This window comes from Garra rufa, chromosome 2 (genome assembly GCF_049309525.1).
Source record: "Garra rufa chromosome 2, GarRuf1.0, whole genome shotgun sequence".
Lineage (NCBI taxonomy): Eukaryota > Metazoa > Chordata > Actinopteri > Cypriniformes > Cyprinidae > Garra > Garra rufa.
Window position 1 is genome coordinate 62684646 of NC_133362.1, and position 72089 is coordinate 62756734.

The 72089-nt window shown below is 38.3% G+C and overlaps 2 protein-coding genes across 2 annotated transcripts; one reads left to right on the forward strand and one right to left on the reverse strand.

Moving 5' to 3' along the window:
• The first annotated feature begins 6033 nt into the window (after positions 1-6033).
• LOC141325655 (DLA class I histocompatibility antigen, A9/A9 alpha chain-like) lies at positions 6034-32180 on the forward strand. Its single transcript, XM_073834420.1, has 8 exons — positions 6034-6194; positions 17433-17690; positions 17890-18168; positions 18318-18608; positions 20510-20629; positions 22992-23036; positions 23140-23165; positions 24070-32180. The coding sequence occupies exons 1-7, from the start codon at positions 6146-6148 to the stop codon at positions 23160-23162; spliced, it is 1065 nt and encodes a 354-aa protein (XP_073690521.1). The 5' UTR covers positions 6034-6145; the 3' UTR covers positions 23163-23165; positions 24070-32180.
• Positions 28708-41794, reverse strand: LOC141326028 (uncharacterized). The gene is made up of 5 exons (XM_073834735.1): positions 41155-41794; positions 39249-39392; positions 38335-38598; positions 35013-35260; positions 28708-28809 (listed from the first exon to the last, which is right to left on the reverse strand). The coding sequence occupies exons 1-5, from the start codon at positions 41207-41209 to the stop codon at positions 28708-28710; spliced, it is 813 nt and encodes a 270-aa protein (XP_073690836.1). The 5' UTR covers positions 41210-41794.
• Between the last annotated feature and the right edge of the window lie 30295 nt (positions 41795-72089).

Sequence of the window (72089 nt, forward strand, 5' to 3'; positions counted from 1 at the left end):
ATTGTGAGATCATAGGAATTTTTAACCCCTTTGTGTCTGCTAACCATCTTTTTTCAAAGTCTGGGTCTTTGTTTTCATCATACTTCATCGTACAATGAAATTCAGTTTTTGGTAGACTTGGTTCATAAAGCTGTTCCCTTATGTACCTTCCCCATTTGCTAAGTGTTTCTTCTTCATCCTGTTTTAGATCACCTAACCAGTACATGTTAGCACATGGCTCTTGTGTTTGTTGAAATACAGAGACATTCATTTGTGTGATTGCCCGTTCATCTATATAAATTCCATCTGGGGTGCATAATATCTGCATTTTTAGCTTACATATGGCATCTCTTCCTAACAAATTGACAGGTGTATGTTCTGAGACTAAGATTGGTATTCTTATTTCAGTGTCTTTCAGACTTATGCTTACAGGGGCCGTCATGGGAAGTAGTTGTGTTATCCCCGAGAATCCTACTGTCTTCATATATTTTCCAGACATGGGGAGGTGTGAGGCATACATTGGATTTAAGCATGAGAATGTGGCCCCTGTATCAAGAAGTAAAGAAATGGGATTTCCTTCTATTTTGACTTGCAGCATTGGTTCTTGATCAGCATCATATGTTATCATTGGAAGTTGACTCCTCCCCGTAGGATTCTCTGGGCAGCCCTAGTATCCTTGGTCAGGCCCACGCCATGGGTTAACTGGGCCTTGGGCTTGAGCTTGCACTTGTTGCTGTCCATAGTTGACTCCTGGGGCCATAGGCTGGTTTTGTTGCCAAGGGTTGATGGGGCAGTCTCTTCTGTTGTGTCCAGGTTGATTGCATCCCCAACACACTCCTGGTGGGCCACCAACTCTTTGCTGATTGTTGTTGAATCTCCCTCTGCCACGTCCACCTTGTTGCTGCTGTCTGTTCCAGTTTCTGTTGTTTGACTGTTCTGGCTTGAAGTATATGACAACTGGTGCAGGGCCCTGGGGTGAACTGACTGGTCCAGCAGGTATTGGTTGTGCTGCCATAGTCTGGTTTGCTGGTGTATGCACATTCACTGCTGGAGATGGACTGGCTGGCGCTGGGGTATTAACAGGCGCCATTACTGCTGGTGGTTCTTCTTTTTGAACTGCCTGTACCTTCTTCTTCTTGTTGAGCAGTTCCTCAAGCTGCAGCTGAGCCAGCTTCCTTTGGAGCTCCTTTTCTTGGCTCTTCATTTTCAATTCTTGCTTTCTGTACTGCTCCTCAGCATGGACCACATGGTCTCTGAACTCCTTGTGTGTCTTGGAGTTCAGACCAACCAAGTCCTCCAGCTTTGCTTTCACTGCTGCAGGCATGGCTTCCACAATGGCGGTCCTAAAGAGTGCTGTCAGTACCTTGTCGTGTTCTGGATCTCTCTCCAGCTCTTCTTTCCAACGTCTTAGCTGTTTCTGGATATAAGTCATGGGGTTCTCAGCTTCTCCCATTGGCTCCCCTTTCAGAAAGCCAGGATCAGTCTGCATTGGATACTCAGTTCTCAGTGTCTTCCATATGTCACGTCGATGTTTGTCAAAGGAGACTCCATCTGCTTGAGGCCTGTCTACTGCTTGCAGGATTGCTCCAGATTGCTTGAGAATGTCGTTCATCTTTGAGGCCCCCAGACACTTGGCAAGCAGAGCCTTGATTGCAAGGAGGAGTTAAGGAGAGAGACAGACAACAGGAGAGAGACAGACTCATGCATAGGCATGAGGGAGGGACTGACATCATATGAACAGAGAACATCAACACCAGCACTGCATATAATGCAAAGAGAAGCAGAGAGAACAACCCATGAGGCGGAGTCAAGACTCAAAAAGGAGGGGCCAAGGAACACAGAGAGGAGGAGAAAGCAGGTGGGCCACACTCATACCAACGCCTGACAGAAATGCTAAAAGAATTGGAGGACCAATACAGACATGAGGTACCAGCTTCTGAGGATTTGGAAAGCTGTCAGACAGAAGAGCCTGAAGCTGAAGCTGAAGAAACAGCGAGACATCCTGATCCCATCCTGGAAACTCTGGATGAGATGGAGGAAAGAGCCAATAGAACAAGGGAAAGGATTCAAGACTCACTTGATGCACTGAGACAGCAACTGGATAAGTCAGAAGCCGAATGTGAGCCATTGCTGTCACATCCAAGTCCACGTGACTACGTCCAGTGAAAGAAATACAAGCAAGTATCAGGGACATTGCTTTTGCAAGATATTAAATACCCTGATGATCTATTTCAAATTCCTCAGCTGCGGAGACAGAGAGCAGGAGGGGAACACAGACCAGTAAGGCTGTCAAAGAGAAGTGAGGCCCCAAGCACTGAATGCCCAATCCTCATTAAGCAAGGCCACGCGGCAGCTCTGTTGATTTCCTTCAGTTTTAGTATCATCTTGTACATACCCTTCAAATTCTATTGGCCCTTTTATGTCTATGGTTCCCTGTACTAGAGGTGTTTGGTGTACAGCCTGGTCGCAGGAAGGAGCATATGGAGGTGGCCTTTCTTTTTTTTTTCATTAATTTTATTCTTTTTTTCTTGTTTCTCCAATTTTAACAATCTCAATCCATAATTTTTAATCAGGGTCAATACCCCCAACTCTAGTTCTCTTTTCTTACCTCTCTTTATAGATTTGTCATGGGTCTTGTGATTTTTTTTTTTTTTAATCAAGACCTCCATTTCTTTACACATTGCTACATCAAATGTTCCCCTGCTGGCCATTTAGTAGCCAATGTCTTTGTACTCTCTGTCCATTTTTTCAAGAACTACCTTATAGAGGATATACAAATTCCATAAGTTTCTGTTACTTATGGAATTTAATTGGATTGTTCCAGGTACTTATCCAGGTAATAATCACAAAATGTTTTCTTGTCAATAATTTGAGGGGTAACACAAGGCCTTTTGGTTCTTCTTTCTGTGGGATGCTTTTAATCTAGATGATCTCTCTACCAAGCCACATGCCTTTGAGTGATAAATGGAATTAACTTTATGCAAAACACTTTTGTCCTATTATTATTATATTATACTAATATTTATACTAATTATTATATTATACAAATATCTATACTAATATTATTATAAATTATTATACTAAATATTATACTAATATTTAATTCTTCCTTTGTACAATTGATTATATTTAAAATGGTAAATTAAAAGATTTTTGACCTGTTTTCATAAAATTTGCATGCCCCTTTTACCCCTCCTTTTCTACTGTGTCTTCCATTTTGTCAATTTTTCTTTATATGTAATGTTTGATCTCAACAACTCCTGCTGCTGCACCTCTGCTCTCTCTCTCTGTTTTTGTGGACCTCTAACCACAGATGCTGCATGGCTCACTTTTTAGCACAATCGTCACCAACAAACGTCTCAATGTTCTGCCAGTCACTGGTAGTACACTTCTTTCCTCATCTGATTTAAACAGAATTCTGGATGCCCAAGCCACCTCTCATGTCAGTCTGAGACAAATGTTGTTGAGGACTGTATTTCCTATAATGTATTGCCCTTCCATATTTTCCATATTCATAAGAAAAGGTGCTACAATTGGTTCAATTTGAATTTCTACTACATTTAATGCAGCTTCTAGCTGGGAAGATGCTGAGACACAGAGCCTTTCCAATTTGCCTGTCGAATTGTTTTTTTTTTTTTTTAAACAACATCTTCCCAATTTATTCTTGGTCATTAAAATGCTACTTCTCTCAAATTCAGTATTTTGGTAATTTTCTAGAGAATATTATTTTTTCCTGTACTCTGTCAATCTTTATACCTGTCCATCCAAATCAAGAAACTGTGATTCCAAAAAAAATGATTGTGGAGGCCTCGTGTTCTTATTAAGGTCTCCTGAAATACTTGATGCTCTTTGTCAGTCAAGCATACATCTGATTCATCATAATACTGGTACATTTTACTCTGCTTTGAAAGAGACAGGCACAAAAACTATCTATCAGATGTTTCTGCCTTTCCCTCTCCCTCTCCTGTACTTTACTTTCGGTTTTAGCAGCTTTCACTCCCTTTCTCAGCTCATCCACACACACACTGCCCCCACTCTTGCTCTCTCTGACACACACTCAGCTTCCACCCACCCACACACACACGCACACACACACACACACACACAGGGCTCCTCCTTCGCTCACATGTACTCAGCTCACACACACAAGGCTCCTCCTTTACTCACACACACAAGCCCCCACCTTTGCTCACACACAGAGAAAGAGAAACCAACTCGCCACCTTCTCTCTCTCTTCAGGAATGAAAAACCAATCAATTCGTACCTTTTCTTTATTAATAATTGAGTTTCACAATTTGGATCACAACATCGGGAACTTGGATGGTGTCCAAATAACCGACAAATCCAATTCTTTGGAATGTTTTTTGTTCTTTCAACTCTTATAATTCTCTTTATGTACTCTTTATTTTCCATTCAATGTGTTTACTTTACATTTACTGTTCTTACAGTCACATTGATTTTTCATTCCTTTTTAACTGTAAAACATTCACATAGAACATATATAACATACACAGCGCAGAGCAGCCAGCGTGGTTAATGGTTAGTCAAACATTTAAAGCTTCAATGCATCAACGCACACAAAGTTCTTGACATACAACAGACAGAGACTAACAGTTCAACTTCTTCCAGTCTGCAGACACCCGTCTATGCAACCCTTCCGTCGTGGGAGCCCCCCAGGGCCACACTCAATCACTCCTTCGAGCAGCTCCCTGGTATCCCTTGGCACCCCCACTTAGGAAGTTGCCCTTACGGGATTTTTATGCCCTTCTTAGGCACTGTGCACCTCTTATGCACACAAATCTCTTTTATCAATCTTTCGCATGCGCGCTTTTGACATCTGGAACTCCGTAATTCATACTTACTTTAAATTTAGTCAACTTGTATTCAATACTTCAGATTCGATTTTTTTTTTGGTGAAGCCTTTGTCTCCGATCACCACCACAGGTTTTAGCCTTAGCAGAACACGCAAACAATCCTCTAATCTAATCATAAGCAAAATTGCTTACCTTGTTTTTGGCACCTTTTTTTGGTTTGTTTGAGTGTCAGCCAGGCATTAGACCCGCGACGGCTCCCGTCGACACCGGACTTCAATCCAGTCCCATCTGGGGTGCCAATTGTTATGTCGTGGAGCAATAAAAGCATTTCTCAATGAAGAAGACATTGAAGCTTGAGAGGCAGAGTTTCAGATGTCAAAATAAGACTTTATTGAACAGAGCAACAAAGCCGGGTCAGCGATTGCCGCATCTCCGTCTCTGTCTGTCCGGGTATCCCTTCTTATACCTATCTGCGCTACCAAATTTGTAGTTCCGGTGTTTTTAATTGGCTATGCCTGTCTGGTTCGCCACAATTTATGACTAGCCCACCAGGGACATCTTCAAAGGTGGAATTTGGCCTTATCAGCCATTTTTTAAAAGTAAGTTTTATTCCTCCCCCTCCAAGTTGTTGGAGGCGGTCTTATGGGTCTCCAATTAGTTGGAGGTGGTCACGTGGGACATAACTTGTATCTGTCATATGTTGGAAGTCATCCAAAGTTCATTGGTTCACTTAAGTTCACTGGAAACTTCCAGTGGAAACCACTGGTGCTGCCCCCTGGCAGGCATCTGCAATTCAACCTGTGTTGTTGCAGTTTTAATCTGTGTTGAGACATCTAGTATTATAATACTCAGTATTTTGATAGATATTGATTACTGTTATAGCCATACATCATTAGTTTAAGTATAATAATATCATATTGAGTAAAATAGCACAATATATTTTTTAGGATACACAATAATATAAAGTCAAATTTCAATTGGAAAATATACTTGGAACAGCACTTAAGAAAATATGTTCAGTTAATCACATTCCTGAAAGAGACGGATCTGTATAAAAGAATATGAGTATTTTTAATAAATTAATAATTTTTTTTAAATGTAGTTTGTCTGCCAATCTCTTGTTCCACACTCCAGTCCAGTAGGTGGCGGTAAAGCACCTATCAGTTGGTTTGCCAACCGCCATAAACGCTTCAGAAGAAGAAGATGCTGCTTCCTGCAAAAGTGAAAGAGACAAAAAACGTCATATCATAACACAGGCGAAAGAACATGTCACTGCATTTGCTTTTGAGAATGCACAATGAACGATAAAAGCCTGTTTTCTTTCTGTAGACCTGGATTTATTAATTAAGAGAATGTTCGTGCTTGTGTATCAGCTGTCATGCTTGACAGTTGTCAGTTCAGGTGAGTCAATCCTTTCTATATACGCTATCTTTTACGGAGTATTTATTCACACGTTAGATCATGCCTCCAAGCCAGAAATATCAGATCTAGCCCCGGACGCCAGGCCCTGACAGAAAACAAACAAAAAAAAAAAAAAAACATTTTGTCTGGTAACAGAACAAAAAAATTGTCCAATTCCCAAAACCTGGGAAAACCAGGGATTCTTGCTCAAAACCAGTGTTAGTCTGGTAACCAAAACTGAGAAAAGCCTAGAGCTGGGCGGTATGACCAAAAATTTATATCACAGTATTTTTCAAAATTATATCTGTGTCACAGTATTTGACTTTTTTTTTTTTTTTCATGCATGACTAGGTGTTAACCCCATTTCCTAATAAATTAGAGAATAATACCTGCTGTATATTGGCTTACATTGACCGTACTAGTATTAACACAGGTTTGATTGGTCTCACAAAATGCTGCTGTTCACAAAGAGGTGACAGTGGCACTCATAATTGTAATGAGGTGAAGAAATCAGAATTCATGACTTGCAGTCAAAATACACAACACTTTATTGTGCAAGTTTTGCAACTTGAAAACATCTTTAAGCTGGCTACAATGTAAACAATATGTCTCCTGTAACTGCAAAATGAAAACTTTATCCACTGGGCTTTCATTAAGGCAAATTACCTGAAACAGGTAAATACAAAAGGAGTGAAACTTTTCACTTTGTGAAACATTAATAATATTACTTCAAGTTCAACCAGGTAGTATTCAAGTATTTAAAATATAAAAGAAGTTTAACTTGAAAACTTCTTAAACAACTAAACCTTCACTAAGGCAACTTGCATCCAAACGGACATTGCTTCAAGATGAGGTATATTCATACACACATTTAAACAAATAATAAATAGTAAACTAAAAGTATGCAACTTGCATAAATAAAACTATTGCTCATCCCCAGGAACAGTACACTGTATTCAAGTATCAAAAATATAAAAGAAGTGCAATATGGCTTGCAGGCTTATCCTGTAGCATTGAAACAATGCACATATTTAAACCTCATGGACAAGCTCCATAAATTAGGCATTTTAGCCATCACAAACTTTGAGCAAGGAAAACTAGACGGTCCACAGTATCTGGTTTGAATGCAGCTCTATGCAGGGGTGATAGCGTTCCGGCACCACGCCGGATTTCCGGCGTACTGTGGCTGCGGGGAAGAAAAAAAATCAGGTTCGCGGATATTGATCTGTCATTTCTCTGAGATGTGCAGGTCAGAGAGCAGCTTGACGCCCAACGACTCAAACAAGTCACAATCTAGCCGATGAGCCAATCAGAAGTAGGGAAGGGGCGGGCCTTGTGTCTTTGTCAAATAGATTGATACAGGTTAAGGCAAATAGGCAATGCTCCATGCGCGAAGGTGTTTTTAGCTCACATACTGTACAATTGTCTCCTACTGGCAACTCAAACCGTAATTCATGGATATGTTTATGAAGCCAGGGGAAGACATTAAGGATTTCGATAAAGGCATATTTACAGGGCTCGCAAAATCGCTAGCCCGACGTCCCGGAGCTATTGGGTTTTCCAGTCGGGCTACCAACATTATTTGACCGGCTGCCCAACGGCTATCCTGAAGTAGAGGGCTCATGGGGTCCTTAAAACTCAATTTAGTTGTATCAAATTTAAGGCCATAAAAAGTGGTAAATATTTTAAATAGTAAAAGAAGAGGATTAATTATTTTAAGAGGTCTTACAGTTGGGGACGGAAAGACGAGAATCGCGATAGAGCTGGATTAAACTTTAAGAGGCAATGATTTCATTGAATAAATATGCTCACTGCACTTTCAAAGTCAAAACGCGGCACTGTTGTCTTTATATGAATGTATCTGAAGGGAAGCGACTGTCCTCAGAAACGTGTCGTTGGCATTTTCATTTCATGACTGATAAAACAGCGTTAATGCTGCTTTGCTTTCAGCCATTCTTAGAGAAACCGCAATATTTCAGCGTTCCGAAAGCGCCCCCTCGTGACATAGAATTAATTTGCACGTCCAAATTTTTAGCTGTTTTTGGTCAGATTATTGCAAATCTCGACCAATGTTTTTTATGCAAACACAGAGTTGTAAATGTGAAAGAAGTTAATGTGCTTTCTAAAAATCTAAACAATTAGGACATTGTTTTAAATAAATGTTATGCATTATATACTTGATTTATTCATTTTAATGGGATAAAGGCTGAAATGCCAATCTATAAGCTTTTTTTGTAAAAAAAAAAAAAAAACCTTTATCTGACTGAACTGAACCAACAAGTTATGTGTTAAAAGTGCGTCGCATACATAGTACCTCCACCCCACTCACCTCGGGGGGCAAGGGAAAAAAAAGTTCAGGCTCAGGAATTTTTTCCACTATCAGGCCTGTCTATGGCATGTGACGATATTGCCACCAGTGCTGAACACTCTCTCAGACGGAGCACTTGTGGCAGGTATGCATTAATACTGTTGAGCTAGTTTTGCAACACGGGGGAAGTTTGCCTGATAGCATCTCCACCGCTGCAAAGGGTCTGCATCACTGTCAACCTCTGTGGTCTGCAAGTAGGCTCTAAGCTCCATCTTGATGTTTTCCTCTTCTGAGAGTGTTTCTCCGCTGCAGCCCATGCTGCTGGTGCTCTGCTTTTTGAAAAAGCTGGACAAGGACTTTTTTCTCTTTTCCTCAGGTGAAGCAACAGGCCCTGCTGCAGCACCAGAAGGCCCAGGGAGAGGGTCTTGCTGTTGATCCTTGAGTGATTTCTTCCATGGCTCTGGAAATTACATGTTCCACATTTTCTTTCTTTGTGTAGGTGGTTCTGAATCGTGGATCAAGGAAAGATGCGATATCGAGCAGGTCATCTGTGTCTGCGTCTGAGTATTTCTCGTTCAAGTAGGCTAGAATGTTTCTCTTCACATCCCTGGCCAGTTCAGTGTTGTTGTCTTCCTCAGCAAGAATGGTAGTGTTGAACAGATGAAGTACTGGCTTTACGTATGACACGCTGACATAATGCTCTCCAGATAAGGCATCTGTGAAGTCCTGGAGTGGGCTCAACACCTGACAGAGAGAGAGAGAGAGATATGTTATTTTCGTAACAATAAAATTAAAGAAGTGCATTCACTGGATGCAAAGGAAAGGAAAAAAGAGCTTTGTTAAAAATAGCACATAATAAAAGTAAAACAACCACACACCTTGTTGACAGCCTCCAGGACTTCCACATCTTGCCACCTGAGGATTAAATGCCTTGACTTTTTGTCAGTTGTTAGAACCTGATTGATGGCTCTCTCTCTTGCTCTAATACTCTTTGAATCATTATCTGACGTGATCCCCACCTGGTGGGCGTCTCAGTTGTGAGCTGGTGCTTTGGAAGACCCAGTTCATCCTGTACCTCGGCCAGGTCCCTCCTTTTTTTCCATGAGTATAAAAATGCTGCCACAATTTTTTTGCAGACTCCAACTGCACGCTGTATGTGGTCATCTTTCATAGCTCTCTCTGTAAAAACCACAAAAGGGTATTACTATTGTTATTATTATATATTTATTGTAACAGTCAGATTAATTAAATGTATAGTCAAAGTAATATAATAGCTAGGGCTTACCAATGGCTAGGTGAAGCTTGTGACCAAAGCACTGGAGTCTTGTCCAATTATTCAGCTCAATTGCCTTAATGATGTTGGCTCCACTGTCTGTTGTGATGGCCACTAGTCTGTGCTCCGACAGCCCCCAGGAATCCAGTGCCTCTTGCAAGCCTGCCGCTAGTAACTTGCCAGTGTGATCATCGGGGAAAAAGCTTGTTTGCAGACAATGACTATGCAACACCCAGTCGTCACTTATAAAGTGAACAGTCAGGCTTAGGTATGGCTCCATTCTCCGACTAGACCATAAATCAGTTGTTGCTGAGAAGCAGACATGTTTGTGGCGGAGGTGGTGAAGCAAATTGCTTGTGTTGCCTCCTGCGGCTACAACTTTAGCATATGATGGTTGTTTGATCAATGTCAGATTTTTTAAAGCCAAAGTATTTCCACACAACCGACATGGCTACTCTTTTCTCTTTTCTTTGTCTGTGACATTTTCTTCGTCCATGCTGTTAACCGCTTAACACACACAGAACGTGCTTCCACTGCTCTCATGCAGACGCATACAGCTTGTTTGGTATCACTGCAAAACAATCCCCCTCTCAAACAATGTCCGCGGCGGGACGTTCCACCGCTCTGTGTTCCCGACGCTTTGTACGCACACACTCACCGGTATATACACTTGGGGTATATGAAAAATGAATATCATATAAAATAAAAAAAAACACCGGTATTCGGTATGAAAAGGTATACCGCCCAGCCCTAGAAAAGCCAAATAATATCAGAAGCAGGAGACAAAGTGATGATCAAAAAAATGGCAGACTTTATTGAATAATCTCGTTGCGTAGGCTGTTTCAGTGCTCATACTTCATCCGATCAGCAAAATTCAACCAAAATGTTCCTACCACAAGCAAAATATCACAAATTTAATGAATAAATCAAAATTTAAAACAGTGTAGCTTTTCCAGTAGCTATTACTACTTTTCCAGCAAGTAGCGGTTTTGAGCGACCAAAACCTAAATTCTGTTATGCGTTCTGAGAAGTCACGAGCAGTACCGCCGCTCAGTCTACGTATGGCACCAACTCCCAGGGGGGCACTATCCCAGCTGCTCAAAAAAAATTGTTTTTATATATTTTAATTATAAATTATTTAATTGATGAACAATATGCCTGTTCCTGGAAAGAGACATCAGCTGTCCAGCGCCGAGAAACAAAAGGGAAAAAAAGCCCAAGATGAAGCCCGTGCATCACTTTCAGGTGCGTGCATAATCCTGTGAAACTTTATTTTATTCTGTCGACGTTAATAATGTGTTGTAATGTCGGTAATAATTTCACGACTAACGCATCTTTCTTAATATGAATACAAGCAGATCTAAGTAAACAAAATGACTTAAAATACATTATATTATAACACAGAGGCAATTATGATTATTCATTAATAATGACCATATGGAGTCATTAAATAACAGTGTTAAAATACATAATCTAATACAAAATTAACAGTTTACATTACAATTTTAATAGAAATGCCTGAAAAGGGCACCAAAGGCCTGAATCAGCAAATGCTTTATCATATAAAGAGCTCATTTACGAAGTGTGCCTTTGTAAATTTTGAACTTTAGAAAGCTCCAGCAGATGACAGTGTTGATTTTATTTCAGTTATTATTGTTTATTTTATTAAGATTTCACATTTTTAAATGTTTTATTTAAAGTGTAATTTTAGTTGTTGTTGTTTTTTTGCTGTAAAGCTACAATTCTAATTTATTAATGATACAATTTATTTATGTATTTACTTGAATAAAGTTATATTTTGACCCCTATAGTAGGTATTTTTTTATTATTTTATTTTTACTTCCGTAATATTTGGGGGAGGGGGAACAAAAGTAAATTTCTGCTTAGGGCACCCATTTGGCCAGCAGAGGCACTGGTCACGAGCCTGTAATGCATTGAAGAAGCGTCTTCTTCTGAATAGATCGCAAACTAAATTTGTTCATTACCGCCATTTGTTGTGATATCTAGAGGTGTAAAAAGTACTAAAAAATTTTACTCAAATGAAAGTACAGATAATAAAAGAAAATTCTCAATTAAACGTAAAAGTATGGCCCAAAACATACTTGAGTAAAGTAAAAAGTACAACTTGTACTCAAGTACTAAAAAATTAGAAGTAGGGGGAGAGTGGGGACAGTTGGAACACTTTTTGCATTTCCTTTAGTTTCTCAGACTCTGTTTGTATTAAAAAAGCCGACATTTTAATACAATAAAGCCACTATTTGTCAGCTACTCACCCATATTTCTTCAACATGTGTACATTTGATATGCATACAATTTACACTGAAATAGACAAAGTGAAATGTTGAAACTTTCCCCACAATAGGGACAGTTCCAACATTCAATAAAATGTAATTAAATCATTCTTAAATATTATTTTCCAATTTTTAAATTTATTTGTGCTCAGTCAGGGTCTTTAAAAATTTAAATTGGCTGTATAAAAACTAAGAATTGTAAGTAGATTTTTTTACCTGTTTACTTTAAAAAAAGGAGAGACCCCTAAAGGGGATTATTACTATTATTATTATTATTATTATAAATTTACAATTATGTAATGTTATGGCAAGCTTTTAAAACAATGTTGAGGTAAGGGTCAGCATGTTGGGATGGTTGCAACAGTGACTACATTTACATGGACACCAGTAATCTAATTAATGACCTTATTCTGAATAAGACAATAATATGATTAAGGTGTTTACATGAGTTGCTTTTAAAATATTCCTTTCATGTTCCCGTTTCACATGTTATAGTACATATAGATCGATTAATGACGCACACATTACATACATTATATCTCTAAATTAACTTTATAAACTAAAGAAACGAAAATAAATGTAATCACTTTGCTATTAAAGACAGCAGCTGTGTAATGGGGAAGAGAAAGAGGAAAAAAGACACATTCCAGTCAGACTCGGGCCAGTAGTTCTGATGAGCTGTCCGACATTTTTGCAACGAATGTTTGTTTAATAGCCTATTTAACATTCTTATTTAGGCTACTTTCTTATTGAAATATATTATTTCTTCGATTTATTTGAGCGTTTTTTAGGCTGCTTGTTCACTGACTAAAGTGCTAAAATAAACAGGCACGTTTTGTTAATAATGTTTGAGTCTCATTTATTTTGTGTTTCAAAATTATATACATATGTATTTATATATAGGTAATGTGGCCGAGAGAGCTCAACGTGCTTCAAACACAGGAACACGCTGCAAACAAAGGGGATTATTACTATTATTATTATTATTATAAATTTACAATTATTTAATGTTATGGCCAGCTTTTAAAACAATGTTGTGGTAAGGGTCAGCATGTTGGGATGGTTGCAACAGTGACTACGTTTACATGGACACCAGTAATCTAGTTAATGACCTTATTCTGAATAAGACAATAATATGATTAAGGTGTTTACACGAGTTGCTTTTAGAATGTTACTTTCATGTTCCCGTTTCACATGTTATAGTACATATAGATTGATTAATGACACACATTACATCCACGCGACGCTATCAGTTCGTCTTCGTTATGGTATATAGACTTTCTGTTTCGTTTTTAATTTTATGAAAGCTTGAAGTGCAGTTAATTATTTGTCATGCTATATTTGCATCATCGTTTGGACCTTTGCATCAGGGCTCTGGACACCAATTTTTTGAACGCGCTGCAAACACAGGAACGCACAGCAAACTCACGAACGCGCTGCAAACACACGAACGCGCTTAGATTAATACTTTTTAAAGTTTTTAATACTCTAATGAAAATTGGCATGGACAAATATGGATGCTTTAAGCAAATATATGTTTATTATTAGTGAAACCATACTCAACATAGAGCATGAAGTCTAGATATGTTTCAAAGGTCATAGATGTTTTTCAAATAACTTGTTCATGTCTATTCGACACATGAAAAAAAAAAGAACATAGAAACACCAGGTTCCCATTACTTCTCTTTCTTTACACTAAGCAATTTACTTACACAAGCCTGTTTACATTATTTGCAGGACAGGGCAGCCCACATACTGTAATTTGATGCAGCCAAGTTCTCAACAAAACTGTTTCCATTGTTATAATTTAGTATTTCTGTTATCAGACAACCAAAGTAATATGAAATAATAACTGAAAAAAATCCTGAATTATGATCAAGATTTAATCGCTGAAAAGAATCATTTACCGGCATCTGGACATAAGTCACTATTCCCTGCATTATTATCGTTGTTTTTAACTTCCTGTTTGAATGCCTTCACGATCCTTTCACTTTTTAGGAGTTTACCCGTTTAAAGTTATGTGATCCCAAAAACCTGCTTCTTTTATTTTTTTAAGGTATTGTTTTTGTTATAATGTACTGATTCGAGAGCCCGGTCTCATGAAAATGTGTACTAGTAGCACGGTTTTCTGTTTCTATTTGGCGTGCTATTAATAAGCTGAAATTAACTTTGGCGTGCATATAATACGCCGTTTTCGTGTGCATACTCGTATGGTGGCTTTACGCATCAACCCCACAGCACCAATAACGTAGACTGACTCTGCTTGCATTCATTAAACATGGCAGAAGTGCCGGTACGCAAGTACGCAAAAAGGATAAAATACAGACGTGTCTGCATACCGGTCCACTTCAAGCACTGGAAGCAACATAATATCTGGTTTAACTGAAAGCCCTGTTCCTCTGCCGCTCGCTGAACAGAGCAGATGCAGATATAAAGAGAGGGAGGTGCGCACGCATTGGGAGACCTCGTGCTCGATCGGCAAAACCGGAGAGCCTCAGAAACTATATTAGGTTTGTCTAATTATGTGTTTATCTATTGTTGCTAGACACTTTTCGCAAGGTCGGAATCCACTAAAACTCCTGTAGTGTGAGTCGGGCTTTAATCAGAGTATTGTCTTAATCGCGCTAATATCGGAATATTGTTGTCCAAGTAAAGGTATGCAGTAAGTGCGTTTACATGGACCCACTTAATGCGATTATAATGAGATTTTTGCAGTTTTGCGATTAAACTTTTCCTCATGTAAACGCAATACTTTGATTATAGTAATGTGATTAAGATCATAATCGCAGCAAGCATAATCGTTTTAACATAGGTGGTGCACGCCGATTTTAATCAAAATATACAGGCATGTAAACACCTTAATAGCAGTATGGCCGCTTTAACCAGAGTGCGCATGTGGTCGTGACTTACACGATCGTGCCACGCACCTGCAGACAGGGACAGTGCTACATAGGGGCTAGAGGGGCTATAGCCCCGTCCGAATTTTGAATAGCCCCGGGTTAGCCCCCAAGCAGGTGAGATAAAAGAGTGCTGTCCTGTGCTGTCACAGTAATCTGCCACACGCGTCATGTGAGCGCAGTTTCCTGCATTAGGCTACATTTAATCCATTACATCATCACTAATATTGAGTGTAAAGTATAAAGTATGCACAGTTCTGATTACGCATATTAACACATACTGTGTTAATGTTGAGTGCACAACCCAGTCTCACGGAGTGCAGGTGCTGTCCAGTCTTTCCTTTGCATGTAAAAGGTTTTTTCGTTGTCTTGTGTAGAGCTCTGAATAGGCCTCAAATATACTGTAGGCCCTAGCCCACCTCTTGGCGGGCAGCTTATCAGAATTCTTGGTAAGAGACTGGCCAGACTCCGACCCGAGATCATCTTTTTGGCCACTTCTCCCAAAACAGCTTATACTAATTTTTAAGATATTAAAATAGTTGTTTTGCATATAGGCCAAATGGCAATGTAATTATATTTCGTTTCAGTTTTTTATTAAGTTAATTTAGAGCATTTTTTTAATTTGGAGAATTTTTTTTTTCTGTTAAATATAAGTTTTTATTTTTAACGACCAAGCGGCCAGTGGCAGAGCGTGAGTTGATATGCTTGATCAATTTAGCTTTCTTAAATCATCACGACTTGCCTAAAATATAATCTATAAAAATTAAACAGTTCAAGCATATCAATTCAGTAACACAGAGACACACAGAATTCTTATTTAAACAGTTGGGTTGCGGCTTAATATTAGTCCATATCGCGATTTGATTTAAGTGTAATGACCTACTTTTGATTAATGCATCTAAACTTTGACATTCCGCATTAAACTGTAAATTCCGTTTTATGACTGAATTCCGCAATTCTGTCCGTGTTTTCAACATCGCGGAAATCATAAGGCCCTACAAATGAGGCATGTGGCCGTTTTACTGGCTGGTTGGTCCAGTCTGAGATATTGCCAAATAGCGGACATCCGTTTGTATTTCTTCTTTGCTGCTCTATACAGTGGTTGCTTGTGGCAACACAGCACAACTTCTTGTGTTTTGCATTCTGAGCAATGAAGAAGAACTGGCTTCCGATTTGCAAGCGGGAATAATTTATATCTTGTTTACGAAAATGGTATCGGAACGGAACGTGGGTTCAAGTACTCGTCGATTCCAATGCTAGAATTTTTTGTGGTATCGGCGGCATTTCCGAAACTAGTATCGGAATCGGAACAACCCTAATAATAATAATTACATCTAATGATCTACAGCAGGGGTGCCCAATCCTGTTCCTGGAGATCTACTATCCTACAAAGTTTAGCTCCAACCCCGATTAAACACACCTGAACCAGCTAATTAATCTCTTACACCATGTCTACATCAGACGCGAGTGGCGTGACAAAATACAATAGAACCTATTATGCTGTCTACACTGGATGTGGCACAACACGGCAAATCCCCGGCAGTAATCGGCTGCCATGTTCTATTTATGACGTGCTCACACAAAGTTTAAATGATTTGCAATGCTCGCTTTGTCGCGCCCAGTGTAGACAGACTTTAGCTGTTGCGGCACAACAATTGTCGCGCCTGGTGTAGACACAGGCTGTATCCGAAATCGCCCCCTATACCCTATTCACTATTCCCTACATTAGTCCACTCGTACAGTTCACTTGAAGGAGTGAATGAAAACAAGTGAGTGAATTCGGACACTAAGTGCACCGGAAGGACTGACGATTTTGCATAGTATTGCTTACTGTTTAGCAATCATTTAAAACAGACAGTTCCAGTAAAATTAAAGGATTTATCTTGAACTATGTCAAGGAATTTATGTATAAACCCTGGTTAAACAATTTAATAATCAATTTACAACGAATTTGTACCCGTGTTGTACGCTGTATTATGCAGTGGACGAGCGTGTTGTAAAATGAACGGATGGATGATTCAGCTGCGGGCACCATCGTCTGGCGAGACGCAGGAATTCAGTCGGTGTGCGACTCTCACAGTGCATTATAGGTTATCTCTAGCTGTTGAGCATGCACTGGTTGTACACTTGTTTTTGGGGTGCATTGTGGGATTGAATGAGTGCACTCGGGAACGTCCACTATGGTTTCGAACACCACTTAAAATGGCTGTCCCCTCAAATATTGCACTATTTGAGGGTATGGGGGCGATTTCGGATACAGCCACAGTGTTAGGTAGCACTTGATAATTACAAATAGCTGTGTTGGAGCAAGGCTGGAACTAAAGTCTGCAGTATAGGTAGATCTCCAGGAACAGGATTGGGCACCCCTGTTCTACATTGTCTAATGTGTATGTGTGTACGCTGTACAGAAATGCATTTGAATATAGGTCTATAAGACACGTTACTAATATTGTCCTTGTGTATCCACAGGTTCTCACTCTCTGATGGCTTTGGCAACATATATAGATGGACAAACACCATTTCCTGAGTTCAGTGTTGTGCTGATGTTGGATGATCTGCAAATAGTGTACTATGACTCAACCACATGGAAAGTAGCCTATCGATCTCTCAGCGAATCCAAATACTATGAAGAAGAGCAAAGAGATGTTGGTGCTGTATTTGATGATATGTTTAGCAGCATGAGAAATCGAGCATTTTATCTTAAGAATCACCTTAATCGTACAGATGGTGAGAGCTATAGTCTACATGAGTATTAACACACAAAATGTAGATTATGTGTTTATTTCCTTAAAATATTTTGATGTAAGAGAGAGTAATCATAAAAGTCTAGTATTCATTTCCAGTTCACCATCTCGGGTTGTAGGCCTACTATCTCAGTGAGGACTATAAGTCTTTAAATTTATTACATTTCTTCTTTTATTTGAAGGTATACATATTCATCAAAGACTTGCTGGATGTGAAATGTTAGAAAATGATAAACCAGGTCTGATGAAAACATGGGATGCCTTTGATGGACAAAATATGGAGGAGTACACAATTGACATGGAAAAAAAAGATATCCATATAAAAAAGCCATGGATTACAACATGGAACCAAGTGAAAAAACTTCATGTAAAGTTTCTGTATGAAAATGTTTATCATCCTGTTTGCATTAGAACTTTAAAGCGGTACCTGAATATGGAAAAGAACAATGTGATGAAAAAAGGTGAGAGAATTTTAGAAACAGATTAGAAATGATCATAATTACCTTATTAAAAAAAAACATCTGCACCTGATTCCTTTATTAATCTTGATTTATTCACTGAACAAAACCAACGCTTCACCAACATTAACAATTCTCATCCTTCTCTGCAGTAAAACCCAGAGTCAGACTCATTAGGAAGACACTCATAGACTCACAAGGGCTTCAGATCAGCTGTCTGGCCACTGGTTTTTACCCCCGTCACATCAACCTGACCCTGTTCAGAGATGGTCAACCTGTGGATGATGATCAGACCATAGGAGGAGAGATTCTGCCCAACGGAGATGGAACTTACCAGATGAGGAAGAGTTTGGTGATCAGTGAAGAAGAGCTACGTGAGGGACATAAATACAACTGTTCAATGAAGCACCTCAATCTGGACAACAAACTGGACATTACTTTTGGTAAACTAACAAGCAATTAAACAAAAAAGCAAAACTGTACTGAATAACAAAGCAGACATTATATTCAAAATACTTTGTCATTGTACACAATGCAATGAAATTTAGAATAGCAACTCAGAAAAAAACAACCGTACTAGATGACATTTTATGGTTGAATAACTTAAATGCACTTTATTTCAGTACATGTCCATAACATACTAAAAGAGCTCTATTTTCACACACTTATCGTGTACTTAATATAAAAAAAATTATCGGTAACACTTTATAATAACTATTCGTTATAACTAGTTAATAGATAATTAATAAACTGTTAGTTAATGGGTTATAAATGACTTGTTAAATAACAGTTAATAGTTTGTTAATTATTTATAACTATCTGTTATAACTAGTTAATACATTATTAATAAACTGTTAGTTAATGAGTTATAAATGACTTGTTAAATAACAGTTAATAGTTTGTTAATTATTTATAACTGTGCCTTATAGATAGCCAATAGATAACTAACAAGCTGTTAGTTAACAAGTTATAAATGAGTTAACTATATTTTAATGATTTAGAACTATACCTAATAAATTAGTAATAGATCATGGACAAGCTGTTAGTAAATTACTTACTAAAGACTTGTTAAGTATCAGTTAATAGTTTATATATGTTATTGGGATGTTATTCTAAAGTTGCAACTATTCTTCATTTATTAACTGTTAGTAAATGAGGAATAGTTGCAACTTTAGAATAACGTCCCAATAACATACATAAGCTAATAACTAACACTTAACTAATATATTAACTCACACTTTACAGATCAGTTGTTCATAGTTTGTTAGTCATCTGCTAATACCAGTGAAACTTTGTATAACAGCAAATGGATGGAACAAATTCAAGCTACAGTAATTTTATGTGATATTCAAAATATACAATTTTTGTACCTCAACCTTGTTCCACCCATAGGCTTTTCTGTGTACTGTATTTTACCAAAGAAACTCCACATATGAAATGTTGAACATTGTGTTTAATGTATAGAAACACACATAATGAGCCATCACATGGCAGAACAGCAGTACACAACAGAATTTTCTCCCAACACAAATCACTGTTGTTTCCCTGATGGGATTAACTTTATGGCTGCTTTGTTGCCTGCGGTGCAGCAGACGGAGTGCGGCGTAGACTCCGTGACGCCAGTGTCTTCGCGCCGTTTTTGGCAAATGGTTCGGATAAAAGAATCTTTGATCTTCCTCTGAGTGTGGAGATTTGATCGTTACTTGTGCCTTGCGTAACTAAAATCCTACACCTATTACCAGATACAACAGTGCTGCACATGTATGGTATGTAATGTACAAACAAACAAAAAGTATCTCTTTTGTCTAAACACAATTTTTTGTGATGTAGATTTACAATCCCTTCACACACCACACAAGTCTCAATTTAAGTGCTAATTATTGCATTTATATAGTTTATAAGTTTACTTAAGTACCACAGCTGGAAAAAAAATACATACATAACTATATAATATATTTTTTTAATAAAATCAGTTTAATTTAAAGTTAATTTATAAAAGTCTACTAAGATTGAACTACTTTCTAAAGTATTCAAAGCACACTTTTCGAAAAAACCCTAATAAAACTATATTTTTGAGATAGAATACTTTATTTGAATGCACTACAAATCTATGTATGAGTGTATTTAGCATACTTTTTCAAGTGCACTGAAGTAGAAATAGACTTTTAATTAGTGTATTTATAGTGTGTAACTTTTACAATTTTATTTAGCACAAAAAGGAGGATGTAATGTACATCCTTGTGTTTAAGTATTTTTTTAGTGCATTCAAATATTTATTATAGATTTATTTTCCTGTCGTTTATCTCACGGTTCTGTTTTGTTTGTTTTTACACCACGTTTTTAGATGTGGCTGAATCTGGCCCAGGATCCTTCAGTCACTCTATGGTTTTCAGTGTGCTGGTGTTCTTGTGTGTGGCTGTTCTCATAACTGCACTTATCATATGGAGGAAGAGATGTGCTGCTGGTAAGTGTTCTGTACAATCCAGGGGCCCGTTTCAATAAGGAGGTTCAACTCTTGAGTTTAAACTTGAACTCTGCATTGGTTCACCCTGAGATGGGAAACGCATAGTTTTTGGTTTCAGAAAAGCTAAACTGACTTGCAAAATAATGAAGAGGAGATGGCCACACTTCCAAGTATTGGAAGAATATTAAAAGCCAACATGAAAAATAATATAGTTAATCTAATATAGTTAATATATAATAAATAAAGATGACCAAGTAAAATTTAACAGCTGTGGTGGTGGTTATGGCATTTGGTTACATTTGGTTTCTCCTTCTGTTCCCTTTTTTGTTTTTTCCTGTTTATTTGGACTTTGTCTATCTGTACATGTGTTCCAGCTCCTCGTCTCTGTGGATTTTACCTTGTGTTTATACAGATATGTGCCAAAAAATTATTAAAGTATATTAACAGAGTGTTAAGAGGAAGGGAAAAATGTGGCCAGAAATGTTCTACAAGTGACAGGGATGACCGAAGCCTTGAGAGGATTGTCAAGCAAGGGTGGTTACGAAATATGGGGGAGCTTCATAAGGAGTGGACTGAGGCTGGTGTCAGTGCATCAAGAACCACCACATACAGACGTCTGCATGACATGAGCTACAGCTGTAGAATTCCATGCGTCAAGCCACTCCTGAACCAAAAAGAACGTCAGAAGCATCTGTGCTGGACTAAGGAGAAAAAGTACTAGTCTGTTGCCCAGTGGTCCCAAGTCCTGATTTCAGATGAAAGCAAATTTTGCATTTCATTTGGAAATCAAAGTCTCAGAGTGTGGAGAAAGACCAGAGAGGCACCGAAGTCAAGCTCCTTAAAGGGGTCATCGGGTGCCACATGCACTTTTACAAGCAGTTTGAACTGAAATGTGCGTTAGGAGTGTGTGTACACAACCACCCTAGAATGACAAAGATCGGCCAGTAGTTTTCTTTTAATTTAGTCAAATAATTTGCCCCTTCTCATATCAAGCTGTTCTCAGATGCCTGTCGTTGTGCCGTCACACCGACAGAGGCCGCTCCTGCGATAGTTGATAGACAGCAGTGTTTTAGCATAGATCCACCCAGAGTCAGAATAAACTGAAGGCACTATCATTATATGAGAAGCTATTCGTATTCCTGTAATTGCCGAACTTCTTTGTAGGTGTCATCTTGTTCCGGCTGCAACTCTGGTTCAAGTTGATATGGTTGCACAGATTTGTTTTCAAAGCCTTTTGCGACCATTATTTCCACAAATAATACCCTCAACTGTTGTCTAGGCAACACCCCATGTGCGTTGTAATGACACGCCCCACAGAACTGAGGTGAAGCAGGGGTTCATATTTAAAGGGCCATGTACTGATATCGCTTGCTGAGAGCAGAGCCATTTTTTTACCAGGTAAAATTTGTGTTTTTTTACACTACCATTGATGATTTTTTATCAAAGTATATCACAAACTTTTCATTAGGACCCTAAAGCACCCAAAAAAAATGGGGGGGGGGGGGATACTGAAAGAAACTTTATGTTCTGGCTCCTGACCAGGTTAAGTTCACACAGTAAATTACCGCAGTAACTGACTCCGGGTATAAGTTACCTCTCTTTCAGAAACAGGCTTGACTTACCCTGCTTTCTTGGGTTTGACAAACCACCTATTGTGAAGTTGAAAACCCAGAGTTTCCTTCATTTCAGAATTAAAGGAACACTCCACTTTTTTTGGAAATAGACTCATTCTCCAACTCCCCCCGAGTTAATAAGTTGAGTTTTACCGTTTTGAAATCCATTCAGCCGTTCTCCTGTTCTGGTGATATCACTTTTAGCATAGCTTAGCATAGATAATTGAATCCTATTAGACCAATAGCATCACGTTCAAAAATGACCAATGAGTTTCCATATTTGTCCTATTTAAAACTTGACTCTTCTGTAGTTATATCGTGTACTAAGACCGGCGGAAATGCAAAGCTGCGAGTTTCTAGGCTGATAAGATTAGGAACTACACTCCCATTCCGGCGTAATAGTCAAGGAAGTTTGCTGCCGTAATATGGCCGAAGCAGGCGGAGTATTATCAGAAATGAGTTCCCAGCTAGTTTAGCATTTGCACATGTGCTACATGGTATTACTGCTCCTGCTTCAGCCTTATTACGGCAGCAAACTAATCAACTTATTAACTCGGGGGGAGTTGGAGAATGAGCCTATTTCCAAAAAAAGTGGAGTGTTCCTTTAACATACTCGGAGTTCTCACTTAACCTCCCTTCTGAAATGGGCCCCAGTTCATTACCTCTAATGCTTGAGTACAAAAATACACACATCAGTTCCTTTAGAGACTCTCTGTTTATCCTGATTTAATTGTGTCATTCTTATTTAGGACAAGGATCTGATGATTTGAGGAGTAAATACTCCCCTACTTCATGTGAGTACATTCTATTTTATTAAATATGAATTCAGCAACATATTTATTTTAAGACCAATATTAAAAATTTCATAGAAACAAAATATTATTTCCTTTATTTCAGCTTCTGTGCAAGATGAAACATGAAAAGTGAGTAAAGTCCATACAAAGATAAATGAGCTGTTGTTTTTATTTAAATTAGACTAAAATTTCAAGATTTAAAGCAAACAGAATGGTCTTTAGTGTGTAAAAAACATGCAAATTAACTCTCTAAGAGCATATGGTGCTTATGGAACAGCTGCAACATAGCGTTTTCTTTGGTTACTGCTGTAAACAAAGCGACTGTGCTGCTCGCCTATTTAAATTTTCAACGTAGGGTGCTTTTCACTGTGTGAAAGTGCAGACATGCGTATAATTTGACATACAATGAAATTAAATATAAAATACAACAACAATAAAAAGAGAATAGACAATAAATAAAATAGTAATAATACCTGTGGCAATAAAATATTGAGAAAAAAATAGCAATAAAAAGAACTATGAATATTTACACTCTTAATGGTTCTTTATTGGCACTGATGGTTCAATGAATAACCTTGAACATCCATGGAACCTTTCAAACACAGAAAAGGTTCTTTATAGTAAAAAAAGAGTTTATTTTGGATTTTTTAAATCTTTAAATTGGTTATTTTTAGAACCGTTCACTGAAAGGTTCTTTGGGCAACCAAAAATGGTTCTTCTATGGCATCACTGCAAAAACAACCTGTTGGAACCTTTATTTTTAAGAGTGGAAATCTGCTTATGTATTTGTATTGTGCAGTGCTCTGTGGCATGGTCAAAGGGCAAGAGTTAAAAAAGGAAGTTGCCTGGGTGATGGGTCAAGAAGGTGTCACGGTTCATGGATCTGCCGTGTTCTCTCGTCTCGTGATCTGTTGGTTTGTCATGTGAACGTGTGTGCTCGCTCAGCTGAGCTGCTAATCAGTCCGGCACAGGTGTTTTCCATTACCTTCAGCCCATATATACTCATCTCTTTCTCTCTTCCCTCGTCCGATAGTTCAACTGGATGTCACAGTGTTGGGTCTGTCTTCGTGTGTGCCGATCGTCTTTGTGGATTACTGTCGTGTTGGATTTCGTCGTGTCTTCGTTGATCACCACTAGGATTTCTCCACCACGGGACTCACACCACTTCACTGTCTGCCATCTAACCCCTGCCTCACCCAGCCGGGAAGATTTCATCATTGACTGTGTTTCACTTTCTGTTATCTTCAATAAATTCACTGTTCACCTGCAATTGCTTCCTCATCCTTTCAGTATCGTCACAGAACTATCGGACCATCATGGAAGCAGCAGGCACCTCACAACCCACCTTGGAGGATTATGTTCAGGACTATCTTTCCCGGCTGGAGAAACAGGAGAAGAGCATGAGCGATCTTGGTTCCGCGATTCGTGCTCTTGTGGGGCAGGTGTCCGAGCTAACCCAGCGTATGCAACAGCTGCAACTTCCCGCTGCGCCAGTCACGCCACCCACGCCGCCCGCCCCTCTCGCTTCGATTGGATCATCTGCTGCGGCTCTACCACCCGAGCCCCGCCTTCCCCCGCCTGAGGTCTATAGTGGTGAGCCGAATTTCTGCCGAGCTTTCCTCACTAAATGCTCTATGTATTTCGCACTCCAACCGCGCACATTCCTTAGTGAGGAAAGCAAGGTGGCATTCGTGCTCACCCTATTGACGGGGAGGGCGGCACTTTGGGGTACGGCGGTGTGGGAAAATCAAGATCCCTGTTGTGCCTCGTTTTCGGCACTCTCCGCCGAGATGAGGGTGTTCGACCGCGCGGACGTTGATGGATCTCCGACAGGGGGAGAGATCCGTCTCCGATTACTCCATTGAATTTCGCACCCTGGCGGCAGAGTGTCAATGGAACGAGGAGGCAGTGGGATAGGTTCCTGCATGGGCTGGCTGATCGCGTCCAAAAGGAGATCTACGCCCTGGATCTACCCGCCAACCTCAATGGACTTATCGATCTTGCTTTGCGGGTAGACTCTCGTCTCTCCCGAGCCGAGCGGCGTCCCCCTGGGGAGGGAATTCCACCTCGAGCCAGCGGCCGTGACGCGGTCAGCCAATACGACGAACACGAGCCCATGCAGGTGGGTCGAGCTCGGCTTTCTCGGGAGGAGAAGGAGAGGCGGAGATCCCAAGGTCTTTACCTTTAGTGCGGTGCAGGTGGACATTTTGCGTTTAATTGCCCAGTAAAAGGGCCAGCCCGACAGTAAATCTGAGGCTACTGTCGGGTGGGATCTCCGCTAAGAAGACCTCATCCAGCTCGACCTCCATGCTCCTCCCGGTTAGGTTAAGATGGCAGAATTTTGATCATCACTGCACTGCACTTCTGGACTCTGGGGCTGAAGGTAATTTTATGGACTACAGTTTTGCTCTTCATAATCATGTTCCTCTCTTTCCCCTCACTAATACCATCGCCGTCTCCGCACTCAATGGCCAGACTCTACCCAGGATCACTCACTCTACGGAACCCATCACTCTCACTGTGTCTGGCAACCACAGTGAGAGTATTCCCTTTTATATACTGGACTCCCCTCATGCACCTGTCGTTCTGGGACACCCCTGGCTAATCAAACACAACCCCCGGATTGATTGGCAGCTTAAGTCTGTGTCTGAGTGGAGCACTAAATGTCATGAGTCATGTCTTGTGTCTGCCTGTCCCTCTGTTTCTACCCCTATGTTTCAGGAGAAGGCGGTGGATCTGTGTAACGTGCCCGTAGAGTATCTCGACCTTCTTTTTTGTGGGGAAGAAAGACAGATCTCTGCGACCTTGCATTGATTACCGAGGGCTGAATAATATCACGGTAAAAAACACCTATCCTTTGCCGTTGATATCTTCAGCTTTCGAGAGGTTGCAGGGAGCGTCAGTCTTCACTAAATTGGACTTAAGAAATGCATATCATTTGGTTCGCATCAGGAGGGGAGATGAATGGAAGACCGCCTTTAATACCCCCAGGGGGCACTTCGAATACTTGGTCATGCTCTTCGGCTTGTCCAACTCCCCAGGGGTCTTTCAGGCACTCGTCAATGACGTGCTGCGAGACATGGTCGATCAGTTCATATATGTCTACCTGGATGACATATTGATTTTTTCTTCATCTCTCCAGGAACATGTGCAGCATGTTCGGCGAGTGCTTCAGAGGCTGCTAGAGAATGGGCTTTTTGTTAAGGCAGAGAAATGCATTTTTCATGCACAGTCTGTTCCTTTTTTAGGGTACATCTTGTCGGCTGAGGGAGTTCGTGTGGATCCAGAGAAAGTTAAGGCTGTGGTGGATTGGCCAACTCCAGATTCCCGTAAGGCCCTGCAGATGTTTCTGGGCTTTGCCAATTTCTACCGGCGCTTTGTTCGCAACTTCAGCCAACTAGCCTCGCCTCTGACCGCCTTGACCTCCCCCAGAACTGCGTTCAGGTGGTCAGACGCAGCGGAAACTGCGTTTGCCAAACTGAAGAGCCGCATCGTTTCGGCCCCCATTCTAGTAACCCCTGATCCATCACGTCAGTTCGTGGTGGAGGTTGACGCGTCAGAGGTGGGGGTAGGTGCAGTCCTGTCCCAGCGTTCGGCCACGGATGACAAGATGCATCCTTGCGCGTTTTATTCCCATCGTCTGTCACCTGCTGAGTCAAATTATGATATTGGTAATCGAGAGTTGTTGGCAGTCAAATTGGCATTGGAAGAATGGCGTCACTGGTTAGAGGGGTCGGGGGTACCTTTCATAGTGTGGACCGATCATTGCTAAAAGATTGAACTCTTGGCAGGCTCGGTGGGCATTGTCTTTCGGATGTTTTAACTTTACACTTTCGTACCGCCCGGGTTCAAACCCAATTCTTTATCGCAAATTTTTGACCACTCCGATCGCCCGTCTACTCCTGAGAGTATTTTTCCAGAGACGCTTATCATTTCGACTCTCACATGGGAGGTCGAAACGAAGGTTAAGTCAGCCTTAGAAGGGGTAACGCCTCCGGTCGCTTGTCCACCGAACCGTTTATTTGTGCCAGAGGAATTACGGTTCGAGGTTATTCAGTGGGGACATTGTTCTAATGTGGTTTGTCACCCAGGAGTTAATCGAACTGTACATATGGTCAAGCAACGATTTTGGTGGCCTCTCATGGCTTGTGATGTTCGCAGTTTTGTCTTGGCTTGCTCAGTTTGTGCCATTGGTAAGACTTCTAACAGACCTCCTGATGGGCTCCTTCAACCACTGCCGGTCCCTTCGAGACCCTGGTCCCACATCGCTCTAGATTTTGTCACCACCCTCCCGCCCTCTCAGGGCAACATGGTAGTTTTGACCGTGGTGGACCGGTTCTCGAAGGCGGCCCATTTTATTCCCTTTTCAAAATTACCCTCAGCCAAGGAGACAGCGGTGACTGTAGTTGACCACGTTTTTCGGTTACATGGCCTCCCGACGGACGTGGTCTCCGACAGGGGACCCCAATTTGTGTCCAAATTTTGGCAATAATTTTGTAAATTATTGGGGGCAACTGTTAGTCTCTCTTCGGGGTTCCACCCTCAGACAAATGGTCAAACTGAGAGAGCCAACCAACATTTGGAGAGAATGTTGCGATGTATCATCCACGGGCCTATCACCATTTGAATGTAATTTAGGGTACCAGCCACCAATTTTTCCTAGTCTGGAATCCGAAGTTGCGGTTCCCTCTGCCCACGCCTTTGTTCCGCGAGACTCTACTCCAAGTGGGAGCGCGCACCAAGGCCTAAGCTGATCGCCACCGGTCAAGGCCTCCCGTATACGTCGTCGGTTCTAAAGTGTGGCTTTCTACAAAAAACATTACGCTCCGATCCGTGTCGAATAAACTTGCTCCCAAATTCATTGGCCCATTTTCTGTCACCAAGATCATTAGCCCGGTGGCAGTCCGCCTCAAACTTCCTCCAGTATACAGGAGGATTCATCCCGTCTTTCATGTCTCCAAAATTAAACCCGTGATTTTTGCACGTATTAACCCGCCAACCCCGGTTCCCCCACCGCCGCGACTCGTAGACGGGGAGACCACCTATTCGGTCAATCGCATTCTGGACTCTAGGCGGAGGGGACGCGGATACCAGTACTTGGTGGACTGGGAAGGTTACGGTCCGGAGGAGAGAAGTTGGGTGCCTGCCAGGGACCACGCCCTTATTGATGATTACAATCAACAGGTAAGGGGTTCTGGGAACGTCGTGGGACGTTCCTAGGGGAGGGGGTACTGTCACGGTTCATGGATCTGCCGTGTTCTCTTGCGATCTGTTGGTTTGTCATGTGATCGTGTGTGCTCGCTCAGCTGAGCTGCTAATCAGTCCGGCACAGGTGTTTTCCATTACCTTCAGCCCATATATACTCATCTCTTTCTCTCTTCCCTCGTCCGATAGTTCAACTGGATGTCACAGTGTTGGGTCTGTCTTCGTGTGTGCCGATCGTCTTTGTGGATTACTGTCGTGTTGGATTTCGTCGTGTCTTCGTTGATCACCACCAGGATTTCTCCACCACGGGACTCACACCACTTCACTGTCTGCCATCTAACCCCTGCCTCACCAGCCGGGAAGATTTCATCATTGACTGTGTTTCACTTTCTGTTTTCTTCAATAAATTCACTGTTCACCTGCAATTGCTTCCTCATCCTTTCAGTATCGTCACAGAAGGATTTTCCTAGCCCTTTTTTTCGATAATCCTCTCAGCAATTCTGATGGCCGAGTAAAACTGGGTGAGCAGCTCCTGTGGCATGTCGAACTTCCTCAGGAAAGACAACCTCTGCAGGGCCATTTTTTGCAGTAGATGGACAAAGACTGCACCATATTTTTCTTGATATTTATTCAATTTATACCCAAAAATGAAAATTCTGTCATCATTTACTCATCCTCATGTCGTTACAAGTATGTATGACATTCTTTAGTCTGTGGAGCCTACAATATGTTTTTAAAATTGTATTGTTATGTGCCTGTAAGTAAAATGAGTTTATAACTGGTTAGTTTTGGATTTATATTTCTGATTTATTGTATTTTTATTATTTATGTTAATATTATTGTTTTCCGCATATTAAAAATGACAAAAAGTTCAAACTGCTTCTGAAAACGGAGACAATGTCACATACTATTAGCAAGATGGCATTAGATGGCATTGTCATAATCATTAAATCTATCACCATAGAGACTGTGGAATACATGGTTACATTTCAAATTTGTAAGAGATATATAATGTGAATTTACAAGATGTAGAAGACATTGTGTTGTCACCATACCAATATTTCAGTACCAATGCCAATAAAATTTCACATTTCTCAGTATATACAGAACAGGCCATTTAAAATGCACGCGCGAAGTAAAGTGGTCTCGCATGACGCCGGTGTATTCTGAGGGATCTCAGAAAATACATTGACACAGGAAAGACATGATCAGTAGGGGGCAGTCATGTAACGCACTGAACTGAAGTGGCAGCAAACATCGCTGCAAGCTAAAAGACTCGTTTGTACGGTGACCTGAAAATTATTCATTATTCATTATTTCATTATCAGGGAAAAACAAGGCGAATATAGTTCCAGGCAGCTCTGGACCACTTTAAATGTCTGTATCACTTCGCCACACAATTTCAGTTATTTCAAAAGTCATTACAGTCTAAAACAGCAAGATAACCAAAACCCACAATGACACTGGCTAGATGGCTGCTCTGTAAATTCGTCGTCATCAGTTAGGAACCTAGGCGTCCTATTCAATAGCAATCTCTCCTTTGAAAGCCACATTTCTAGCATCTGCAAAACCGCATTTTTCCATCTTAAAAATATATCGAAATTACGACCTATGCTATCAATGTCAAATGCTGAAACATTAATTCATGCGTTCATGACCTCAAGGATAGATTATTGTAATGCTTTATTGGGTGGTTGTTCTGCACGCTTAATAAACAAACTCCAGCTGGTCCAAAATGCAGCAGCTAGAGTTCTTACTAGAACCAGAAAGTATGACCATATTAGCCCGGTTCTGTCAGCACTGCATTGGCTCCCTATTAAACATCGTATAGATTTTAAAATCTTGCTAATTACTTATAAAGCCCTCAATGGTTTAGCTCCTCAGTACTTGAACGAGCTCCTATCGTATTATAGTCCTTCACGTCCGCTGCGTTCTCAAAATTCTGGCAATTTGATAATACCTAGAATATCAAAATCAACTGCCGGCGGCAGATCATTTTCTTATCTAGCGCCTAAACTCTGGAACAATCTACCTAACACTGTTCGGGAGGCAGACACACTCTTGTCAGTTTAAATCTAGATTAAAGACACATCTCTTTAACCTGGCTTACACATAAAATCATTAACACATTTCTATAATTCAAATCCGTTAAAGGATTGTTAGGCTGCATTAATTAGGTCAACCGGAACCGAAAACACCTCCCATAACACCTGATGCACTCGTTGCATCGTAAAAAGAATGGCATCTACGCTAATATTAGTCTGTTTCATTCTTATTCCGAGGTCACCGTAGCCTCCAGACCCAGCCTGTATCCGGATCAGATGGTCACTCCAGTCCCCCGGATCCAGTCCGTACCCAGCTTAGATCATGGATCACCACCTAGAGATGACTTCAATAGCCGTGGATGTCAACCAGATGAGCTCCAAGGCGGATCATCAATAAAGACCTCGCCAACCTTGACGGCCATCGGCACTACACCACAGGATCCTGATGAGTTCTCTACAATCAGACATTGGTACAAACTGTTGTTTGGTCTGGCCAGAGGAGAACTGGTCCCCCGACTGAGCCTGGTTTCTCCCAAGGTTTTTTTCTCCATTTCTGTCACCTGTGGAGTTTTGGTTCCTTGCCACTGTCGCCTCTGGCTTGCATAGTTGGGGACACTTTCCAGCGATATCGTATACTATTTGAACTGAACTGACGATGATATCACTGAATTCATTGATGAACTGCCTTTAACTGAAAATTGATTGTTACAATAATGCGTTACTTACACACTATTGTGCTGTTTAAATACTGTGCAGTTGCTTTGACACAATCTGTATTGTAAAAGGCGCTATATAAATAAAGGTGACTTGACTTGACTTGACTTGACTTGACTTGACTGGCCAAACAAACAAACAAATAAATACAGTAAAAAAGATAAAAAAGAAAGATTATTTTCCTTTTTTGGCCACAAAATTACATTGTTTACTGTACGGAAAGCTTATACTCTGTTTCTCCCTTACAGACGCACACACATAGTTTTTGCACACACGTTAACATACACGCTAATGTTGTTAGCGCTGCTCTGATGATTAACATCTTAAAAACGACATGACATTTCTCACAAGCGAGGGAACAACGCTACTGTTCCTGAAGAAAATTAACTTAAAGTTTTACTATTAGTAGAGACACTGCTGCTGATAATTTTTTAGAGACACACAGAGAGGAAATTCATCAGCTTAATCTATCTCTCTTTCCGTCTGTCTGCCTGTCTGTCTAAACTTCATTAATAACTGTGTGAAGTCTGCTCTCAAGGGCTCAAGCGTCGTTACTAGGTCTAAAAGTACATTTTGTAATTAGCAACGGTTGTGATTAAGATCAAGATTAAGATGATTAAAAAATTATTTATACTCACAATAGCATTTTAAGGACAAAAAATGGACGAATGCCATGACGTATATCATCTGATCGATGTCTTGAGGTGTGGTAACTGTAGTATAAGCAGAATAACTGACTTTGGTCTGTTGAATTGGTAACACTGTTGGGGAAAATTCATAAGGGGTGATTTTTATGCTTATGTGAGACATTTTAGAATACTGGAGATTGTGAAAAACAACAGGTGGTAAAGTGATGACCAGACTCGTCTGTAAGAGGGCCTCTGCCTGTGTAGGGAGTGACAGAGAGTTGGGGACTCTATGGCGCCTTAGGGTGACCTTTAGGGTCGCAGGAGGCCTAAAATATAGGCAGAGGAGGCCTGGGAGGGATGATCTATAGAGATGTTTTTCTGTCTTCCTGTCCTTATGGGAGAACACCAGCTGTTCTTAGTTTGTAACCTTGAGTGTGCAAAGAGATATAAAAGTGGAGGAAAACTCTTCTGCCTTTGTCACACTCGGGCAGGGCACTGTATCTGTTTGACTGTGAACCTTTCTTGCAAGAAATAAACCTTTAAAGCATTAATCGATTTGTCTTTATTGACGGAGAGTCTCTAAACAGGAATTTCCTCGACAACACTTTACAATAAGGTTCTTTAGTTAGCATTAGTTAACCACATTAGTTAACATGAACTAATAATGAACTGCACTTATACAGCATTTATTACTCTTTGTTAATGTTAATTTCAACATTTACTAATGCATTATTAAAATCTTGTTAACATTTAATTAATGCAGTGTGAACTAACATGAACAAACAATGAACAACTGTATTTCTGTTAACTAACGATAATAAAGATTAGTAAAAACAGTAACAAATGTATTGCTCATGGTTAGTTCATGTTAGTTAATACATTAATCAATCAGTACTACTTTTTAAAGTATTGTGTCATCATTATGGGACTTCATTTTACAGTGGCAGTGATGAGGTCCAATCCAGGAATTCATCAAGCCAAAGTGGAGGACATTGTGGCTGACACCTTAAAACATGCTTCGGCGAGGTGTCAGAATGTAAGCTTCTTTTTTAGTTTGATCTTCAGGGTCCTAAAATGTCATTTTCAAGGATTGAAATGTGCTTACATTTTGATTATGATGTTTGTAAGAATGTTAGTCATTTTATTACATAGTTAGGCTAAACTTTTAACTCATTTCAATAAAAAAAAACAATCAAATTGAACAGAAGGACATAATTAAATTAAAGTGAAATGATTGTGAATCATTCCAAAATGTTTACATTCAAAGGTAGATCGCGTCCTTCTTCTGATTGAGGTAAATATAAGTCTTATTTCTCACAGCGCCTAACCAAGATGAACTTGAAAAGTTTATTAGCTGGGAATATACCCTAATTTGACTAGAAACAATGGAGACTGGAAATGCGAAGCATTCTTTCAGTTAAGAGTAGGACTTACTTCCATGTTCAGGAAAAATGTCTATATCTGGTGTTGTTGTGTGTTGCTAGTATTTGTTAATGTCTGTCTTTTAGAGATTCACATTTTTCGATATAAATGCCATGCATTACTGCAGATGTGTTTACATTTTAATCCTATAATAACAGTCCTAAAGATGACATACTTTATCTTTCTTTTCTGAATATCGTATAACGGCAAGTGTCTTTAATTAAAATTAATTAAGATTGTTTAAAGGAATGGTTTAAAATGAAAAACAGCTTTTTAAGAAAATTTCAGTAAACCATTTATTCTTTCTCCTTGTGTCATTAAGGATCCAGCTTTTTGGCAGTTTGGTAAGGAATAGTTCATCTGCTACTTTGCACTGTCACTTCTGGTAGAGATTCATTGATCTTTTGTTATTAGTTTATTTAATGTAATACAAATGTATACTCAAAATGATTTTACTTGTTTCACTAAGTATACTGTTTAGTTAGAATTGTGATTAAAACTATGTTGTTTTAAATTTTAATCTGAATATGTCAAAATGTGTTTAATGAAGTGTTGTGGACTTTGTTTCCAACTCCACTGTTATTGGACTGTAAAGTAAAAATATTGTACAAGATTTGTTTTGTATTAAGTGTTTTCAGTTAAAGATATTCAACAGTATCAACGTTGGTATTTTATTAAATGTTATTTTTGGTGTTTTTGTTTATGCAGGACAGTCCAGAAAGCACACAAGTGGGGGAGAGAGGACAGCATCAGAAAGGACCCAGAGCTGGGACTCTTTCAAAGATCACCTGAAGCACAACCATGATATATGCACAAGACTGTTGTTTTTATCAGAATTTGAAGAAACATTTTGGCTTAAAATAATAAATACATTTCATTTAAGGTATTTCCTACATAAAGAATTTTAAGGCAATTGCTTTTTGATCCCTTCACCACGACATGGTTTCTTGTTGCAGATTCGGTAACACTTTATTTTGATGGTCCCCCTATAGATCATCTGTTGACTATAAGTTTCTTTGCAAGTGCAAATCTACTTACTGTCATCAGGGCGGTATCTGTAGATTGTCTATTAAATGTACTGTATCAGTCATTACAATGTCTATAACATGTAAGCAGCTATTAAACATTTGTTCAGTAAAGAGTTATCAATGTGTTATCAATTTAAGTTGTAGATGTTCAACAGCATATTAGCAAACATGCAACAAATCCTAAACAAGTTTTCAGTACCTTTATACAGCAAAGTAAGAGCGTTTTAGTAGTCAGCATGTAGCTGTTAACCAGCTTATCAACAGACTGTCAGTACACATTCAGTTGTCTATAAGTAGCAACACAAGATCATTTCAAATGAAATTTAAACATATATAAGGATACTTACTCCTGATCTTTTGCTTTTGCAAGTATTTTCAAGAGTGCTCTACTAACTGTTTGTTGCATAGAAGTTACCTTTTAGTAGACAGTCATTTTACTTTGAGGTGCATTCATCTATTCATCTGTTGTCACATTTGGCCCATCAAAATGAAGTGAAAATCTAAGAAATGCTGTTGAATGACATCACAGACAGCATAGCAGCTAGTCAGTGGATGTTCAGCAGACATTCTATAGACAGTTAGTACCGACACTGTTGAGTATTTGATTCAAAATTAAGTAAACAGCAACACCAGAGTACAACTATAAATCTGCCAAATGAGAAATAAATAAGAGTCATCAGTTTGTCCAACCAACTGCTTTTAATGAACTTCTGTCAAGGAAAAAATTAAAATAACAGACAAGTGAGAAAAACGTAACAAAATATTGGGCCTGTTTTCAGAAAAATAAAAATGTTTTTGTAACAATAAAATGTTCCCTTCAGTTGAAACAGCACTGTTGCAAATACTGAACACAGCAAACGTATTCTTTTTTTAAACACATCACTTATTTAGAGAAAATGGCAAAAGTGATCCTTTCTTTTTCATCGACAGCACCTTTTTTTGCACATCCCCTACAATGTATTCTCTGCACTTTTGAGCAAACTCTGCTAACTTCCCTGGTGTGAAACTGATCCTGCTAAACTGCTCCCTGTCTGCAAAGTACAGCTCTGCGATTGGAGCGAGCTGGGCCACTGCATTCCGTGAGACACCTTCTCTTTGGAAGGCTTTGGTCATGGTTGCTCCACGTCTTGTCAGCTTTACCAGCCTTTTATAGCGATGTATGACATCACGTATATTGTTAGCTGAAAAACAAACAAAAAAACAAAAGTGAATACTTCAATGATTCCCCCAACTATTATTTAAGAAATACAGGGCCATATGTTTCTTTGTCTTCTATAGAAAGTTTTTAAACCGAGTGAATTTTAAAAGTCAAGAACATTGTGCCTGCCTTCAAAAAATTTACTGACAAGGATATTTTTCTCAATTTTGCAGGGTTTATTTTTTCCAGTCTAATTAAAATGTATCTTATCAATTTGTAAACTGGGGTACTAAGAAAAGAAAAAAAGTATTCTGCTCTTGAGACCATCTGCTTAACCAAACTCTTCCTTGTACAGAAAGATCTATGACTTGAAACCTGTCAGTACTTGTCAGTATACTGCATATACTATTGAGTTCAGTCACTCTGAACATATGAATTACCCTAAATCTAATTGGTGGTTTACTTAATGACTTCAATTACTTTCTTTTCATTCACAAATCCATTTTGACTAATACAAATGACTTCCATCCCCAAAAGTATTATCGTTTTATTTTCAGTTGTCTAGAAAAATATGGAAGAATATGACAGCGTTACAGTGCCACGTAAAAAAAAAAAAAAAAAAAAAAAGATTACGAGATTAAAGTAAAATTTCAAGAATAAAGCGGAAGTGTTTTGAAAATAATCACAAAAAAAACAAAAAAGTTAAGAATATATTTTATAGCCCATTGCATATACTAATGGCCTGAATTAGGAGCATCGGGAAAAGTTCCAAAGTCTCAGCTTTCAAATTCTATAAGTTTTATAGCAAAATAACAATGTCTTACAATCATGAGTTTTTCACGCTCTTTATTTATGGCGGGACAATTCACCTGTATTCACCTCAGATTAAGCGGCATGTGAATCAATAATTTTCCTGTTTACAATGAGACATTTGTAACATTACATTAGGCTATACTGTTTTTTTTTTTTCATACCTTCTGATGTTTCTTTACATTTATATTGTGATATAACTTGAAATAAAGAGGAAAACACATTTATTTAATGACAAAACTGACATAATTTGAAAGCTGACCTGTGTTATAGCTATTAAAAGCAACAAAGCACAAAATTATTGCAATTCTACAATAAGAAACTGATTTACGACGTTAAATATTATTTCCATGTACTAATGAGTTGGAATCCACTTCAACCTATAGGCAATAATTTAATGAAACAAGTATCTCATTGTAATCAAAAAGATGATTGATTCACATGAATACAGTGATCTGTCCGCCAGTATGAAAAACATTATTGTAAGACACATTGTTTTTATTTAGCTATAAAACTGACAGATTTTGAAAGCTGAAACTTTGTTTTATATTAAAAGTACCAAAAGCACAAAGCTTATTGCTATTATTGAATGGCTGGCACACTACAAATAATAAATGTAGACAAAGATGTGAATATTATTTCATACTGTCTCTTCGAGTAGGAGCGGTTCTATGGTAGGGATGGTTCGATACGTGTATCGGTACCGTTCAGTTCTCGGACAAATTCCAAATGGAAGTGATCATCCCTATCACCTTTGTGGGGGACTTAGGGCACGTGCATGTCATAATGTAGTCGTTTGCAATGCACTTGGCGAAGGGAGCGATGTAATTTCCTCATAATTATCTTCAGCTGGGATGTTTACGTGACAACACAGCATGGTCTCTGTCAGAAGATGTCGCTGTTTTAATGTCATTAATGTCTTTTTACTGTTAGCATAACTAAGCGAATCTGCTTAGTGCTGACAGACACGGGTGTGTTCGACTTGAAGCGGCGCTGCAGCGACCGATCTGTGTATGACATCAAAATACTGCGAAAGCGCTTGACAGCAGATGGTTCCATATTCTCGTTATAATCACTCTCGCGTTGCTCTGATGTCATAAACCGATCGGTGCCTGCAGCGCCGCTTCAAGTCAAACACACCCGTGTCTGTCAGCACTAAGCAGATTCGCTTAGTCCCCTCACAAAGGTGATAGGGATGATCACTTCCATTTGGAATTTGTCCGAGAACCGAACGGTACCGATACACGTATCGAACCATCCCTAATCTATGGTGTGTGAATATCCATGGCTTAGCCCAGAGACATAAATGTATGTATCAGAATACACAAGATACACTGTAAATATATATTTTTTTCATATTTTAAAAAGTTACATTGGCAATTGTTTTTGAGAGACAAGTATAATTAATTATATTTTGCACTTACAAACGTAGGTAATAATATAAGATTTTACATTTAAAACACAGAAATATGAAATGTTCGGGAAAAAAAATCCTAATGATACTTTTAAAAATTAGACTAAAATTACCAGTATGTGGCAGCAAGTTGTTAATTCATTTAATTTGTTTAGTTCAAAACGGTTGATTCATTCAGGAACAAAGTAAGAAAAAAAAAGCAAATGCATTCAGTAACGAAACACTGCTGTGTGCAGAGACACACAACATGGTTTTGTTTACAACTACTTTCGCAAAAAGATTATATTTTCTATATGATTTAAACCACTTAATATTAACCTCTTGTTTTTTTATTTTGTTGCTCTGACACACAAAGCAATCTGTTCATATAATCGCTCTAAATTGTGTCCTAGAAAGTCTGCACATATAATACCATAATTAAAAATCTATATTTGTTGCTATACAGCAAATAATACAGTTAATAATCCCACATATATTCAAATCAATTCCGGGTGGCCTGGCAACTTCTTCCGGTGCTCCCAATCCAGGCTATTTGCATGAGTAATATAGGCAATACTGTAACTTTAATTGCTACTATTTTAATTCTTTTAATTTTGACTTTATTCTCGAAACATTTAGACTTTATTCTTGTAATGTCTACTTTATTCTTGAAATATTTCAAGTTTATTCTCGTAATTTTGACTTTATTCTACAAATATTTTGACTTTATTCTCAAAATATTTCGACTTTAATCACGCAAAGTTAGGGTTTTTATTTTTTAACATGGCACACCGTCATAGAAGAATACTTATCTGCATTGCAAAAAAATTAAATAAAAGTAACTATGATGTGAACAGAAAAAAAACCATAAAAAGTGGACAAAAAAAAAAACATAAAAAGACAACTGTGTGTACCTCGTTTTATCTTGTCATATTCATTCTTCTTGCTCTTCTTCTTGTTCTTCTTATGTTTTTTGTGTTTGTTTTTCTTGGTTTTGCTTTTCTTTGTTTTTCTTCGTTGAGGAGTCTCTTCTGAACTTGAACTTGAAGAGTCAGAAGAGTCATCACATGAATCTTCTGTCACTGATGACTCTCCATCAGTTGATGTGTTCCCATCACTTGATAGGTCAACAGCACCAGTTTCTTTATGTGCCACTGATGTACTAGGAATCAGGTCATCTGAATGAAGAAATATAACAAAGTATTGCATTACAAATGCAACATAGAATTTCGGTTTGCTTTTACTGTCATTGCATGATGCATAAAATTAAATGGGTAACACTTTACAATAAGGTTCATTAGTTAACATTAGTTAACCACATTAGTTAACATGAACTAATAATGAACTGCACTTATACAGCATTTATTAATCTTTGTTAATGTTAATTTCAACATTTACTAATACATTATTAAAATCTTGTTAACATTAGTTAATGCAGTGTGAACTAACATGAACAAACAATGAGCAACTGCATTTCCGTTAACTAACGTTAATGAAGATTAGTAAATACAGTAACTAATGTATTGCTCATGGTTAGTTCATGTTAGTTAATACATTAACTAATGTTTAACTAATGAACTTTATTGTAAAGTGTTACCATTAAATGAAGGTGCACTATTCAAAACAGTTCTGAAAATATCTAATCTAAATGATTTAATATTTACATTTACTTATTTATCAGACGTTTTTATATAAAGCTACTTAAAAATGAAGACAATAGAAGCAAATAAAACAAAACAAATATTAATATATAATTTTATACGTATTGTAATGTATGAAATATATTTATTAATATATAGATTATACAACAAATATGTTGAGTTGTTACTTTGCTGTGCTGAAAGCTCCACTACTTGCTGCCGAAGCTCGCTGTTCAAGGCTTCCAGCTCAGTCACTTTATTTTGTAATACTTCCGCCTTGTTTTGCCACATCAGTATTTCTTGCTTTATTGGCTTCATTGTAGTCAATGGAGCTAAAACAACAACAAAAACACAGTTATCACTATTATACAGTTTTCCATACTAATAAGTTTTCCATTCATGTATGGTTTGTTAGTATAGGATGACATTTGGCTAAGATACAACTATTTGAAAATCTGGAATCTGAGGGTGCAAAAAAATCTTATTGAGAAAATTGCCTTTAACATTTTCTTAGCAATGCATATTACTAATCAAAAATTAGGTTTTGATATATTCACGGTTACCCCTTGGAGAACATGCTAAATGTTAATAATTTTAACAAAATAAGGGATCATGAAAACTGTACTTCACAAGACAAAATAATAACTGAATTTATTTAAATGGCCATGTCCAAAAGTTAACATACCCTGGAATCTTTATACTGTGTGTTGTTTCCTGGATGATCCACAACTGTTTTTATGTTTTGTGAAAGTTGTTCATGAGTCCCTTGTTTGTCCTGAGCAGTTCATCTGCCTGCTGTTCTTCAGAAAAGTCTTCCAGCTCCTGCACATTATTTGTTTTTTTTCCAGCATTTTCTGTGTATTTAAACACTTCCCAAAAGTGAGTGTAAGATTTTGAGATCCATCTTTTTACATTGTGAACAACTGAGGAACTCAACTATTACAAAAGGTGAAAACATCTACTAATATATAAGATGGCAAAAAAATGCATTAAGAGCTGGGGGTGTAAACTTTTGAACAGATTTTATTTTCCATTTAGTATTGCACTTTAGAAGCTACATAAATATTTACATGTCTCAAAGAAGACAATGTATGTACAATTTACCCTTATTATCCAATTTAAAAGGTTTACGCTCCCCGGCTCTTAATGCATTGTGTTGCTTTCTTGAACATCAGTGAATGTTTTCATCTTTTGTAATAGTTATGTATAAGTCCCTTAATTGTCCTTAGTGTAAAAAGATGGATCTCAAAATCATACATTCAGTTTTGGAATAGTTAAATTATGCAGATGCTGCTGGAAAATCAAAGAATGTGCAGGAGCTGGACAGAACTAAATAAAAATAACATGCAATTTTCATGACTCATCTTATTTTGTTAAAATTATTAAGACTTTGCATATTCTGAAAGTGATATGAGCACAACTGTGTAAATATATAGTGGTGGCCAAAATTATTAAAATGATTTATTAATAATTATTTTCACCAGCTAAAATGTTTTTAAGTTACTTTTTATCTTTTGCAGTAGTGTGTCAGTAGAAAATATGAGTTTACATTTACAAAGTTACAAACATTCATTTTGCCATTAATTGTAATAATCCACTGAGAGTCACAACAGCCAGTGCTCCACACAGAGATCTGATCTCATCACTATCCAGTCTGTCTGGAATGACATGAAGCAACAGAACAAACTGAGACAGACTAAACCCAGAAGAACTGTGGCAACGTCTCCAAGGTGCTTTAAGAGACCTACTGTACCTGAAAAACTACATTACTGTTATAATTTTTAGGCACTTGTGTTCAATCAACATTTGGTGTGACCATCCTTTGTGTTTAAAGCAGCTTTTGCCCTTGGTGCATTGTACATAGTTTTTCAGGGAGCTTTGCAGGTAGTTCTCTTGAAGCATCTTAGAGACGTTGCCACAGTTCTACTGCAAACTGTCTCAGTTTGTTCATATCACACACTAGATGATGATGAGATCAGATCTCTGTGTGGAGCACTGGCTGTTGTCAGGCTCCTTGTGCAAACAAAAATCTCATTGGATTATTACAATTAATGGTAAAATTATTGTTTAGAAATATAGTACTATTTGGCTTACCTTCATCCTCTACACTTTCTAAGTTGCGTTTTTTCCGGGTGTTGTAATGTGACATCTACAAAAAATAAAAAAATAATTGATTGATCAAATTGTTTTACATAGCATGCATGCAATCAGTGTAGAAATCATTTCAGAGAGTGGCAAAATGCTCAAGACCATGGACCAGTTGTGGATAGTCTTACGAACTTGTCTGACCAACTAGCAGTTAGTTAGCACTTAATTACTTGTTTGTCATAAATTTGACAAACATTTTTATGCAACTGGCTTAAAGTTAAGACCAGTATAGGTAAAACAATATAGGTGACTAACGTTTAATACTAATATAAGCAGTTCATGCAACAGCCACCAGATCTTCCAGATTGATGATGAAGTGACCAAGTTTAATTTCCCCCCATGTCATTGTTATACTTCTAATATAATAGTTAGAAATAGTTAATCTATTAACTACAAGTGACTACAATATACGTTTAAACAGACCTAACACATTTGTATACATGTTGTTTTATAGAAAACGTCAATAAAGCTGATTACTTTTCACTTGCAGGACTTCATAAACACCGAGTCAAATGACATAACATGTTAGCTCTAAGTCAAAAACCTTAATAAAATACCTTTTTTTCCACAGTTGTTACGTCTGGAGCTTTTGATTACACCGTACGGTAACGTTAGGTCAAAATGAACAAAAAGATCCACTGGGCCGCAAACCTGAGCAGTCTTCCTCAAGAGGGCGCTTGAGAAATGTCCGTTACCTTGTGACAATGCCATTGGTTCAGTCGGGAAAGAAAAACTACAAAATATATAACAATACAAATAAACTTCACTATAATTTAACAGTAATTAAATATTACGAAATACAAACGGCATAGAGTAACGTTATATATAGAGATTAAAAAAAAAAAAAATCCCGAAACAAATGTGCCGTCAAAGTCCCGCCCATTTCCGGATTTTCCCTTGTAAACAGAAATCGCGCCAACAGAACTAAAAAAAAAAAAAAAATAAAAAAAAAAAAGCTGATGAAGTTCGGGTAGGTAGGAAGATCAAACGAAGAAAATTAAAGAAGAGATTTACATTTAACCAAATGTGTAGATGAGCACTTTATTGAGATCACTCATTGAGAAAGTTTATGTAAGGGAAACGAACAAGTCACGTCTGAAATTAATAAAGTGGATGCAAAAGAAAAGATTGCTCCATGGTAAAATGAAATGCAGGCGATGCAAGAAACGCATGAAAATGGTGACGTCTTCTTGTAAAGATGGATACATCTGGTAAGTATATGATTTATTGATTGATTGAAATAGCTGGCATGTTAAACAAATTCAGAAAATAACTTAAATATAAATATATCATTGTGTTAAAAATAAAGTAAAATATTGTTCTATTCAAGTGGAACAGTATTTTTCTACATACAAATTGAGAGACATCATTACAGAATTGTAAACAAGATGACAATTCCAGAAAATTTAGTATAATGCATCTATTTCATTTATACATAATTTACATTTATTGGTCACCTCAATTTTACATTTTAATATAATCTTTACCAGAGAAAATTAGTTAAATAATTTTGTAATCTCTTTAATCTTATTGTTGTTTTTGTGAATTGTTGTGTCAATGTGTAATAAATCCTTAACATGCAGTGTAACCAGTTCACTAACAAATAAGTTCTCTGAGCTATTTTTTTAAACAAACATACAGACAAATAAATAAATAAATGAATAGTGTGTATATATATGTAAGAGGGATCATAGTCGAATCAGGTTTTTTTTTTTTAAGCTACGCCAGCAGGAATGTATTTTACATTATGAATACTATGCTCATTTACAGGCAGTGCAAGAAGTCATGTGGACGAAGCAGGAAAAGCATAAGGACCAAGTCCATTTTTTCCCATTCCCATGCAAGCCTTTTTAGCTGGATGAAGTATATTCACAGGTAATTTTATACTGTCTGTGATCTCTGGTGCCATTTCCTCCATCACTGTCTGTACATCAAAGTTTTAATACTGTCCTTTTACTGCAATATTGTATTGCATTGTGTTTACTGTTTAGGTTTTCCCAGGGTCTCCATATGCGACAGGTGGATATGATGCTAGATGACATCTCAAATAGTAGTGCGACCCTGTCGAAGATGTCCATGAAATTGCGACATGTATGTGTGAGAAGTATGCGACGGCTCAGGAAAAAAAGAGGACAAAAAGTTGGTGGGCTCAACATATGTGTACACATTGACGAAAGCAAGTTTCGCCACAGACGAAAAGTAAGCCATGACCTCAGAAAACATATCTATTCTCTTTAAATGTGGATGTGTACACTGTAAAATAATTGTAATTTTATAGAATTTTTTTTATTTTACTTTGTTTTCTTTTATTTTAAATTGTAGTCAAAACTCTAAAATGATCTTTAAAGTAACTACCTGGCTGTTAATTTAGACATTATGAAAATGACAAATTACAGTAATTCACTTTTTTATACAGAAAAAGTACTGTATTATTACGGTACATTTTTCTGTTTTCTTAAATTACATACAACTGTATGTAATTTTACAAAATGAATTTGTAATTAATACAATAACAAACAAAAACATAAAATATCCTAATTTACGTAAGATGAAAACACTGTTAATCTAAAGGTATTTTCTTAATTATGATCAAACACCTTTGCTGTAAAAACACAAAAAAAGAAAGAAACAAAAATAAATTGTCACATGACTGGCAGCAACAGAACATTAAACACTAACAAATCTCTCTAATCTCATCATCTTCACTCATTTCAATCCGATCTGACTTTTTCTTGCATATAAAGCCTTGTGTTAAGAATTAGCAGAGTTTCAGTTTACTGATTTAGTTGGGCTCTTGACTCTTTCCTTTTTAACATCAGTTTTTCTCTGGCTGCTGTTACTAAAGAACATTTGTTAGAGCAAAAATTGCAAGAGAAAATCTGATCAGATAAAGTTGGTTACTTGATGATTCAATCATTATATAATGGCCCGATTCACTGATCTCATCCAGAGTCTTCTTTCTGAGTGTGTTAACTATTATTTTTGCATTATTTACAGGTGTTTAGTGATGTTAGATATTCAGATTTAAAAAAATTATTGTACAGAAATTGGTTGCCGTTTGTCGACCCCAGGGGGTTAAGCTGTCTTTTTGACTCTCACAAATATCAAGAATCAGCACATGAATCTCAACAATGGTGACATTCAATGAAAAGCTTTTTGTGACTTCAGTATCTTGTTTTGTGATGTTCAGTGTTGATTCATTTATTGGAATATTTTCTTGACTGTCACTGTTGTTGGTTTATACAGACTCTTAATGTCTGTGCGAGTCTACATAAACTTGTTCAACTAATTTCTGAACTTTCAAATTTTCAAAATCATCAATAAGGAAACCAATTTCATCTGAATTTTCCTATAACAAATGTGCTGTAGAAACACAATTACAGCAGTCAGAAAATATATTGTGTTAAAAAGCAAAGAGTCAAGAGCCCAACAAAAGCAAATGCTTGTCTCAACAATAGTGACTTCAATCTTTATTATTCTCAAGCATCTAAACCTTAATAATGAGTTTTGTATGAAAGCAATAAAAGCAGACTTTGCAATGCAAATGCTGAAATTTGGGATTTAAGAAAATTGTGAGTATTTTAGCTTGATTTTACAGTTTTTGTTTGGGAGCAGCTTCTACCAGTCATTGACCGTTACATGTTTTTTATTTTTTTTATTTTTTTTCTATGACCTTTTAACCATTATTTCCATTAATGGTAAATGTTTGGCACCCTGTGCTGCCATGCATTTTAGATTTTTTTATTTATTTTTTTATTATGTTTATTTATTTATTACAGTGTATACAAGACACAATATTGTTACATTGTTCTAATAAAAGAAATTGAGATACAGTAAATAGTTTTTGTAAGACTAAAAACATTTGGATTATTAAAAGCATGTCAGTTGACTTATTTTAATGCTAGTGCTTTTGACTTTTATGAAATAAGAGTGTTTAAAAATTTCATTTATTCTTTTTTCAGTATGCCAGAGGCCGTTTTGGAGGTGCATGGAGAAGGAAAAGCTGGGTATTCGGAATGGTTGAGATTTTGCCCTCCCGAAAACCAGTATTGCGATTGGTGGACAAAAGAGACAAGGCAACCCTTTTGCCAATCATAGAAAAACATGTGAAAAGAGGCAGCATCATTCATAGTGATGAGTGGCGTGCATACTCGGCTCTTTCAGAGAGAGGATACCAACACCGCACAGTGAACCATAGCATTCATTTTGTTAATCCATCAACAGGGGTACATACACAGAACATTGAAAGAGCATGGGCAAACTTCAAAAGGGAAGTTTGGAGGATGCGTGCAAACCGGTCAGAGAAGGCTCTCAAAGACCATCTAATATATATAGAATGGACTTACTGGTTAGGCAGAAGATACAGACAGGGGATTCTTGGAAGGCTTTTGCATGACATCAGTCAGTTCTCTCGATAACTCAATTCTTTCTTTCTTTCTTTCTTTCTTTCTTTCTTTCTTTCTTTCTTTCTTTCTTTCTTTCTTTCTTTCTTTCTTTCTTTCTTTCTTTCTTTCTTTCTTTCTTTCTTTCTTTCTTTCTTTCAATTCATGCTTCTAACTTTGTTGTATTAACTTAGCCATACAAAAAGTCCATGTTTTTTTTTCTTTTTTATACGTACACACACACACACACACACACGCGTATACATATATATATATATATATATATATATATATATATATATACCTTCTGACTTTTTCACAGATTCAGACATCTTGCAATGTAAAAAAGGAAGCTTTTTCATTTCATGTCCATAGCAATGTTTATTGAAATTTTTGACAGAAGTTCATTAAAAGCAGTTGGTTGGACAAACTGATGACTCTTATTTATTTCTCATTTGGCAGATTTATAGTTGTACTCTGGTGTTGCTGTTTACTTAATCTTGAATCAAATACTCAACAGTGTCGGTACTAACTGTCTATAGAATGTCTGCTGAACATCCACTGACTAGCTGCTATGCTGTCTGTGATGTCATTCAACAGCATTTCTTAGATTTTCACTTCATTTTGATGGGCCAAATGTGACAACAGATGAATAGATGAATGCACCTCAAAGTAAAATGACTGTCTACTAAAAGGTAACTTCTATGCAACAAACAGTTAGTAGAGCACTCTTGAAAATACTTGCAAAAGCAAAAGATCAGGAGTAAGTATCCTTATATATGTTTAAATTTCATTTGAAATGATCTTGTGTTGCTACTTATAGACAACTGAATGTGTACTGACAGTCTGTTGATAAGCTGGTTAACAGCTACATGCTGACTACTAAAACGCTCTTACTTTGCTGTATAAAGGTACTGAAAACTTGTTTAGGATTTGTTGCATGTTTGCTAATATGCTGTTGAACATCTACAACTTAAATTGATAACACATTGATAACTCTTTACTGAACAAATGTTTAATAGCTGCTTACATGTTATAGACATTGTAATGACTGATACAGTACATTTAATAGACAATCTACAGATACCGCCCTGATGACAGTAAGTAGATTTGCACTTGCAAAGAAACTTATAGTCAACAGATGATCTATAGGGGGACCATCAAAATAAAGTGTTACCGCAGATTCCATTCTCAAAGTCTTTTACCCATTTGCACTGCACAAATGTACACATCTCTTATAATGAGACACATTTGTAAACCTGTCACATGATCTTTTAGAAATCATCCTAATATGCTGTTCAAGTTATTATTATCAATATTTAAGCAGTAGATTTTTTTCAGGATTCTTTGATGAATAGTAAGATCCAAAGATTAGCATTTACTTGAAATAAAAATCATTTGTAAAATTCTATACCATACTTCAAAACTTTTATTTAGCAAGGATGCTTTACATTGATCAAAAGTGATAATAAAGACATTTATAATATTACAATAGATTTCTATATCAGATAAATTGTTTCATTTTCCGTTCATCAAAGCAAACTGAAAGAATTCTACTGAGCTGTTTCAACAATTTTCTGAGCAGCAAATCAGAATATTAGAATGATTTCTGAAGGTTAATGTGACTTGATCATGAGTAATGATGATAAAAAATTCTGTTTTGACATCATAGGATTAAATTACATTTTCAAATATCTTCAAATGAAAAACATTTTAAATAGTACAAATGTATTTTATTAAAAAAATGTGTACTTGGATTGGTGAGCAGAAAAAAACATTTAAAATTTTACTGTGAGAAACTTCTGACTGGTAATGTGTAATAAAGTCTGATTACTTTGTATTCATCACAAACTGGGCTACAATAACATGTGAGCAGAATTAATGTGTTTGTATTGTTTTTGGAAAATGTTTTCGACAGGTTTTTATTTTGATTTATACAGTGTATGTTTCCAAAATAAAACTTGTTTTATAATATTGATCATTTGTTAGTTTATTGAAGTTGACAGTAAACCCATTGCTGCTAGCCATTTGTTTTTTAACTAACATGTACATACAGTGTTGATCTAAATGCAAACTGGTTGTAATTGAACGTACAGTTGTGTCTTTACCGTTGCTGAAAGGTAAGTAAGACGGTGAAACTAAGTCGCGATTTCAACGGTGAATCAACGTCATAATATCAACGTTGAAATTTTTTGCAAATCCGAAAGGTTATTCACCGTTGATTTAATGTCGACAGATGACCGTAACCCGAAAGGTAAGAGGGTGAAACAAAGTCGCAATTTCAACGATGAATCAACGTTGTTACTTCCACGTTGAAAAGACTTCACAATATCAAGGTTGAAAATTTTTGCAAATCCGAAAGGTTTTTCACGGTTGATCCAACCATGGTACCTGACGTTGTTTCAACGGTGAATCAACGTTGAAATGCCGGCTGGGTCAACACTCCCTTGAGCAACAATAGGGGTAGAAAGTAGTAGCAAGAACTGGGCCTCAAATATTCGCCCTATATTGCACTGGCTATATGAAGATCATGGAGCTGATGCCTTATCATGGATAGCCACTGAATCAGCCTCATGCATGCCTTCTTTGCTAGCAGCTTTAGTTTACGCTCTTCTTTCCTTTCTCTGCGACAAATTTACTAAAAATCCACTTGAAAGATCTACACTTAAAATCTGGAAACATAAGAGAAAAATTGTGTCAGTCAAACGTCACCCTACTGAAAAAAACAGCATATGCTGGTTAGCTATGTTTTGGTGCTGGGATGCTGGTTTTAGCTGGTTTATGCTGGTCCTTTGCTGGTTTATGCTGGTCATGTTGCTGGTCAAGGGCCAGCATAAACCAGCATAAACCAGATAAAACCAGCATCCCAGCACCAAAACATAGCTAACCAGCATATGCAGTTTTTTTTTCAGCAGGACACTTCCTGTTCGTTGTAGTGCAAGCTTTGAGTGAAAGCTCCGTCGAGTTAATTTATTATTGTTTATAGTTTAGTTATTATTGTATTATTTTTAAAATCTAAAATCAATTCTATACACCATAATTTTTGTTTTCATAACTTGTGAATATACCCTCTGTTGTATTCTACAACAAAATGAATTGGAATGCCTTGCTATCATTAGTTTTTATTTAATTCCCCAAGTCCTACTAGCTTATAGCCTGTTTAGCATCGCCAGTGTGGTTGCTACTAATCTTGCATACATTGTATACTCTCTGTTCACACACATTTCAATTGTTTATTCACTGTTACTTGCTTTAATGGCGAATTTTTGTCTACTTTTGAGTGCAGGTGAAGACACGAATGCAGCTCGAGCTGGAGGCCATAGAGAAGCAGATCCATGGGTTGCTGACCAGGCAGGCCGAGCTGCGAGAACGGAAAACTGCACTCGAATTTTCCTGGGTAAGTATACCGCGACATACTAACACTCCCACCACCTCTACTCTGTGTGCTTTTCTGCACAGGTCCTGGACGTGATCTTCCCAGATGTCCCTCACTCCGGCGCCGGGACACCACGGACCCTGGGTGCAGCAGCAGCAGCAGCAGCAGCGGAAGAAGCGAGCCAGGCCCCGGGCGAGGACCTCTCCCCCTCTGCCACCTCCGGTCTTTGAGATCTCCACCCGGAACCGCTTCGCTCCCCTCCGCGAGATGGAATGCGACGCTGTGATCGACGGAGACTCCATCGTCCGGTACGTTTGTGCTAACTTAGCTAACGGTAAAGTGCACACACTGTTTTCCTGGTGCTCGCGTTCTCGATGTTTCTGCACAGATACCTGCAATCCTGAAGGACGATCATCCTGCACGTGGGGGTGAACGACGTCAGGCTGCGGCAGATGGAGGTCTTGAAGAGGGACTTCAGGAGCCTAAACGACGCGGTACGCAGCACAGCGCCCGCAACGAGGATCATCGTGTCAGGACTGCTTCCCACGTATCGACATGGACATGAAAGGTTCAGTAGACTTTTTGCTCTTTTTAAAGCTTGGGCTCCTAAACATTAGATCACTCACACCAAAAGCAGTTATTGTAAGTGAAATGATCACAGATAATAGTTTCGATGTATTCTGCTTGACTGAAACCTAGCTTGACTGAAACCTGTCCAAATGATTATATTGGTCTAAATTTACTCTGGAGTCTACTCCACCAAACTATTCTTATAAGCATGAACCCCGTCAGATTGGTTGTGAGGGTGGTGTTGCAACAATATATAGTGATATTTTCAATGTTACTCTGAAAACAGGGTACAGGTTTAATTTATTTTAAGTACTTCTACTTAATAGTTATTCAGATTTGCAAAAGAAATCTCTCCTATCTCTTGCTCTGGCTACTGTGTATAGACTGCCAGGACCGTATACAGATTTCCTAAAAGAATTTGCAGATTTCCTTTCAGACCTATTGGTTAATTTTGATAAAGCATTAATTGTTGGAGATTTTAACATTCATGTTGATAATACAAATGATGCATTACTGACCTAACAAACTCTTTCGGAGTCAAGCAAAATGTCACTTGAATTTACATTACCCCTTGGTAATATTATTAGGAAATATGATTTTCCATTGTTATGCTGATGATACTTAACTATATATTTCAACAAGACCAGATGAAACTTCTAACTTCGCAAAGCTGACAGAGTGTGATGACCAAAAATTTTCTACTATTAAACTCAGATAAGACTGAGACATTACTTATTGGATCAAAAACAGTACACAGAATCTCCTAAATTGCAACTTGCAACTAGACGGATGTACTGTTATTTCCTCTACAGTCAAAAATCTTGGTGTTATAGTAGACAGCAACCTATCCTTTGAAAATCATATTTCTCATTTTACAAAAACAGCATTCTTCCATCATAGAAACATTGCAAAGCTACGGAACATGTTACCTGTTTCTGATGCAGAAAAGTTAGTTGATGCATTCATGACGTCTAGACTGGACTATTGTAATGCACTACTAGGTGGCTGTCCTGCATCTTCAATTAACAAGCTACAGGTAGTGCAAAATGCAGCTGCTAGAGTCCTTACCAGGTCAAGAAAATATGATTATATTACCCCAGCTTTACAGTCTTTGCCCTGGCTACCTATTAAGTTCCATATCACTACAAAATATTACTTCTTACCTATAAGGCCCTCAATGGTTTGGCTCCTGCACACCTAAGTATTCTCCTACTACGCTACAATCCCTCACGCTCCTTAAGGTCACAAAACTCTGGACTCTTGGTAGTACCTAGGATAGCAAAGTCCACTAAAGGAGGGAGAGCCTTTTCACATTTGGCTCCCAAACTCTGGAATAGCCTTTCTGATAACGTTCGGGGTTCAGACACACTCTCTATGTTAAATCCAGATAAAAGACTCAACTCATTAGCCAAGCATTCACATAATGTACAGATCTGGCCATTAAAAATGCGTCTATTTTCACGCGGCAGCCTGCAATTCGGCACGCGTAGCCACGCGTCCTACCGCAGCGGCTTTTTTAGATTTTTTTTACAACGTTGTTGCGCTTCATATAATATCCACCAGGTGGCGCAAGGAACAACATTCTGTAGCCAAACACCATGGCCAGCTCTAGGGGGCGTTGGTCACAAATACCAGTACAATAGTTCAATGATTTCTCTTTCCTGAAATTATGGTTCAAACCAATAGCAAAAAGATATTCATAAGCAGGTGCAGTTGTATTGTTATTTTCTTTTCTTTCTTTGTTTTCCTGACGAACATTTATTAGACTGCATCGGAAATAGAAATGTTAATTTCGGTTATTTTATTTTTCCCAACCGACAACTGACGTCATTAAATTATTTATCGACTGACAAGATTATGTTAAATTACAATTAAATTTAATTGATACATGGCTGTGACACATTAAAAACAGCTAAATTAGTTTTCAGGGATTAATTGTACACAAGCAAGAAGCAGCATAAACATCAGAACGTCACGCGCATCACGTGCAGAGCTTATGCACAGAGAAAAACCCAATAAACCTATATATAATAGGCCCATATGCGAAATATATGTTTTTTCTGAATGAATAATAATTTAACAAAACGAAATAAAATAAAATTAATAAGTAGCAAGCCTATATGCAGAATTGTAGGCAATTTCTGTGATGCACCCTTAAACCAGCATCTTGTTTCCGTTTTTTTTTTTACAAATAGCCTACACATCTGTTTTTTTTTATTGTGATTGTACACAAATAACAGAAATATGTAAAATAGCATAGTTTTGAGCAATGCTGTACTCTTGAAGGAGTATTGTAAGCTGTATCCACTTTATTAAGGGGGAAAAAATCAAGTGATCCTGACGGCGCCGCGGGCAGTTAAATAACTCGACAACTTTCACCTTCAGAATAAAATACATTATATATTTCAGCGTTTTAAAGGCACATCAAATTAAGATATGCATGTTTAAGAGGTAGTTCGTCTTTTTCCTTTTCTAAGATACACAATTTTAGATACACTGACAATTAATTTGAGTAGAGAGAAATAGAAATGGAGAGGATAAATATAAACTACAGTTTTTATAGAGTTAAAAATTTATTTATTTATTTATTTATTATTATTTTTTTTTATTATTAATATTTTGATTTGTTTTTGCGATTTTGGTGCTTAGAAATTTATTCTAAGCGGGCAGCAGGCGAATAATATAGTTAATATAGCGTGGAGCGGGTGGATGCGGCATAAAACCTCGTGGAAGCGGGACTGGAAAAGCACTTTGTTATATCCTATAGACTATTTAGATACTTCATCATCAAGCAAAAATTTATTCATAAGCAGGAGCAGTTTTATTATTTTCTTTTCTTTTCTTTTTTTCCTGATGAACTTTTATTAGACTGCATTGGAAATAGAAATGTTAATTTCTGTTTTTTTTTTTCAAACGACAACCGACGGCATTTAGTTATTATTAACCGACAAGATTGTGTTAAATTACATTTAAATTTAAATTGAAACGTGGCTGTGACACATTAAAAACAGCTAAATTCGTTTTGAGGGGTTAATTGTACACAAGCAAAAAGCAGCAGAAACATCAGAACGTCACGCACATCACATGCAGAGCTTGTGCACAGAGAAAAAACCCAAAAAAGCTGTATGTAAAAGAAATAAAAATGCCCATATGCGAAATATAATTTTCTTAATGAATAATAAATTGACGAAACAATAGAGAAAAAAATTTACAAGTACAAAATTACACAATAAATTTTTAATTTCAACATTTTGAAGCAACATCAAATGAAGATATGCATGTTTGAGAGGCAGCTCGTCTTTTTCATACCATATATACAATTTTATATACACTTGATTTGATTGATTTGGGTAGAGATGAGCAATAAAAAACTATACTGTACTTTTAGGAGTGTTAATAATTTATTTTATGTATTATTATTATTATTATTATTTTCTTTAGATTTGTTCTTACATTTTTGATGCTGTACATTATGATGGCGCACTGCCCATGCAGTTTATTTTTTTTATTTATTATTTATTTTTCCTTAAAAAATAATTGAAGGGAAAGGAAAGAAACCCATGTAGATTTGGCCTAATGTCCATGTAAATACTATAGCCTAGTATTATATCCTAATATAGAAAATAATTTAGACAAATAAACAGAAGGCTCACTTTTCAAAACAATAAAGCTTTGATTATTTGACTGACAACGAATACAGTTGTTAAGTATCAAAAGTGCTCCAGTGAGTTATGCAATTTTTTTCCCCTTTTTTCTTTTTTTTTAAAAAGTGGAAAAGTAGTTTTTCTATTTCGGAGAAGTTCGTTAAGTCTGTCTCTTATCAGCTTCCAGTCACGAACTGCGGGTTGAATCTCCGACCAACAATCAGTACAAGTTTTTTTTTTTTTTAATTCCTCTTTAAACAGCTCAGATTTACATCATTTTAGCCTGGAACTAGGCTTAAGTCTGGTCTGGGAAACCAAAGGGAAGTGTTTTTTTTTTTTTTTCAGTTTTCTGAAAAGTAGCCGTTAATGAGGCCATCAGGGTTAAGCGGCATGCAGTATAAAGTGCGAAATGTTTATGAATGGCAGAGTGGGGGTGGGGTGGGGTGTTGAATGCTGTCTGTTGCCTTGTAATCAACATTGGAGACTCTTTTGGGGGTGCGGGGGGCGGATTCCAACTGTCTAGCATTCAGTTGCATTTCTAATTCAGCATTCAAATGCTTGCCAGGGAGAAGGGGAAAGCTTTTCCTCACACGCTCCACTCTTTTCACAAAACATTAGTGTCCACAGCCCTGACACCAGTGATGTGCGGGTCAGTGGATAAACAACCCGAACCCGACCGACGTTTTCAACTAACCCGCCCGCAACTCAGACCGCCGAATAAAAAAATAAAATATTGTACCCGACCCGCCTCCTGACCCGCATGTTTAATATTAGAGCGATTATGCTGTGGAGATGCGTTCATTGTCAAACATCATTCGGCATTTAGGTAATTTTGTCAAAAGAAATGATTCTTGATTATGCCTACAAGAATACAGATTGTTCATGTTGTGGTTTAGTTTGTCTTTCCTTTATACAGATTTAGTTTCATTTTCGAAGTAGGCTCTAAATTATGTCAGTGACTCTTCGATGTTAAATATGATCAAGAGTTATTTTATTTAGATCTAATAAAAGTTAAGAAAAAGATTAGCCTATAGTCCTAAATATTAGAGACTATAAGCTAATTCCTTTTTTCTTAACTTTTACTCTTCTAAAAATTATCAAGAAAATTAAATCAACTTAATAGGCTAGGTTAACGACTTTTCTTATACAAACATAAGAATGCACTTCAAAACGAAGTTTTCATATATAAATTCAGGAATCACGAATATGACAAAATAATATTTTATATTTTTATACCTTTAGAAGAACCGCTGAAGCACCATTTTTTTTCTGTGTGTTTTTATACCTTTAGGGACCCTAAAGGCGCCAACCAGCTCTCTCCCTATGATTCCGGCCAAAAACGCCACCTCCTTGTTGTGGTCGCAGCCTTGTTGGGACATGTTCCATCCACTACTCCATCCATCTGGACCATCCAAAGATGCACGACACTCATCAGTAAACAAGACTGTTTGAAAATGAGTCTTCATGTATGTCTGGGCCCACTGCAACCGTTTCTGATTGTGAGCATTAGTTAAGAGTGGCCGAATAGTAGGTTTATGCACAACTGCAAGCCTCTGGAGGATCCTACACCTTGATGTTCGCGGGACTCCAGAGGCACCAGCAGCTTCAAAAACCTGTTTTCTACTTTCTAATGGCATTTTAGCAGCTGCTCTCTTAATCTGATGAATTTGTCATCAGAAACCTTCCTCATTCTGCCTTTACATGCACGAACCTGTCTGTGCTCTGAATCAGCCTCAAATCTCTTCACAGTACAATGATCACGCTAACGTTTTCGTGAAATATCTAATGTTTTCATACCTTGTCCAAAGCATTGCACTATTTGACGCTTTTCGGCAGCAGAGAGATCTTTTTCTTTCCCATATTGCTTGAAACCTGTGGCCTGCTTAATAATGTGGAACATCCTTCTTAAGTACTTTTCCTTTAATTGGGCTCATTTGGCAAACTATTTATCACAGGTGTCTGAGATTCATTTCAGTGATCCAAAGAGCCCTGAGACACAATACCATTCATGAGTTTAATTGAAAAACAAAAAACTGTTTGTTTATGACACTTACATCCAATTTGCATAATAATTTGGAAAGCGGTGTATAACTCTAATTCATAAAAAGGATAAAGATGCAACAGAATGCATGTCATATCGCCCAATATCACTTCCAGTTGATCTTAAAATTATATCTAAACTTCTTGCTGGCAGGCTGGAAAAAATTCTCCCCTGCTTAATTCACCCAGATCAGACGGGTTTTGTTAAAGCTAGATATGGTTCAGATAATATTCGTAGGCTCTTTAATATAATCAATCATTCGAAATTGAATAACTTACAAACATTAATAGTATCCTTTGACGCCGAAAAGGCATTTGATAGAATAGAATGGAATTTTTTATTTGCGGCACTAAAAAAATTCAATCTCAGTGATAAATTTATATCGTTGATCAAAAACTTATATAGTAATCCCTTAGCAAAAATCTGTACTAATAATTTTATGTCTCAAGAAATAGTATTAACCCTTTAAAACCGCACGTATCATATTTGATACACGAGCTTCTAAGACATATATTGAATCAGTGAGAGCAATACTTTCTTTGAAAACCTGTTGTATCTATTTTGATACGTGTATTCTGCCATCTTGTGGAATTTCACTGTACTGCAGGCAGTAGAGAGGTGATTTTCTAGCTTTTCAAAATGGCGGCTGCGATTTGATCAGGCCAGATGCTTTCGGCAGGAAAATAAAGGCTAATTTCAAGTTGTTAAGGTAAAAATAACATTTGTATTGTGTCGAATATAATTAAATAAACACTTTCTGAATTGAAACAATGCATAATTACTTAATAATTTAATCGTTAAATTACTATTAAAACGTGTTAGAATTTGTGTATCAAATTTGATACTGCAGGTATTAATGGTAATGTATAAATTGTAATGTAATCTACTTCATGACTACCACAATGCAAATACACACAATACTAGGATGATTCAATTAATCTAATTAATGGCTGAAATGCCATATTAAAATATATATGGTTTTAAAAATGCATATAATAAATTTGAAACTGCAGGTATATATGGTTCTTTATCCCTGAACAGTTGTGTCACATTTTTGTAATGTAATCTACAATATGCCTACCAAAATGTCATCTTACAATACATTTAGGTTATTTTTTACAGTAATAATTCCTTTAAAATCTTAATCAATATGATGGATTCATAAATTTTTGTGTATTTTGTGTGTAATGTGTATTTTTAGATGTCAAAAAGATTAGAGGAAGAAGAGAGAAAAAGAAAGCATCTTGAAAATGTCATCGACATAATAATGGATGGTGTGAAAGAAAAATTCATTCAGACCCTTTCTGTGTGATTTTAGAAGCATTTAGTTTTTCTTTAAATAGAGACGCCCAGAGGGCAAAGAGACATAAAAGGTAAAGAATGTCATCTAGATGAGGGGAAGCAAATGGGCACCTTTGGTGACCCAAAAGGTCTCTTAGAAGGTTTTCTATAGGTTGACTAGTATGCTAAAAAAAGGAGTTTTCTTTGGTTCCTGGGGGATGGAGAGTTACAGGCTGTTTAAAGATATAACCTTGGGGACTAGGGAAGAGATATAAAAGTGGAGGAAACCCTCCCTTCTTTGTCACACTCTGCAGCAACCTGTGTTCCTGTATGACTGTCTGACCTTCTTTGCAAAGAATAAATCCTTACAAAAGACAATTGATTGAGTTTGTCTCTTATGCGATGAGAGTCGTTTGATTTTTGCCACGACAATTTTGGCGTCAGAAGCGGGATTTCCTTGGATGTGCCTTTTGGACCCGAGAGCGGACGGTGATTGATCATCCTGGACTTAGAAGTCGCAGCCCTACCCCGAATAGATTGAGGGACGAGGGGCCGTCCGCCAGGGCCCGAGAGGGACACCACTGGAATCAACAAAACTAACCCGAGTGGCATCAGAACTCTCCGGTAAGAGACTGATTTAAATGGTTTAGAAAAATTTTGGATGTTTTAAAGTGTTTTAAGAAAATTTTGGGTACTGAATTATAATTGGAATTGAGACAAACCATAGTGGCTGGTCTGACTCTGTGGGTAGCGTGATGGGGCATCACGCGTGATTTGGGGCAAATCACAAAACGACAGCACAGATAATACAGGAAAATTGAAAAAGAAAATTGTGTGGGGAAAGCAAGCGTGATTAAGATTTCACGAAGAAATTGAAATCAGCAGATTGGGAGATTTCAGAGATCGAAATCACGTAAGCAAGTACGACACAAGGAGTAAGTTTCAAGTGGGGTTTTAGGCTGTGTGGGTCATTGTTAATCGGAGCGGGGTCCGCTTCGCCCTCCCGACTAGGGGTTAGGAGTCGGAACTGTTGGAGACGTCTAACAGATATTTAAGGCGCCGGGTACCCAGGGGAAAGAGAGTCACTATGGGGAAATCTCAGAGTAAATTTGATAAATATGATACACCGGTGTTTAATCAAATGAGAAAATTGTATGGCCAAAAATGCATGAAAGATATAGGAAAGTTGGATAAATATTATGATGTCCCAGAGGAGGGAACGTTTAGTGTTAAGAGATTAGGAGTGGTAAAGGAGTCGATTGAAGAGGGTAGCAGTAAAGCACAGAAAGGGTGCTGTGCGAAACATGTTTGTCGGAATTGTGAACAGACAGTGAATTGTTGGATAAGGGAGGCAGACAGAAAAAAAAGGAAAATAATAAGGAATGTGAGGGAGAAGTGATTGCAAAGTGTGAACTTTTGAACATGTGTGATGCCTTCGCTTCTCCACAAATGATATCACCACATGAACCTACTAACAAGTGTAATGTCTCTGTGTTTTCACATGTACCGCCGTATCATCACTATCCCGTGGCTGAGCTGCAAGCCCTGAAAGTGGACCCCGATCTCGACTGCTCTCCACCGAAAAGGCCAACATCATCACTAACGAGACCAACATCACCACAACAACAGGTGAAAGCCGCAGGGGGCCAAAAAGAGGAAGAAGAAGACCCCGAAATGATTCCTGAGACCCCCCAACGATGAAATTAAAGAGGAGAAGGCACGCAGACTCCCCCCAACAAAACAAAAGAAAGACAAGAACCGCCTTAAGAGAAGAAATGGTGAGCAAAACAGCATTTCCAGCACGTGTGGGCACAGCAAGGAGTGGCAACTGTTGCCAGAGCAGAAAAGAATCTGTTCAAGACTATTATCATCGATTGTGCGAGACTTTCAACAAACACAGCGGCTTGAAAGAGCCCGACGAGAGAGGAAATCAACCTGACACCTGGGAGTGTCATCTGCTAAGCTGGTTTCTGAATGGACTGAAACCTGAAATTGCACGAGCAATGAAATCCAGCTACATCGAGTGGAAGAATGGGCGGCTGTCTGCTATTTTAGCGCACGCTTTGCATACCGAAGAACAACAAACGGTGAAGGCGAAAAGGGTTGAAGCAAGGACTGATAAAGAACTACAGCTGGCCATGGTGCAGGCTGTAACGCAACCTGGGGGTTATTCTGCTGCCCGATATCAACGGACAAGAGGGGGAAGAGGAAAAGGACGGGGTGTAAGACCCCTGAGCTGGACTGGAAGAAACCCAGGACTGCGTACCCGCAAGTTTTGTGGGGGTACTGATCATGACTTCAGACGATGTACCAAATGCAGACTGTGTAAGAAAGATGGTCACTGGGCCGCGAGAATGCCCTGAGTACCAGCAGAATCAAGCGGACTGAAGTGAGAAAAACGGAGAGCAGGGAGGAGGGGTCCCGGGTGAACAGCCAACAGCTACAGTGCAGGGAAGTGAACATTCTTTTTAACCACACACACAGACACATACACTGATGTAAATACTGCTCTCTGCAATGAAGAAAAGCTTGCGTTTACACACATTCTGATACAAACACTGCTGTAAGCAATGAAGAAAAGCTTGCATTTCTTTGTGTGTTTTTGATTTGAGTAATGAAATTACTGATAAATGAGTAACAAAGTATGAAAGTGAAGAATTTAAAATAAGTTTTAAAAGTTCCACAATACCCATGCTGGTAGAGGGGGTATTAGTTGAATCTCTAGCAGATTCTGGGGCATACAGATTCTGTTTGTGACCATGTGATCTGCAATGTCAACCGTCATTAACTAATAAATGAGTACATTTCTGAAGAAGGGCACAAGATTTTTTATTTTTTTTTGAAAGATTCACGGCACCCTAAAAAAAAAAAAAGAGGGGGGCTGAGTGTTAAAACAATCATTTTCTAATTTACTGGCATGCCCTGTACCCCTTATGGGTCGACATTACCAAATTTAAAACTAAATTTGATGCTTGTCACTGACTCCTGGGGTGTCAGAGTGACAGAGCAGGAGGAGCAATCGTGCAGTCTGCAAGATAAGACCCAGTGGGCTTAGAGGGTGTGTGAATTGGCTAAGAATTGAACAGAGCCATTCAATGCACAAATTATGCTGTTTGACAAATTACATTGCACATCACATGTCATAATGGGAAAAATAGATTGCCAATAGGAGAAAGATTGGTTTAGAGGAGAGGTAGGAAAACTTTGAGCAGTAAAAAGATATTTCAGACAGAAAAGGTGTGTGCGGTTTCAGTTAGCCAGACAGAGAAAAAAAAAAAAAAAAAAAAGGCTTCTGTTTTATCTAGTAGCAGGAGAGTCTGTGCTTCACTTATCAGTTTTCGAAGGCCAGGGATGAGCAGTGGTCTGAAGTAGAGTTGTTTTTGAGAAGCTGTATTGAAGTGACAGACTGGAGTGAGAAATTTGATGACGCAAGATATAGTGAGCATTTTTAGGCATTTATGTGTATGGGTGTAGGCATAACATAGGTATGAAATTGTGACACCTATTGACAAAAATACAAAGGAAAATGATTGCATGGCAAATGTTTACACCTCAGATATGCACCCTGCTTTGGCAGAGGTGCCTTCTAAATTCTGGGCAAAACACAAATATGATGTGGGCTTGATTAAGGGATGTAAACCGGTTGTGATCACTCCAAAATCTGATTACAGACCGTGTCAACACCAGTACCTCCTGAAACAGAGGCGATACTGGGAATAAAACCAGTGTTTGAGGCACTATTGAAAAAAGGTGTAATAATGCTATGTAATGATTTTTCCTGTGAAAAAAGTGGAGCTTTGTCCACGATTTAAAAGTAAAAGCAGTAAACGCAGCTGTCAGAAAAAGAGCTCCATTAGTGCCAAATCTATATGCATTTTTGTTGCAAAATTTCACAAGATGTGACTTTCTACTCAGTGGTAGACTTCCTGGAGCCTCTGACCCTGACAGCTGGAACTGCTGTATTTCAATATGTAGCACACTATCAAAAGCTACAGTTTTAAACTAAAAGTTTACATTTTTTAAGACATGTCATACACCCAACAGCAAATCCCTGTCTGAGAATAAAAAAAAAAAAGAACAAACAAATGTTGTCATTTTTGGGAGTGTGTTCGTATTGCAGAACATTCATCCCCAACTATGTGATTATTGAACAGCCCCTGTGAGCCCTAACTCTAGGGAAGGGGTTGAGATCATGCAACAACATTGAAGGGCCAGAGGAGGCGGCCGAGGCATTCATGAACATAAAGTTTCAGCTGTCTCTGGCGCCAACTTTGGACCTACAGGTACCAACTAATTCTTTTTGTTCAGATGGTGAATGAGAAAAATGGGTTTATGACTTCTGTTTTCTTGCAGTATCATGGAGACAGACTGTGACCTGTGGCCTATTTTTTCAATCAAGCTAGAACCAGTAGTAGCAGGCCTGCCTTGCTGTCTGAGGGCAGTGGCATCTGCTGAGAAGGCCTTGATGACGTCTAGAGATTTCATAGGGTATTATGACCTGATATTGATTGTCTGGCACACAGTGTCCATGATTCTGCACGAGCAGAAAACATTGCATTTATTGACGGCTCGTTGGTTGCGATACCATACTATCTTGCTCGATATTTCGAAAACAGTGTTGAAAGTTGCACAACCTTGAATCCTGCCACCCTCCTTCAGACAGAGGAGGGTGGGGAGGAACAACTGTTGTTTGACTGCGCTTGATCAAGTGAGTATGCCACGTCCAGATCTTTCTGATGTACCACTTGAAAACACACAATGTCCTCTTTGTGGATGGTTCGGCGTTCAGAGATCCACAAACAGGTCAGAACAAAGTTGGCTATTCTGTGACGATGAGTTTGAAATTGTGACATTTGGCTCGTTGCCATAAAACTATTCAGCACAAGCAGCAGAGCTTGTGACTGTAACAGGGGCGTGAAAACTCAGGACGAATAAGTGCGTTACGAGGTATACAAACTCGCGTTACGATTTTTTAGTTTTTTGTTTTTTTTTCAAGATTTTGGAGCACTGTGGAAACAGAGCATTTTTAAAATTCAGATGGGCGCCCAATAATTCATGCTCCCCTTTTTGGCAGCTTCATTAGAAGCAATTTTGCTGCCTGACAAGATACCCATTTGTAAATGTGCAGCACACACAAATAACAAAGATTTAGTATCCACAGGAAACGTCAGAGCGGACGCGACAGCGAAGGTCGCTGTGGCTAAATAGCCAAAGAAACAGAATGTACTTTGTTATCTGAAAATAACGATAATACTTTCTTCTTGTTTACAGAACATGCAGACTTTTGCTTTAGGGACAGAGAGAAACCTGTAGAGGAAGTCTGGCTGGACGTTGTTTGGGAAAGCTGTGATGGCAAGCCTTGTTTACCCAGACACTTCTTTCCTCACTATGCAAAAATGATGCATGGGTTGGACCAAGCATCAGAAGGGGGAATGGTAGCACAAATGAAAGAATTGTGGTCACAAAGGGGTTAACAAAATTTTGTGAAAATTTTTTCTAAAAGATCTGTAATTTGGAACAAACATAATGTGGCAAAAGGGATAAAAATGTCCCGAGCATCTCAGCCACCACCAGCAGACTCATTTGGTGATGGTTTTCATTAAATTGACCCCATGCGGGGGGGAAATACTGCTTGGTGATGATTGACATGTGGTCCAAATAGGTGGAAGTTTTTCCAGTCTCGAAACAGGCAGCAGCAGCAGCAGCAGTAGAAAAGGCTGTGTTGACTGAAATAGTCCCGAGATGGGAAAATCCATGGAAAATTAGCTCAGACAATGCCACACATTTTGTTAATGAATCAATAAAACAAATTGGTCAAATTTTGTGAGGAAACTGGACCTACATGGGTTGAGGTGCTTCCCATTGTTCTTGTATACAAGAATGAGGAAAAGATCTAGGGTAAACCTGAGCCCATACAAAATTCTCTTTGGTAGACCACTGTTTATGGGAATAGAAGGGGGCAAACAACAGCTGCCATCAACAGGATCGTGTGAGCATGACATGTTAGGTTATTGCAAAGAAATGTCTTCTCTGTTGTCTTAATGTCTGTGTACAGGTGAAAGCTGCTCAAGGAAAGGTTGCTGAAAGTTCCTTGCACAATATCAAACCGGGTGATTTCGTGGGGGATGAGATCTGAGGAATGAGTAAAAGGTGGCTGGGCCCATTCAATGTGTTCCTAACTACCCACACAGCTGTGAAGGGAGCTGAAAGAGCCACGTGGATTCATGCCACCCACTGTAAAAGGTCCCATCTACATCCTAGGAGGAGGAGCGGATGGAGTAAAGAGATTCGAGGCAGATGTCAACAAATGCCAGAGTCCGGTTCAAACAACAAGTGCTTGTATCAGCGAAAGAGAAAGGGTGACTAGAAAGCAGTATGGAAGCAGCCTGTATACAGGTTAAAGCCTGTTGTTCGATTTCAAGACTAACATCATTACTGACATGAGAAGGGCCGTAAAAGAGCCCACGAGTATACAATTCATGAGCACATCTGAGGGGAAAATGGGGATACTAACTGTTATGTCTATAATGCATTTTTCAGCTTGTTTCCAGCTCAGTACAGAGACTGGTGAAGACAGGGGTTTCAATTCAAATGGTTAAGATGGATGTATTGACTGACAAAGTGATTATGGGGACGTGGGAACCACCAATGGATAGGGATGATCAGTAGATGAGGGCCATGACAGACGACAATTGACTTAAGGAGTTTTGAGTAAAAAGGGCATGTGGTTTAATGATTAACCGAAATTTTCCTAATGATCTATCTTACATTGTTTAAGCTTGCATTTTAAAAAGGGTTATACCCACAAAAAAAAATGAGCGTGAAGCTTGGGTTCACAAATTTAAGAGAATGATCATTTATATGAAAGTCAGAGATGAAGAGTATAAATGTGATATAATTACTTAAATTTGCTTAAAAGGGGTTGTGATTAAGGGAAAAATGTATACCTGATGATACAAGTATGTATTCTAATCTGAATGAAAGTAATGATTAACAGTGATGATAGCAGTAGTGGAACTTACAGTGAAATGAATTGAGACAGGATGAAACAACGAAGGTTTTAAGCAGGTCATTTGTCCGTGTTACGAGACAATGCAACAAGACGAAGGGATTGACTGTCTTTATGTCTGTAACTGTAATGCGTGGCTTGCTTTCGAAAGGGGGGGGGGGGGGAAGACCCCCAAAACAAAAAGCCTTTGCATATTTTAAGTTTAGTAGTGATGAAGTTTTTGAGTTTCATATGTGTAACATCTCTATTTAATATCTGAGAAGTGACTGAGGGTCTGACCCATGTCAGGAATGCAATAACAGTGCTTATTCGTTTAGCCCGGCTTCCAGAGAACAAATGAGAGGATGTGAGAATGATTGTTTATGATTTTTGTACTAACATTAGTAGATGATTTCAAGTGTGATGAATTTTTTTTCGATTATTAGTTATCAATGAATGATAAAGAGGGGGAATTGTGAAAGAAAAATTCATTCAGACCCTTTCTGTGTGATTTTAGAAGCATTTAGTTTTTCTTTAAATAGAGACGCCCAGAGGGCAAAGAGACATAAAAGGTAAAGAATGTCATCTAGATGAGGGGAAGCAAATGGGCACCTTTGGTGACCCAAAAGGTCTCTTAGAAGGTTTTCTATAGGTTGACTAGTATGCTAAAAAAAGGAGTTTTCTTTGGTTCCTGGGGGATGGAGAGTTACAGGCTGTTTAAAGATATAACCTTGGGGACTAGGGAAGAGATATAAAAGTGGAGGAAACCCTCCCTTCTTTGTCACACTCTGCAGCAACCTGTGTTCCTGTATGACTGTCTGACCTTCTTTGCAAAGAATAAATCCTTACAAAAGACAATTGATTGAGTTTGTCTCTTATGCGATGAGAGTCGTTTGATTTTTGCCACGACAATGGCAATTCAAGTGACCTAGAGCAGTTAGAGGAGGAAGAGGAGGAGGAGGATGATGAGGAATGGATTCCTCAGGCCATGCATGATGATGGAAGTTCAGAAAGCAGTGATGAGGAAGATTATCAAGAAGAAAGTGTAGTCCAGAGCAGCATAGAAGTTGAGGTCCCAACAACACAGGACACAATCAAAAAGCAGTCAGTGAAGGATAAAGCAAAAAAGAAAGAATATAGATGGAGAAAAAAACAATTTCAACCTCCATCTGTCGATTTCATTGCATCTGATGAGGAAGGGACAGAAGTGAGGTGTAACTGGACTCCATACATGTATTTCAAACAGTTTGTCACTGATGAAATGCTACAGGAAACGGCAGAACAAACAAATCTGTACAGCGTACAGAAAGAGGGCAAGTCAGTAAACACAACTGCCAAAGAGATCGAGAAAGTTCTAGGCATGTACATGCATATGGGGTTAGTACAGATGTCCTGTGTGAGAGCATATTGGGAGATGGAGACAAAGCTTCCTGCAGTTTGTGATATAATGTCTCGAGATCGGTTTCTGAAATTGCTCACACTGATACACTTTCAGGACAATTTCAGTGTTTCTGATGATGCAAAAAAAGATAAACTATGGAAGCTTAGGCCATGGTTACAAAAACTGCGAGAACAGTTTCTTCGCATTCCTCCTGAAGAATGTCATGCAGTAGATGAAATTATGGTGCCATTCAAGGGAAAATCTCATCTACGTGTCTACATGCCTGCAAAACCTCACAAATGGGGTTTTAAGATGTGGGGACGTGCTGGACAAAGTGGCTTTCTTTACGACTTTGATGTTTGTCAAGGTGCAGAACATCAAGACAGAGAAAAATCAGAAGTGGGTGTTACAGGAGAAGTTGTGCTGAAAATGACATCAACACTTCCAGCAGGAAAAAATCACAAGGTCTTTGCAGACAATTACTTTACATCAGTTCCCCTGGTGCAGCACCTAAAAGAGAGAGAAATCCACTACATCGGCACAATCCGGACGAACAGGATGACCAACTGCACCATGATGGATGAAAGGGAAATGAAGAAACATGGAAGAGGGTCAATGGACTTCAGAGTGAACCAGGACAACAACATCATTGTAAGATGGTTTGACAACAAAGCAGTGAATCTGATTTCTTCATTTGTGGGCATTGAACCTGTGGGAAATGTGAAACGCTCGGATCGCAAATCCAAAACTCACATAATGGTTCCCAGACCAGCCATCGTTGAAGCATATAACAAGTTCATGGGAGGCGTCGATCTCCTTGATATGCTGTCTGCACTTTACAAATTCAGCTTCAGATCCCGAAGATGGTACATGTACATCTGGTGGCACACTGTTACAGTGGCAGTCATCAATGAGTGGAACCTCTACAGAAGAGATCAGAAGATGCTAGACCCCAAGATGAAAACCATGGCTCTGCGAAGGTTCCAAGCTTTGGTTGGTACTTCACTCACAAGTGCTGGAAAGGCTAAAAAGTTTGGGCGACCACTATCCTGTCCAGAAGCAGCTCCATCACCACCCCGTAAAAGGTCAAGCTGCAGTGTGCCCCTGGATGTCAGAAGGGATGCCATGGATCATTTTCCAACATGGGAAACCCGACAAAGATGCAAGCATTGCAGCAGCAATCACTTCTCACATGTGTACTGTGAGAAGTGTAAGGTGCATCTTTGCCTGAACAAAGACAGAAACTGCTTTCGTGACTACCACAAAGTGAAACTAGATAAAAAGTTTGTTAGCAAACTTTAAGTTGGCTTGAGAAAGCCTAGCCAGTAAGTTTTAAGTAGTTTTAAAAGCTTTTAGTTTAAAGAAAGTTTAAAGGTTTTCAGTTTGAAATAGTTTTAGTTTGATTAATAAAGTTTGAAGATAGATAGGCTAGATAGATATAAATAGTTTGAAAATAGATAGATAGATTTATAGATATAAATAGTTAGAAGATATAAATAGTTTGAATGTGAATAGATGCTAAGGTGTTGCTATGCGGTTGCTAAGGTACCCAGGGTGGTTGCTAAGGTGTTGCTATGCGGTTGCTAGCATTATTTAAGCAAGACTAGCAAGTTGTTAACATGATTTTTAACATGACTAGCAAGTCCCTAGCATGATTTTAGCACCACTAGCAAGTCGCTAGCATGATTTTAGCACGACTAGCAAGTCGCTAGCATGATTTTAGCACGACTAGCAAGTCGCTAGCATGATTTTAGCATAATTTTAGCATGACTAGCAAGTCGCTAGCATGATTTACCATGATTAACAAGTCGCTAGCATGATTTTAGCATGACTAGCAAGTCGCTAGCATGATTTTAGCATGACTACCAATTCGCTAGCATGATTTTAGCATGACTAGCAAGTCGCTAGCATGATTTTACCATTATTTCAGCATGACTAGCAAGTCGCTAGCATTATTCTAGCATGACTAGCAAGTCGTTAGCATGATATTAGCATGACTAGCAAGTCACTAGCATTATTTTAGCAAGACTAGCAAGTCGCTAGCATGATTTTAGCATGACTAGCAAGTCGCTAGCATGATTTTAGCACGACTAGCAAGTCGCTAGCATGATTTTAACATTATTTTAGCATGACTAGCAAAGTCATTAGCATGATTCTAGCATGACTAACAAGTCGCTAGCATGATTTTAGCATGACTAGCAAGTCGCTAGCATAATTTTAGCAAGACTAGCAAGTCGCTAGCATGATTTTAGCATGACTAGCAAGTCACTAGCATGATTTTAGCATGACTACCAATTCGCTAGCATGATTTTAGCATGACTAGCAAGTCGCTAGCATGATTTTAGCATTATTTCAGCATGACTAGCAAAGTCGCTAGCATTATTCTAGCATGACTAGCAAGTCGTTAGCATGATATTAGCATGACTAGCAAGTCACTAGCATTATTTTAGCAAGACTAGCAAGTCGTTAGCATTATTTAAGCAAGACTAGCAAGTCGCTAACATGATTTTTAGCATGACTAGCAAGTCGCTAGCATGATTTTACCATGACTAACAAGTCGCTAGCATGATTTTAGCATTATTTTAGCATGACTAGCAAGTCGCTAGCATGATTTTACCATTATTTTAGCACGACTAGCAAGTCGCTAGCATTATTCTAGCATGACTAGCAAGTCGCTAGCATGATTTTAGCACGACTAGCAAGTCGCTAGCATGATTTTAGCATGACTAGCAAGTCGCTAGCATGATTTTAGCATGACTAGCAAAGTCGCTAGCATGATTCTAGCATGACTAGCAAGTTGTTAGCATGATATTAGCATGACTAGCAAGTCACTAGCATGATTTTAGCAAGACTAGCAAGTCGCTAGCATTATTTAAGCAAGACTAGCAAGTCGCTAACATGATTTTTAACATGACTAGCAAGTTGCTAACATGATTTTACCATGACTAATAAGTCGCTAGCATGATTTTAGCATGACTAGCAAGTCGCTAGCATGATTTTAGCACGACTAGCAAGTTGTTAGCATGATATTAGCATGACTAGCAAGTCACTAGCATGATTTTAGCAAGACTAGCAAGTCGCTAGCATTATTTAAGCAAGACTAGCAAGTCGTTAACATGATTTTTAACATGACTAGCAAGTCGCTAGCATGATTTTACCATGACTAACAAGTCGCTAGCATGATTTTAGCATGACTAGCAAGTCGCTAGCATGATTTTAGCACGACTAGCAAGTCTCTAACATGATTTTAACACGACTAGCAAGTCGCTAGCATGATTTTAGCACAAGTAGCAAGTCGCTAGCATGATTTTAGCATTATTTTAGCATGACTAGCAAGTCGCTAACATGATTTTAGCAAGACTAGCAAGTCGCTAACATGATTTTAGCAAGACTAGCAAGTCGCTAGCATGATTTTAGCATTATTTTAGCATGACTAGCAAGTCGCTAGCATGATTTTAGCATTATTTTAACATGACTAGCAAGTCGCTAGCATGATTTTAGCATGACTAGCAAGTCGCTAACATGATTTTAGCAAGACTAGCAAGTCGCTAGCATGATTTTAGCATTATTTTAGCATGACTAGCAAAGTCACTAGCATGATTCTAGCATGACTAGCAAGTCGCTAGCATGATTTTAGCATGACTAGCAAGTCGCTAGCATAATTTTAGCAAGACTAGCAAGTCGCTAGCATGATTTTAAACATGACTAGCAAGTCGCTAGCCTGATTTTAGCATGACTAGCAAGTCGCTAGCATGATTTTAGCATTACTAGCAAGTCGCTAGCGTGATTTTATCATTATTTAGCATGACTAGCAAGTCGCCAGCATGATTTTAGCATGACTAGCAAAGTCGCTAGCATGATTCTAGCATGACTAGCAAGTTGTTAGCATGATATTAGCATGACTAGCAAGTCACTAGCATTATTTAAGCAAGACTAGCAAGTCGCTAACATGATTTTTAACATGACTAGCAAGTTGCTAGCATGATTTTACCATGACTAATAAGTCGCTAGCATGATTTTAGCATGACTAGCAAGTCGCTAGCATGATTTTAGCACGACTAGCAAGTTGTTAGCATGATATTAGCATGACTAGCAAGTCACTAGCATGATTTTAGCAAGACTAGCAAGTCGCTAGCATTATTTAAGCAAGACTAGCAAGTCGCTAACATGATTTTTAACATGACTAGCAAGTCGCTAGCATGATTTTACCATGACTAACAAGTCGCTAGCATGATTTTAGCATGACTAGCAAGTCGCTAGCATGATTTTAGCACGACTAGCAAGTCTCTAACATGATTTTAACACGACTAGCAAGTCGCTAGCATGATTTTAGCACAACTAGCAAGTCGCTAGCATGATTTTAGCATTATTTTAGCATGACTAGCAAGTCGCTAACATGATTTTAGCAAGACTAGCAAGTCGCTAACATGATTTTAGCAAGACTAGCAAGTCGCTAGCATGATTTTAACATTATTTTAGCATGACTAGCAAGTCGCTAGCATGATTTTAGCATTATTTTAACATGACTAGCAAGTCGCTAGCATGATTTTAGCATGACTAGCAAGTCGCTAACATGATTTTAGCAAGACTAGCAAGTCGCTAGCATGATTTTAGCATTATTTTAGCATGACTAGCAAAGTCACTAGCATGATTCTAGCATGACTAGCAAGTCGCTAGCATGATTTTAGCATGACTAGCAAGTCGCTAGCATAATTTTAGCAAGACTAGCAAGTCGCTAGCATGATTTTAAACATGACTAGCAAGTCGCTAGCCTGATTTTAGCATGACTAGCAAGTCTCTAGCATGATTTTAGCATTACTAGCAAGTCGCTAGCGTGATTTTATCATTATTTAGCATGACTAGCAAGTCGCCAGCATGATTTTAGCATTATTTTAGCATGACTAGCAAGTCGCTAGCATGATTTTAGCATTATTTTAGCATGACTAGCAAGTCGCTAGCATGATTTTAGCACGACTAGCAAGTCGCTAGCATGATTCTAGCACGACTAGCAAGTCGCTAGCATGATTTTAGCATGACTAGCAAGTCGCTAGCATGATTTTAGCAAGACTAGCAAGTCGCTAGTGTTGTGAACTTTTCTCAGAGACCAGGAGACGTTTTGGATATCTTGAAGCAGAAGTTTCTCTTTATTGAGATCCTAGCTGTTCGTTCGCTGCAGTCATCAAAATTCGTCTACTAAGGCATATACATTACAGTTTATATACCTTTCCAGGGGGAGAGGAAAACATAGAGGTGGAGTCAATCTAAACAAAGCATGCAAATGCAGTACAGATAGTCAGCCTAGTAGGATTTTCCCGGCTTTGATCTATTTAGCATTCAAATGCAAAGGGAATAAACAAAAGGACACAGTTGTACTTTGAGCTTAGATTTCACACTTAATAAGAGAAACCTGCCAGATGTTCAGGAACTGCTTAAAGACATAAGGTTCCTGTCTCAGGGTCTGGTTTGTCTGCTCTTAGAAATCACAATATGCATTACTTTTCTGTTTAGGCAGTTATATTGGAATCTATGTTTAACCTTTTATAAATTTGTAATCCTACAATCCCCTCTTTGAGAGTTCTAATAACTCTCACATAAAACAAATTTAAACATCCATAAGTCCATTCTGTAGCCTATGTTGGTTAACATAAGCCCCATCTTGCAGTCATGTAACTTGTAAAAGTTACAGGCACATATAACATTATTCTGTGTCTTGTCCTAGATTTACTTAGGTGTAATAGTTCTTTTCAGAACCATAATTGTTGACACGTACGACAAGGAATGGTAAAATGTCGTACAAACTACATGATGTCACAGAAAATCATGTAGCATAAGAGTGGAAGTCCTGAAGTCTATGGCGCCTGAATAGCTGTGAAGTCTGTTTTCTGTAGTCTGTTTCCCACGTAGATTCACTCAGATGAGTCTTTGTCCTCATGAAGCTTGTTCATGGATGTCTTAAGTGATGATTCACACCAGGGTTTCTCTTATGAAGATGACTTGGCATACACACCTGAAACACAAGAAAACAAAGAAACAGCAGACCAGCAGTATTCATGCATAGACACTTTTAGACTTCTGTTGATCGTATAGTGGTTTTATTTATTACATTAAAATTCTAGTGATCGTATAGTGTTTTTTTTCTTAACCTAATCTTAATTTGACACCTATAGACCAGTGAGGTGGGGATTAAAAGTACTAAAGGGGAAAAACCTATCAGGAAATGTTCACCGCAGGATTGGCCCCCGAGGCTTATTGCACTTCGGTTCTTTCCTGGGCTCCTCACTGGTTTGTGTGTCCTAATCTGTCCCTTTAAGTGTTGTGCACACTGTATAGTGTGAGACATAAGTTCCTAATGCAGAACAAAAATACATGTATTTCCAAAACAATGCAATCACTACATTTCAGTCCTCTAATTAAACATCAGTCCTGGTAGACATCATAACAGAGGATGGGTTACTGAATAAAATATTCTGGTATGGCTGTGAGTGTTCTTAACCAAGTGTCCCCAAGTTTGGGGGGGAGTGATATTCAACTTCCCTTTGTTCTGTTAACAAAGAGTCTTTCATCTTTGTTGTAGATTACTGGGGTAATTAAGAATTCACAGCCTTAGCAGTTAGCACCTCAGCAAGCTGCCCAGTGAGTTTGGTGTAGTGGGGAGGTGCTGTTTTAGCATTGCTAGCAGACTGTGTAAAAGCTGATTTACATTGTTCATTTCTTTTACGTATTTTTTGTTTTTCCTGCATTCTTTCATCCTGTGTCCAGGTTTACCACAGTAATGACAACTACCCTCTCTCTTAGGACATTTACTTTCCTGTCGGTTCTCTGTTTTCAACTTAAAGGAAGCTGCTGCAATCTTTACTCTGGCTTTAACATCAGAGTTTCTTTCCCAAATAGCTAACCTGTCCAAGTTGCTTTGCAGGGTTCTATTGGACCATGTGAGATCTAAGAAAGGCAGTGCATTTCTATATTCTGTTAAAAGACCATCAAACCATGTACGAGCTAGTGGTCCTTTATCATCTAGCACCTTCTCTGGAGTGTCAGCTATTCCACTGTATGCTGCAGCTGACTGACAAAACCTTTCAGTGTACTCACTTACAGTTTCATCCTTCTTTTGCACACAGTTAGTGATTCTGGACCAGTCTGTTTTGGGTCCAATGATATTCTTTAGAATTTTTAAAACACCTTCTCTCAAATCGCCTTTATTGGCATGTTGCAGTTCAG

Coding starts and splice junctions, on each gene's coding strand:
- LOC141325655 (XM_073834420.1), top strand. CDS start 6,146: ATGTTCGTGCTTGTGTATCAGCTGTCATGCTTGACAGTTGTCAGTTCA. Junction 6,195..17,432: donor CTTGACAGTTGTCAGTTCAG/GTGAGTCAATCC, acceptor GTGTATCCACAG/GTTCTCACTCTCTGATGGCT. Junction 23,037..23,139: donor TAAATACTCCCCTACTTCAT/GTGAGTACATTC, acceptor CCTTTATTTCAG/CTTCTGTGCAAGATGAAACA.
- LOC141326028 (XM_073834735.1), bottom strand. CDS start 41,209: ATGTCACATTACAACACCCGGAAAAAACGCAACTTAGAAAGTGTAGAG. Junction 35,261..38,334: donor ATATGACAAGATAAAACGAG/GTACACACAGTT, acceptor TTTGTTTTTCAG/CTAACAATATACGTGATGTC. Junction 28,810..35,012: donor TAGGGGATGTGCAAAAAAAG/GTGCTGTCGATG, acceptor ATGGCCCTGCAG/AGGTTGTCTTTCCTGAGGAA.